The sequence below is a fragment of the Epinephelus lanceolatus genome, chromosome 13 (genome assembly GCF_041903045.1).
Source record: "Epinephelus lanceolatus isolate andai-2023 chromosome 13, ASM4190304v1, whole genome shotgun sequence".
Taxonomy (NCBI): domain Eukaryota; kingdom Metazoa; phylum Chordata; class Actinopteri; order Perciformes; family Serranidae; genus Epinephelus; species Epinephelus lanceolatus.
In genome coordinates this window covers 41,535,980-41,608,068 of record NC_135746.1, presented here as the reverse complement: position 1 = coordinate 41,608,068, position 72,089 = coordinate 41,535,980, and the positions used below count along the sequence as shown (strand labels likewise).

Sequence of the window (72,089 nt, the reverse complement as noted above, 5' to 3'; positions counted from 1 at the left end):
AATGACGTGAGGGGCAACAGTGGTGTCAGTGGCATCGAAAGTCCTGCTACAGCAGCATCAGGTGTGGTGATATCAGTCTCTGAATCAGTAGATTGTTGAAAACTGTCTGCAGTGGACGAGCCTGCCTTTGACGGGTGAACAACATGACTCTGTCTGCCTGTAAAACAAACACAAATTTGGAAAAATATGAACTCAAATCAATTTACAGCAAAACAACAAGGTATTACTATCACTTAAGAGACAATAAGACTTCCACTCTAAAATTGATAATGTTATAGGCACACTCTCCTTAACTCCAAGTCCAGTGGGGGTGGTTGGTTAGGGGCGTTAACCCTTGCGGGCACCACATCCCTTTTCAATCCTGCATGGCTACAAAATAATGAAAAAGAGATGGATGGCCTTTATAGTCCCCAAGGGGAAATTCATTTTTACAGTCTCTACATTGCATGTCTACAACAGGGAGAAAAGACAAACAACACACCGATACGTAGTTTTATTTATATATACATATACATATATATACAGTATATATATATATATATATATATATATATATATATATATATATACATATTATTTATATATATATATGTATATATATATATATATATATATATATATATATATACAGTACAGGCCAAAAGTTTGGACACACTTTCTCATTCAATGCGTTTTCTTTATTTTCATGACTATTTACATTGTAGATTCTCACTGAAGGCATCAAAACTATGAATGAACACATGTGGAGTTATGTACTTAACAAAAAAAGGTGAAATAACTGAAAACATGTTTTATATTCTAGTTTCTTCAAAATAGCCACCCTTTGCTCTGATTACTGCTTTGCACACTCTTGGCATTCTCTCCATGAGCTTCAAGAGGTAGTCACCTGAAATGGTTTTCCAACAGTCTTGAAGGAGTTCCCAGAGGTGTTTAGCACTTGTTGGCCCCTTTGCCTTCACTCTGCGGTCCAGCTCACCCCAAACCATCTCGATTGGGTTCAGGTCCGGTGACTGTGGAGGCCAGGTCATCTGCCGCAGCACTCCATCACTCTCCTTCTTGGTCAAATAGCCCTTACACAGCCTGGAGGTGTGTTTGGGGTCATTGTCCTGTTGAAAAATAAATGATCGTCCAACTAAACGCAAACCGGATGGCATGTCGCTGCAGGATGCTGTGGTAGCCATGCTGGTTCAGTGTGCCTTCAATTTTGAATAAATCCCCAACAGTGTCACCAGCAAAACACCCCCACACCATCACACCTCCTCCTCCATGCTTCACAGTGGGAACCAGGCATGTGGAATCCATCCGTTCACCTTTTCTGCGTCTCACAAAGACACGGCGGTTGGAACCAAAGATCTCAAATTTGGACTCCTCAGACCAAAGCACAGATTTCCACTGGTCTAATGTCCATTCCTTGTGTTTCTTGGCCCAAACAAATCTCTTCTGCTTGTTGCCTCTCCTTAGCAGTGGTTTCCTAGCAGCTATTTGACCATGAAGGCCTGATTGGCGCAGTCTCCTCTTAACAGTTGTTCTAGAGATGGGTCTGCTGCTAGAACTCTGTGTGGCATTCATCTGGTCTCTGATCTGAGCTGCTGTTAACTTGCGATTTCTGAGGCTGGTGACTCGGATGAACTTATCCTCAGAAGCAGAGGTGACTCTTGGTCTTCCTTTCCTGGGTCGGTCCTCATGTGTGCCAGTTTCGTTGTAGCGCTTGATGGTTTTTGCGACTCCACTTGGGGACACATTTAAAGTTTTTGCAATTTTCCGGACTGACTGACCTTCATTTCTTAAAGTAATGATGGCCACTTGTTTTTCTTCAGTTAGCTGATTGGTTCTTGCCATAATATGAATTTTAACAGTTGTCCAATAGGGCTGTCGGCTGTGTATTAACCTGACTTCTGCACAACACAACTGATGGTCCCAACCCCATTGATAAAGCAAGAAATTCCACTAATTAACCCTGATAAAGCACACCTGTGAAGTGGAAACCATTTCAGGTGACTACCTCTTGAAGCTCATGGAGAGAATGCCAAGAGTGTGCAAAGCAGTAATCAGAGCAAAGGGTGGCTATTTTGAAGAAACTAGAATATAAAACATGTTTTCAGTTATTTCACCTTTTTTTGTTAAGTACATAACTCCACATGTGTTCATTCATAGTTTTGATGCCTTCAGTGAGAATCTACAATGTAAATAGTCATGAAAATAAAGAAAACGCATTGAATGAGAAGGTGTGTCCAAACTTTTGGTCTGTACTGTAGGTTAGAACAATTATAATATATGCGTTTCCAGCAGACGTTGCGCTAGAATTTTTCGTCGCTGGTCATTTTGACCGACAGGGTCATAAAAATCCGGTCAAAATCTATTTTTACCGATCATTTTAATTTTCCTTTAAGATATTCAAAGATATTTAGTTTTCATTCGTTCATTTTTAATAAATCCAACAAGCAAGTTATAAAGTGTGCATTAATAAGGACATGAACAAAAAGATGAACAGACATCCACACACCCGTGTCATTCTGGACAAACCGGACGCGGAACCAAAGCGCAGCGCCCAGCAGCGGAGGCAGTTTTCAATCGGCGCCCATGTTAACCTATCTGACTGTCCACACAGGCCGCTGAGAAGAGCAGAGCGCCCGCGGAGGCAGCGCTTCAGTTCGGCATCTGGTCTATTTTTCACGCAAGCGCAAATATGGCGAGCGCTTCTGTCAAGCTGGATAGAGTGGATCGTACTAAACAGGAAGTCGGACACAGAAAAGACGAGAGAATCCGGCCAATTTTCAAAATAAAATAACAGCATGCACTGAGGAATGTGAGGAGAAAATACTGTGTTTGTAATTCAAAATAACACAACAGTGCATAACCGAAAACATTTTTCAATACCCTAATCACTTCATTACAATTTTAATTTTGTGTCACCGAGCCTACAGACATAACTACATAAATAAAATGGTCAGAACAATATGCCCTATTCATTCAGTGTTTGTCCAACACACTCAATACATGGACATGCAATGACAAATTGTAATTAACTTATTACGTTATAAAAAATGATTAAAATATGGACTTACCCATGTTTAAAATGACCTGTTGAAATGAAAAAACGAGTACTGACGGGAACAGACGAGTGTAGTCGATGTTTAACCGGCGTGGAGAGCGCAGGAGAAATGCGCTGCCTGTGTGGACAGTCAAGTGCCTGCGAGTACACTCGCAGGACTTCCACGGCACTACGCATCCGGTGTGTCCAGGGCTCAACAACGCTACATGAAGCAGATGAATGACTTTTTCTCTGCAGTGTGAAAACGGCAGCCACTGACTGTGCACTCCGCCGCCATGTGGGCAGGTGTGGTAATTGCACCCGGTCAAAATGACCGACGGCCTTCAGATTTTCCGGTCATTGCTGTAAAAAACCGGTCAATGACCGAGAATATCCGGTTAACGCGACCCCTGGTTTCCAGAGTGTTCTTCCACAGGACACAGGGAGATGAGGAAGAGGGAGGGATACAGGAGGAAGACCAGGGAGAGGAAGGGGGCGAGGGGGTAGGGACGGTGCAGGAACGGCCAGGCGAAGAGGTGTGTCTCGGCTACCCAGAGGGAAGAGGAGGAGGAGAGGGTGGCAGCCTTCGCAGCAGCGTGAAAGGAATCAACAGATTAGGCTGTAGGCTAGGCTAAACATTTAGCTGTAGCTCTGGGACAAAGTTAGCCAAGGCTAGGATAACGTTAGCACGTTAACGTAGCCGTCATTTGAACTTAGACAAGAGGGAAAAGTAGTTGAAAACATGAAGCCAAAATGATTTTAAAATATCAGATTGAATTACCTGTCTAGCAGAAAGCAGGCAACCTCCACATCGCTTGTGAAATCCTTCTCCTTCAGGAGTTCTTTCCACCTGGAATAAGCAATGCTGATATTCACTCGCGTTTTGTCCCATCCTCGCTTATCTGATCTTTTTCTTTTATTTGGTGCCGTGGTCATCCATTTAAAGTGCGACAGAATCATAAAAGTACAAAGCAGGTTCACGCAGAAGCGCCCCGAATTGATCTTCACCTTAACCGTCTCCAGTGACGGCAAGTTCTAGGTAAACGCAAAAGGCGAAGCACGTATATCCCTTTCGGCCACTGTATTCAAATATGGCGACGCAAGAGGGCAGCCTTCAGCAGACCGTACCCTGCCTGTGTATATATATAGAGAAATCATTCTAAGCCTATGAGAAAGCTTCCATTTGTATGTGAATTGCATTACACTTTAGTAAATATATATTTATGAAAGCAGTAGTTGATATTTGCTAATAAACATCCACATAAAGTACACATTGTAACTTTAATAATAAAAATAATAATACATTTATTTGTTTTGTTTTTGTTAAAGATTGTTTTTTGGGCTGTTTTGCCTTTAATGGACAGGACAGAGTGAAGATTGTGAAGTGGAGAGAGAGAGAGAGAGTGGGGGGACAACATGCAGCAAAGGGTTGCAAGCCGGAACTCGCGACTGCTGCAGCGAGGCATCACCTCCATGCGTGGGGCGCCGGCACTATCCACTAAGCTACCGACGCCCCAATACATTTATTTGTAAAGCGCTTTCAATCAAAGTGCTGTACATCATTAAAAACCAGAAGGCCACTAAAACAGTATACAATAAGTAAAACACAATAAAACACAATAAAACAATAACAGACAACAACAAACAGACAAATCAAGACTTATACACAACAGTGAACAAATGGGTATTTAGCTTTGCTTTGAAAATATCAACATGCCTGCCTAATACCAATAGGTAGATTGTTCCACAAGGTTGGTGCACAAAATGAAAAAGCCCGCTCACCAACCGTCTTTCTGCAGAACTTGGGGACACTCAGAAGATGAGCCCCCTGGGAGTGCAGGTCACGTGCAGGTGTGTATGGTTTAATCAGGACAGACAAGTACTGTGCTGCAGTGCCATTCACAATTTTATAAGTAAGCAAAAGCACTTTAAAGTCAGCTCTAACCTCTGCCAGAAACCAGTGGAGCAAGGCCAACACGGGAGTAATATGCTCATATTTACTGGCTCCAGTCAGAACATGAGCTGCTGCGTTCTGTACCATCTGAAGACCCAAAAAACTCTTCTTTGGCAAACCTGACAGAAGGGCATAACAGTAATCTAGTCGTGATGTGACAAAAGCATGAATAAGGATCTTAGCATCCTTAAATGAAAGAATAGGTTGAATCATAGTAATGTTCCTTAGGTGAAAAAAGGCCACTCTGGTCACCTCCTTTATATGAAAATCGAATGAGGGTCTGATCAAAGAGCATACCAAGATTCTTAACTCTGTCATGGCAATGAATCACTAAATCATCCAGAGACAAAGTGAAATGTTCATACAGATGCATTAATTTTGCAGGACCAATAATCATCATTTCTGTCTTAACCAAGTGAAGTAACAGGAAATTTCTAGATAACCATCCCCTAACTGCAGCTACACAGATCTCAAGTTTAGTTATATCTGACCCATTTTGCAGGATAATAAGCGTATACAGCTGTAAGTCATCAGCATAACAATGAAAAGAGACCAGACCCCTGTAGAACCCCATGACTAACAGCATGCGGTTCAGAGAATGTGTTGTTGTATAAGACATGTAAAGATCTGTCTGATAAGTATGATCTCCACCAAAGGAGCACCTGACCTGAGATGCCAAAATAATTTTCAAGTCTGTCCAATAAAATAGAATGATCCACCGTGTCAAATGCCACACTTAGATCGAGGAAAAACAGTAGCACAGATGCTGACTCTGAATCTACAGACAATAATAAATCATTTGTCACCTCTGTGAGTGCCGTTTCAGTTGAATGATTTACTCTGAAAGCAGACTGAAAAGGCTCAAGGAGGTCATTAAATGTCAAGTATTTCAAAACCTGCTTTGAGACAACTTTTTCAAAAACTTTTGACAAAAAGGCAAGATTCGAGACAGGTCTATAATGTTTTAAGGAGTTGGCATCCAAGCCAGGCTTCTTTAATAAGGGCTTAACCACGGCAGATTTAAAACAAGCTGGTAAAACGCCAGTGGAAAATACGGTGGCCGTGAAGGTCAAAACACAACATTTCACAAAAACACAACAGCATTACAGAAAACACAATGACATTTCACAAAACACAACGACATTACAAAAAACATAACATTACAGAAAACACAACAACATTTCACAAAACATGACATTACAGAAAACACAACAACATTTCACAAAACACAACAACATTTCACAAAACACAACGGCATTTCAGATTACGGAAAAGGGAGGAACAACACTTCTTGTTTCTGATTGGACAGAACCCGAGTCAGTTCATAGTTTATTCAATGGATGCAGCCAGAGAAATGTGCTAAAATATAAGCTGAAGAGATCGGTTGTTTCGCTGCCAGTCAAGAAATAACGCTTTGTGAATGGTCAGCTACGTGGAAGTGTAGACACTGTGATGCGCTTTGAAAGCAGACAACATGTACTGTCCATATTGTGGAAAGATGTATGACTCGTTGCCAAATTTCTGCATGTCTTGTGGAAAGACATTGGCATTAATTAAAGAGGCCGAGGGGACACACGATGAGCACGTCGCAGGCTCAACAGGTAAAATATCACGTTTAACTGAAGTTAACATGCTATGTATAATTTTTAACTGCGGCCTGTCTCGCGATTGATGTCTGGGCTCACTCATAAAACGTGAATTACAAAAACACAACCTGGGCCACATTCAGCTAGATTGTCAAAACTAGTTTTTCTCTGTTTGTGTAGCTGCGGTGGATGCGGCCCCAAAAATGCCATCACTGAAGACCTTCCTCGAATACAGGAGGAAGAAGTCAGAGGAAAGGCTGAATTTCGCTTGTCAGAGGAGGAGTCTGAAGAAGAAAGAACAGAAAAAAAATACAGGTAACCTTAGGCAATGTGGGGTGAGGGGGAGGTGCTGAAAATGATGGTTAACTGGACAATATAGATGGTAACATTATCCGTTGAAGATTTTTAGTGAAGAGCATTACTTTTACTGTTTGGATGTCTCACCTTTACAATCAAATGATGATGAAAGTGACAAATTTGTGTCTGAAAATTAGATCATGTATGTGGTTCACTCTAAAACATCTTGGTCATGATAAGCTAATTGCCAAAAAGATGTTTAAGGAGTTATTGAATGCAGTCATGTCAGTTTGTCTTGGTTATTTACATTTGTGGAAGATCATCTGTGGTTGAGACTATGTCAGTTGTATGATGTATCCTTGTGGGAGAAAAGAGAATAGTGTGCCTGTATTGCTGTCTGTTTCCTGTTACTTATCAAGGGTTTTTTTAAGGCATAGAAAAGAAGCATTTGTTAGCCTAATCAAGTTAAGCAGGATTTCTTTGAAAAATGCCCTTTTAAATTTGGACAGCTTTTTGGAAGTAGTTAGATGTAAATAATTTATTAAACTAGTTTCTGTAATAGCGTCTTGTACATACTTACAGACATACTTATTGTGTGGTTTTATGCACCAAGTTGAATATACCTGATTTATTTTCTTTGTACAGACAAATATTGGAATCATGTGTCTTCAAAATGCCATCATGAAACCTATCAGAGGGAAAACTCTTCCACTGATCGTTAATCCAGACATTAATGCAGCTGGGCTACATCTGTTGGCAGTCAAGAAGATGACTGACTTCAATACTGATTTGGAGGGGGGGTCCCTACGTCCTCATTTACCCAGACAGGACAGAAGTCAATAACATTCCTGGAACTTTAAAGCCATTTACTCTGAGAGAGTATAAAGCTGAAATAGGAAACCCCTCACAATGTCACTCACCAGCTGCTTAGCCATAGGTGAACGACAAGATACATCGGACACAGATGAGGAAGTCCATGTGAAAAGAGTGACAGAGGTTGACCTTGCCGACACACTGGTAGGTGTGTGTTTGTGTGTTTGTGTGTTTATGTTCATGCCAGTTGGCTCAAAGGGGGAATGGCAGTGGCTTTCTTCAGAATGGCACATAACTTCCAAATGGATTTACAGATTCCCACAAGATTTTGTAAAAATGTTGAGTACGGGTGAGGCGGGGGTGCAGCGCACCTGCGCTTTGCCAACTGGGTGTGGCCAGGAGGATTTTGCAAGACCTGGTTTCAGCTGGCGAGCTTTTAGCACACCTTCGTCGAAGCCTTTTGGCACGAAACTGTCACTGCGCCAAGCTGGATCTGTCGACACCTCCCCCTGCTGCGCCGCCACACCCATCTCAGTGCACCTCGGTCTGCCAAACTACCAAACTGAGCGCGCCTCGGGCTGCGCTGCTTGAAACTAGCTCTGCGCGGGGTTCGCCACCCTGCGCCACCCTACACCGCGCTGGGAAACTAGAGCCCTACATGTCAATTTCCTAAAAGGTTGTGTGGACGTGGGGGTGGTTTATAACCACAAGGCACGTAATTGCTTTAAATGGATTCACATAATGACAAAACTTTGTAGACACACACACACACACACACACACACACACACACACATAGAGAGACACATACATAGGCTACATTGGAAACAATTAAAGCTTTTTCATCACCAAAGTACATCCTATGCACTCAAAATGCTGTGGGTAAATTTTTCGTTGTCTGTCAATTTGTAAACTCACTCTACCTCAATATACTTTTGTTTAAATACCAACAAAAATTAATCACACACACATGGGGGGGTGGATAAGCAATGGGGAAATGGAGACAAAATAACCATGTGAACCAAGATAATTGAGCACATTAAAGTTAGTATTCAATATATTCCTCCTTGAGCACAACACAAATCAGTCTATGCACCCACACAGCTAGGCAATAATATCCCAAACAAGCCAATGTATGGAACATGTCTCTTTTCCACAAAACAAGCAAATTATGAATGGGGTACTTGAATCTAAATTAATTTATTGGAGTGGATTAACAAAATCTTGTTAATGTCATTCATGGTAAATATTAATGCATTCTTTCTTTCCATCCTTCCATCTAGCTCTGCTGGAACATCAGATCAGGGTGCAATGGGAGAGGTAGGGAAGTTGTGCTGGTTTTCTTGCTTGTAATGCATGTAAAACTTTATTTTTAAAAAATCAAAATGTTAGTACCACTGATAAACTAGACAGATTAATGTGTTACTGTGGTGTACAATTAGAGCAGTATTTAAACTGCATGTAATATTGTGATGTTTTTCTCCATATATATGCTAAACTGTTAATCTCATTCATTTCAGACACTGATGACCCTATGTAGGGCACTTCTGAAAGAAAGGACACTGCTACAAGGTATTGAGTTGAGCCATGGATCTTCATTCTTATTATTATTATTACATAAGGCAGATACCCTATACTAATGATTAATGATTAGTGTTGCAGATGCAGCCCTTTCCACCATGAATGCTGGGAAGTCCACAGAGAACACATTGTACAGGTAATGTTTAGTTTAAGGTAGTCACTTAAATGTCGCTGTCACCATACAAGATTAAAGATGTACACAATAGTGTTATGGCACATTGTTTTCATTACATTTTGTTTGTTGCAGCAAATACACCCAGCTTTATGCTCTTATTGTTATTGAGGATGAGGACGGGAGTGAAGATTTCAATGTTATACCCATAAGCTCTGACCCTGCAAAGAAAGCTGAGTAAGTTTTATTATTATTATTGTCTGTCATCTTGAAACTGAAGTTTTGTGTGGTGTCGGAGGTCAAGGTTACACCTATGAAAAACATTTTAATGACAAATTTAATAAAACATACAAAAACACTGATGTGGTGTTTAAAATCATTGTTCCTGAGTGTCTGTAAGAACAATTATTTTATATGCTTAATTTTATTCCATTCTGTTTGGTATCGTTACAGGCACACAAGTATATCTGCAGCCGAGATCATTGAGGAATTAGCATGTGCCATAGACCACAAAACTGTCAGCAGATTCAACATAACACACTCAAATGTTTGGGATGGAGCTGTCAGACGTTTCAGACGTTCAACCTTCTCTTGCTTGTGAGATTCACTGATGATGCAGGCTTCTTTGAAGAGGGGATAGACACCGGTGGACCAAGGCGAGAGTTTCTCACACTTCTTATGAGCCTCTTGCAGTCACGACCCATTTTTGAAGGACCCACACAGAGTTGGTGGACTTGGTGTACAATGTTACAGGTTTGTTGTCAGGCCAGCCCTTGCTTGCATAATTTAATTTAATCATGCTTATTTCTCATATGTCATATGACAGAGTATGCTAAGAATTTGTATGTCAAGGGAAGGAGTAAGACTCTGAAGTATTGTTTTTTTTAGAGATGTGATACACCGTTATTCCAGTGGTTACACACTATTCCAATGATGTACCAATGCACCAACAAAGGCAAGAAATAAGAAAAGTCAGTAAACATGGATGTGAACAATGTTCAGCTTTGCAAATAGTTTTTAGATTAATTCAAATTCAACACATTTATGAGTTTTAAAGTAGCACTTAATATAAACATTCATTTTTTTTTATCTACAAGAAAACTCCACAGGTCATATTTTTAAAGCAACATTTTTGTGCCCCTCATAAAGGGACAACTGTAAATAGAAGTATTTAAGTACACTCTGATTTCTCGAGATACAGAATTTATTGTTTTTGTAATGTGATGTACTGTAGGTTTGTGACAAAATTAAATTTGATCTCCACCATGTGCATTCCCCCAGCAATAAGGGAGGATGAGTATGACATGGCAGGGAAGATGATAGCTGTGTCCATTGTTCATTGAGGACCAGGCCCACATTTTCTCTCAAGGGACCTGGTCAATCACATAGCTGGACAGCCTGGTTTCTGTACACAGGTGAAGGATGTAACAGATGATGAGATAGGGAGAGCTCTCCATGAGGTATGGCAAGAAAGTACACTGGTCATTAAATTAATTAAATGCTTAGAAGTGCAGTACATCTGGTTAAGTGTACAGTAAAGCCCCTTATTCAAATGACTGATGTGTGCAGAAATCCATAATGCTTAAGAGTAATCATTACTGAAAACACTGAATTCAATTACTTCTTACATTTCTTTTTTGTCTCAGCAGTAAAGTGATATCCACTATTATAATTAGCAGTTGTATGCATTTCTTTGTTGGTTACTGTTTCCATTAAGATTGAGTCGGCACATTCTTTGACGTCTGTGCAAGATGCGTTACTGAAACACAGCTCCTTGCTTCAAACTGCTGGATGTTTCAGATGTGTCAGCTCTTTGGATGAAAAACACACCATTGTGGCAGAATACCTTACATCGTACGTCATCGGCAGAAATCACAGCGTAATAGAAAGGTAATACTAGGTATTTTAATTAAATGGATTGAGTGTTGAGTGGGGCCTAACTAAAACACTCTCATTACAGCTGCTGCACTTCTCGACATTATTAATATTAAGTACTAATTAAGTTGAGTCAATGATTTGAAAATTGTTATCCAAATGTTATGGGAAAAAGTCTTCCATATTTTGGGATTTCTCAGCCTTTATAAGTCATAGACAGCTTCATGTTATTGCTTTTTATAGTATTCAAATATTATAGGGCCTGAAAAAGTGAAAAGCCTCTTATAGTAATGTTAAAAATCTTGTTAACCTGAAAATTGTATAGGTTTTACTGCCTGTAACAATTGACTGTACCCTTCAATAGATTCAAAGATGGACTGGCCAACCTGCACCTTTTGGATACCCTTTGCCAACATCCGACTGTACTGGCTCCAGTGCTGTGTCATAAGGACAAGACGCTGACTTCTGCAGAACTTGAACAACTCTATAAACCACAGCTCAGTCCTACAGGGAGCAACAGGAAGACTGCAGAAAACTTGACACTCAGCTTCTGGGCAGACTATCTAATGGACTGTGAAGGTTTGTGAAGTAAAATGCTATTCTGATTATAAATGATCTACTCTTATTACATGAATGTAAATATATTTAAAGACAGTTCTTTGTTTTACAGAGCAAGGACCTGTGTCGCTGGAGGAGCTGTTTAAGTTCATCACAGGCCTGAAGACAGTACCACCCGCAGGAATGACACCCCAACCATGCATCACATTTTCACAGGGGTCTGTGTATCCCACAGCTAACATATGTGCAAACACCATCAAACTTCCACTCTTGCAAACCTATGGTGATTTCAAAGCAAATATGGATTTTGATATTCAAAACTCGCCAGGATTTGGATGTCTGTGAAAAGTAAAAATCAAGAGGGAGGTAGAACAGCTTCAGCTAAGTCTAGCTTTGTTTTGACTACCTGACTTTTCTTAGCCTTGAAGTTACTCACATGTTCCAATCAGTTGTATGAGGAAAAGCTCTGTTTGGTCTTTTGTTTCATGCCTCTTTTCCAGTTTACATGTCATTTGTATTTTGATAAAAGTTCATTGAGTATCAAGGCAACTTCACTTGGACCTAATTTCTTTAATAAACACAACACTGTTTCAAAGTGTTTTCTCAAGATGTATTAACTCTGTCATAACAGTTATTTGTCAAAAATGTAAAATAAAAAAGTGTAGTACTGTTTTCCAATGCTCAAAGAAAAGTCTTTACATAATATCTTTTAGAGTCCACAATACCAAGTCCTGCCAACTCTGTGAGGGCTCACGGCTGTCTCACTGTGAAGATACTGTCCCATTTATAGCCCAGCTGTTCCCTTCAGTGTAATGTACAGCTGTAATGCTGCCTGCCAGGAATCTGAAATGACGTTACACTGTCGGGTTCTGCCCAATTAGAAACAAGAGGTGTTGTCCCTACCAGCCCTACCTTTTCCGTAATCTGAAATGTCATTGTATTTTGTGAAATGTCGTTGTGTTTTGTGAAATGTTGTTGTGTTTTGTGAAATGTCGTTGTTTTTGCTCTAATGTCGTTGTGTTTTGCGAAATGTCGCTGTGTTTTCTGTAATGTCGTTGTGTTTTGTGAAATGTCGTTGTGTTTTCTGTAATGTCATTGTGTTTTGTGAAATGTTGTGTTTTGACCTCCAGGGCCACCATAGGAAAGTGATAAGTTTAAAATGTACAAAACATAATGACCTAGGGTAGACCATAGGTCCTTGACCATCCAAGATGGCAGAGGATCTAAAGAACAAGTTGTACACCGCGCTGCCATCACTACCTTTGTTAGACTGGGCAAAGATGTCGGCTCAAAGACAGAAAAACCTTGAGTTGTATAGGTTGATGTGTCAAAAACAAAGTCATCATTAAGATACTGGGGTATTTTAATTCTGATGTCATCCACCCTGCCATTAAAATATGCTAAAAATTCATGTGCAGACAAATTAGAGTTGTTGACCTGCTGATGCTGAGTTTACAGACCGTGTCAAAAAGCAGTCTGGAATTGTGCTTATTATTTGCAATCAAATTAGAACAGTAAGAGGTTTTCACAGCTGACATTATGGACTGATAGTTGGTTAGGCTGTCACTCCACGCTTCATAAAACACATGAAACCTTGAGTGACACCACTGGCCTTCCAGTTTTCTGCAGCTCTTCCTGGGGGCTAGCAGTTCCTCATTTATCCAGGGTCTATGGCTCTTTTTGCAGCAGTTCTGAGTTTTTGCTGGTGCCACCAAATCCAGTAGGTCCTGAAGTGCACTGTTAAAATTTTCAGTGAGACATCCCACTAAAGATGCCTGACTAAAAATTGAATTGAAAACATCAGGCAGTCTTAAAATCCTGTTAGGCTCCAGGGCTGATATTTCGAGAATTTCTGATGTAGGTGAAACAGGAAGAAAATGTCAAATAGGATCAGTGAATGATCTAAGGCTGGTAGTGAATGGATTTCTCTGACTGAAGCAGACAAGCCAAAACACTAGATCCAAAGTGTGACCACGCTGATGTGTTGGTCCAGATACAAATTGTGTAAGATTAAAAGCCTCAGTAATGTTTATGAAATCTTTAACCGGAGGCTTTTCCTCACAGCAAATGTGAATATTGAAATCCCCAACAATTAAAATGTGGTTAAGAAACAAGACCGTACCATTCTGACTATATGGGGGTGCTCACTACTGCTGAACATCTTGATTTGACATAGAATGTATTTGTTTTCTAGTAATTCATGATATATAGCCTATTTTGATACAAACATCAGCCTAATTTCTGTTAATAAAAAATTGAAAATGACGCGTGCGTTTAATCAGGTTACACCCCGCCTTTCTGAAAATAGACCTCCATTCTTCGTAATGGCGGGGTTTCCCATTTTTTCTAAAGGCCCCACTATTCCAAATATTGGAGACAACCCCTCACATTCCGAAACCCCACCGTTCCGAAACCCCCCCACTCCAAAATTGATTTTCAAGTCCATATTTCTCTGAGTTTCCTGCATCAAACACTGCCACCCGCTCTCCAGCCGCACTCGCACAATTCTGAAATAAGCTGTAGCCTACTACAAAAGCTTGAAATGAACGTTCAACTCATTGTTTTTTATTGAAAATATGCCACTGTTTTCATTTATGGGGAGGGTGGGGATGAATGGATCACATTTTAATATTTCCCTCTCTGCACAGAGATGCATTTATTTATAGTAAACACATTTTATAGTGAGCAGCATACATATGTCCCCTACAAATCCCAACCCTGTTGACAAAGTTTGAATGAACGAGACGGACGCAAAGGAAACTGAGGCTGTGCATTGATCCTTTTGCCCCTGTCTGCAGGGACGAAGGAACCGCATGATGGTCAAATGGATCATGTGCATAATTAACCACAAAACAAGCAAATACTTCATCTTAATGACATGTAACACTCACTATGCTTCAGTTGAATCCTCTAAGCAAATGACCATGTTGAATTGAGATTAGTTTATCACGTTAAATGTCCGAAATTGTATGAAATTGCTCCAATGCATTAAACCAATCTTTGTGCCTAATCACACAGCCTGATATGCCCTGGCAAACACAGTGGGACTGCTGTACAGACAGTTGGTCTTTCTTACCCTAACCCTGGTTATTTTCTGAAAGCACAGAGCAAAGAAATGTCTTTTTTTCTCCCCTGGTCTGCTGTCAGCAGGAGCGGCGTCTGCAACTGGGATTTCAGCACCATGGACAGCGCGCGTAAAAAGACTTGACAAGTGTCTCCTTTTAAATGTGTTTGCTGCTAGTGAAATTATACATAATAAATGAAGACAGTGACATATTTTTAATAGAAAACAATGAGTTGAACGTTCATTTCAAGCTTTTGCAGTACAACGAATTTCAGAATTGTGCAAGTGCGGCCGGAGAGCGGGCGGCAGTGTTTGATGCAGGAAACTCGATATGGACTTGAAAATCAGTTTCGGAGTGGGGGTGGTTTGGAACGGCGGTGTTTCGGAATGGAGGGGTGTCCCCGTTTAAATCAGTAGGCATAATCATTACTACGCATGAATAATGATGCAAATAAGCTGAGGTGAGTGAGTGCGCTGCAGGACCATCAGAGCAGCATCGAGGCCTATGGTGATTTATGGTGGCGGAGCGCATAAACACTTTGGAGGAGGTATGTGCTCTCAAATCAAACTTTTTTGAGGAATTATTCATTTACCTGAAGTGTCTTGAAACGAATTTCACTGCTGATTGTTTTCTTTATAGACTCTGATTTTTTATTTGGCTACTTTTTCTCTGACGTGGCCAAACAATTAAGAGCGGTGACGCACGGTCAGTGTGGATGAACTTGTATGAACCTGAGTTGATTAATGAAGTAACCTGAAGTCAGAAAGAAAGTAAACTGATTCTAAACCTTTTGATGATGTTTTTGGATGTTTATTTGTGAATGAAATGGCAAGTTCTGACGAGTCAGAAACGACTCCTTAAAGATATGGATGAGGCTGTAGCGCGTCTGCGCTCTAGAGCATCATACTTTGATGAAGTGATAGGAATAAAGATAAAGATAAAATGATAACCCTTTTACTTTTATTATTATTATTATCTTATTATGCCAACTGAAGAATTAAATTTGTTTATTTGGGTGTTTTAGCTCTTTTCTCTGGGGCGGAAACTGATGCCAATGAGCTCATTAATCAATGAGGGGGAAAACAACATGATTCGAAGATTAGTTGGCTAAAGGAAAAATCTGTCAAATCAGATTCGACTATGAAAATTCTTAGTTGGGAACACCCCTCCTAAAAAGACACCAGAAAGACGCTCGTCATAAAAAATCCTTGAAAACCAGTCAGATGCGCCGTATCATAGGGAATCAATTGTTTTACTGGCGTCTTGTTTCTAGCACTCCTTGCAGGTGTGATCGCCACCTTAGAGTGCATCATAGCCCTGAGATAGCACTAGTAAAAATTACAAATGATCGATTTTAGTTCATTCACGTTCACGATGAATCATCTTTACATACTAAAGTTTGTTTTGGAGTTCCACAAGGTTCTGCGCTCGGACCAGTTCTGTTCTCCTTATATATGCTTCCCTTAGGTACATAGAAATCATCATTAGAAATCATTCTGTAAATTTCTATTGTTATGCGGATGATACACAGTTGTATTTATTGATAAAGCCAGAAGAAACGGATCAATTAACTAAACTTCAAAAATGCCTTAAAGACATATAATCCTGGATGAGCTCCAATTTGCTAATGATGAATTCAGACAAAGCTGAAGTTATTGTTCTTGGCCCCAAACAACTCAGAAAATCTTTATCTGATGATATAGTTTCTCTGGATGGCATTCCTCAGAGTAATATTTGATCAAGATTTGTCTTTTTACTCCCATTTAAAACAAACCTCATGGACTGCATTTTTTCATCTGCTTAACATTACAAAAATTAGGCCTATCCTGTCCCAAAAAGATGCAGAAAAATTGGTCCACACTTTTATTACCTCTTCACTGGATTACTGTAATTCCCTATTATCAGGTAGCTCTAATAAATCTTTGAAAACTCTCTAGCTAATCCAGAATGCAGCGGCACGTGCACTGACAAGAACTAAGAAACAAGATTACATTTCTCCTGTTTTAGCTTCTCTGCACTGGCTCCCTGTAAAATCCACTATTGAAATTAAAATTCTTCTTCTAACTTACAAAGCTCTAAATAGTCAGGCTCCGTCATATCTTAGAGAGCCCATAGTGCCCTATTATCCCACCAGAACACTGCACTCTGAGAATGCAGGGTTACTCGTGGTTCCTAAAGTCTCCAAAAGCAGAACTGGATCCAGAGCCTTCAGCTATCAAGCACCTCTTCTGTGGAATCATCTTCCTGTTCCGGTCTGGGAGGCAGACACCGTCTCCACATTCATAACTAGACTTAAGACTTTCCTTTTTGATAAAGCTTATAGTTAGGGCTGGCTCAGGCTTCTTTTGGACCAGCCCCTAGTTGGGCTACTAGTCTGCTGGGGGACCTCCTATAATACACCTCCTATAATACACAGAGCACTTTCTCTCCTTCTCTGTCTCTCTCCTTTGCTAACATTCATGTCTAGTTACTGCATCTCGCTAACTCAGCTCTACTGAATGTCACTAACTTGGCTTCTTCTCCGGAGCCTTTGTGCAGGTGCCGTGGTTGTGCTGCTGCCGTGGTCCTGCTTCATGCCTCCTACTGCTGCTGTTATCATTAGTCATACTTCTAATGTTATTATACACATATGATTATTATTGTCACATACATATATTAATATATATGTAGCAGTATAGAGGGCGCTGCTCTTAATTGATCACAGCTGGTGGCTGATCATTGGGGCGGCTTAGTATAAAGGTGGCAGTCCTCCACCGTCTCTTTGTTTTGCGCTCCCCCGCCGCATCACTTCCCGTCCGGAGGTTTGTGTCTTCTCAGGTAATGCCACTTGCTGTTGCTTCGCCTCGGTCGTTTGATCTCTCTCTCATTATGCTAAAAGCATTTGTGTTTTACTGCAGAGCAGTGACAGAGTGCACCGTGCTCCATTGTCCCGCCTGGCTACATTTGTATTGGTAGGTGTCCTCTCTCTCTCTCTGTGTTATGTTGTGATCTCAAGTGGTTAAATGCTAGTGTGGTCGCAGGTGAATGCCGGTAACCGTGCGGGTTTCCTCTCTCCCTCACTCTCTGTGTGCCTGTCACACTCTGGAAAGGTAGGCTGTTGCTTCTTTCCAAATTTCTTAAGTTTATCTTTTAGCTTAGTGATGCTAATTTTGTTTTTATATCAGGAAAGTCTCATCAGCTGGCTGAGTCCACTGGTGATGCGGACGTGACGTCACCACCACCAGCTGATCGGAGCCGCTGCTGCTTTGTCTCCGCTGTTTCCTTGTATTGGCTGCTGCTGTCTCTGCTTTGCTTCGTTTGGTCCCTGGCTGCGTCTGGCTGTCTGGCTAGTTTGCACATTGGCTGCCGCTCTCTCGTCCCGCTTGCTGCTTCGCACTGCATCGCTGGAGTTTGCATAGTGGCGCTGCTTCACGGCTTGGATTGCAGTCGGCTACCGTGCCGCTTTTGACTACAACCATCTGGGTTGTGTATGGGACTGAAACATTTTAATTCCATTAATTGTGTGATTGTGTGGAGTTACTCTTATTTTTTTACTTGTTAATTTGGCCTCAGCTCCTGATTAGGTTTCCCTCCCCCTTCCTTTTGGTATGAATGGAGTTTTGTATTTTTTAAAAATGTATTTTTTGTAATCAAGTGTACCTATTTTTGTAAAGAATTTGGAACCACGTCTCTTGTCTTTTGAGTGGCGCTGTCAGGCAACCTAATGTGTATTGTATTAGTGCATTATTGCATTGTATTAGTAGAATGCTCTGCTCGCCCACCACACATATGAATGTATACTTACAATATATTGTACCACAACTGCCGTAATTAATATTATGATATTACTACTTAAATTAATGTTGTAAGCTACTGTCATTACCGTCTGTCCTGCATCTCTCTCTGTCTCTCTGTCTCTGTCTCTCTTCATGTATCATTTTGTCATATGGAACACTGTAAATTTAATATGTTGATCTGTTCTGTACGACATCTATTGCACGTCTGTCCGTCCTGGAAGAGGGATCCTTCCTCAGTTGCTCTTCCTGAGGCTTCTACCATTTTTCCCTGTTATAGAGTTTTTCCTTATCTGCTGCGAGGGTCCAAAGGACAGAGGGATGTCATATGCTGTAAAGCCCTGTGAGGCAAATTGTGATTTGTGGTATTGGGCTTTATAAATAAAATTGGTTGATTGATTGATCTTATGTTATCTTCATACAGTAGTGATTCCTTCCAGTTATCCCAATCATAATTATGATCCTGATGCTGCTATATAGCTACAATACAATTACTGTTATGTTTTCTTTGCAAAGTTGTGGACCTGTAAAACCCTTTAAGATGATAAAAAGCAATTGCAGAATTATGATTGAAACTTGAATTAGCTGCAGCCATGAGCCTTTGGCCATGGTTAGGCAACATTTTCTCCCTGAAACACTTTGCCAAATAATTCAGTTCGATTTAATTTTATTTTATTTATTTATTTAAAGCTTAATATCACAAATTACACTTTGCCTTTAGAGGGCTTTACAGCATACAACATCACTATCATTGGACCCTTACAGTGGATAAGGAAAGGACGAACTGATGTGCAATAGCTGTCGTGGGCACAGAAAAGATCAACAACATTACAGTAATACATATGACAAAATGATACATAGAGAGGGAGAGAGAGTGAGATACATAGCAACAGCAGTAATAACAATGACCACTTTAACATAATAACAGAAATATGAATAATAATAGTAGTAGCATGTGACAGTATATTTGTTTTCTGCATATATTTATATAAAGTATATGTATGTGAAAATAGTAATCATATAATATATAATGATAGTAGAAGTATGACTAATTATAATTGCAGTAGTAGTAGGCATCAGGTAGGACCACGGCAGCAGCACAACTACAACCCACAATCCAGGCACAACCACGATTGGTGGGAACCTGCAAAATAAGGGAGCACAAAGGCTTCTGGAGAGAAGCTGAGTTTGTGACATTATGTAATGGGACATGAATGTTTGTAAATGGAGACAGAGAGACGGGGAGATGAGCTTAGTGTGTACCCCGGCAGATTAGGCCTATATCAGCCTAAGTAGGGGCTGGTCCAAGGCAAACCTGAGTCAGGCCTAACTATAAGCTTTGAGAGGAAAGTCTCAATGTGGGGAGGGTGTCTGCCAGACCAAAACTGGAAGATGGTTCCACAGAAAAGGAGCCTCCACACACTCATCGTGCAATGAATGAGCATGTGAAGATTTTATCGGTCACTGACTCTAAAAAACAAGTATTCTCACCTAAGTCTGCTGAGTCTGGGGCACAGGGCCACTCCTACCCCTCCAACTTTGGTCGCCACAGCAACAAAGCCAGACAACGACCCCTATCTGTTCAGCCGTGCTCCCTCTGTCACAGTTAGGAGACCACAGATGAAACCTTGTGGCAACAAAGGGTCGAGCAGCCTGACCTCGAAGCCTCTTCAAGGCCCTAATCGGACCATGACTTTAAGTTTAGCTGTCTTACATTACCTTGAGCAGACTGAGAATAAGGGTTTCAATAAAGAAGAAAATCCTTCACACAGGGAGCCAGCAAGAGAAGCCCAAACAAGAGAAATATGATCTCCTGTCCTAGTTCCCATCAGTACACATGCTGCAGCATTCTGGATCAGTTGGAGAGCCTTTAGAGACTTGTTAGAGCAACCTGATAATAAGGAACTCTAATAATGCAGCCTAGAGGTAATTAATGCATGGACTAGTTTCTCTGCATCTTTTTGAGACAGGATATGCCCAATTTGTGCAATATTATGGAGATGAAAGACAGCAGTCCTTGAAGTTTGCTTTAAATTGGAGTTAAAGGACACATCTTGATCAAATACCGTTAGATTCCTTACAACACTGCTGGAGGCATCTAGAGAAACTATATCTTTAGATAGGGAGTTTCTGAGGTGTTTGGGGCCATTTACAGCAACTTCAGTTTATCATCAGAAAATTGCAGGTAATCCAAGTTTTTTATGTCCATCAAACATGCTTGGATTTTAGCTAAATGACCATTAAAAAAACACTTTTTTACTGTCAGGCTCTCTTTTAGACTCTTGTTATGAGAAGTCTTCCTCTTTTTAGTTGTTTTTCAGTGTAGGAAACTGTTGTCAATGCTGGAAGAGCAACTTTATCTCTATTATCTATCTCGGTTTTCTGTCATTGAATCAGGTATTTACTGCTGCATGGACATGCAGGGACATTGGCATTTGTAGAAGAGCCAACAGAAATGCATTCTCTCTGAAATGAGATGTGATTGGCCAAAGTCTCCCACCACAGGCTTGATTTTCTAAAGCCTGAAAACCGAGCCAACACAGCCAAGGGGATGCTGGAGTTTTAATCTCCACTTGAATTAAAATATGCTGAAAGGTTATTATGGACAATTTGCCCAAAGATGCCAATAAATCTGCCTACCCCAGTTTTAATCATAAAGCTTTGCTAAAACTGTGATGAACCTGCCAGATACAATGTGGTATTTTCCTGCCCTATCTTAATGACATTTGTTTCATCTCAAGCCTTGGTGGTGATGACAAAGTTAAATCAACTAACAACTGATTGTGTTTGCTGGTTTCCTAAACAAGTCATTGCTAAAACAGGAAGTTGAGTATCCTACAACATAAACCGCTTGCCATGGCCTAGATCAGTGGTTCCCAGCTGGTGGATCGCAGTCCAAAAGTGGGTTGAAGGTCTATTCTGAGTGGACTGCAAGTGACGTGAAAGTTTGTAATCTACACTTTATTTTGAAGTACAACAAAATTATTAATCAGAGCTTTTATTTTGATGCGTCCTTTGGCAACAGGCTTTGTTATTTTTGTCAACAGTTTCCTAACAGAAACAGCAAACTAGCTTGACATGGCCAAACGAAAATATTACGCTGCTGATACATCCATATTGTCTGTATTTGTCGGGCCTATTAAAAAATCAGTCATTTAGGTTTTCTTTAGATGTGACAATATGGATGTTAGATGCACTGAGATTGATTTAATGAAGTATATGTACAGATTTGATGCAATGATAATGGTGTAATTTATTTTTTTTAGTGTAACACGTATTTCATTTGAATATGGACCCCAGGAAGAGTAGTTTTTGCCAAGACAACAACTAATGGGCATCCTAATAAACATTAAATACAAGTATCTCAAAACTATACTAAACTATACGCTGCTCAAAAATACTATTTTTGATTAAATATACTTTGTCACATTCCACCACTGTGTAATAACAGCTGTCTATAGAACTGTTTATAGCTTCCCTAGCTAACCTTGGGAGGCAGGGTGACACACATATTGGCCATTAGGACCTACAGTAAACAGTACTGTCCTGGTTGGGGAAAAAAGTAAAATAAAGGCAGGAAATACTGGCCCTGTGTATTCCTGCGCTGCAGGTACTGACAGGTTTAGATACTGCAGACTGTCACAGGACGGCTCATGCACCATCGATTCTTCTCCCCTTTTTCGTAGTCACCTCAGCTCAAGGTGCCCTTAAGCAAGACTTGTATGCACCAGTGGAGCTGTCCAGGGTAAATAAATGGATTACTTCAGGCAGTGATATAACATACTCAATTAATTTGAAATAAAGTGAAAAGGCTCAGTCAGCCTTTATGAGTTAATAAAAGTTTTAAAAGTGGTTTGAGAAAATGTCAAAATGTTTAATTTGATGCCAAAAACATGAAAATGAGCCTTAAAAGCTGCTTTTCTGGGTCAAGACAAAGGATATTTTGTTTCCAAAAATATCTCCCCAGCTGCTCAATGGAACAGCTAAACTGGAACACTCAATGGGACCTTTGTGGGGCAGTAACACAGTAGACACACACAAAGCACATGTACATTTTGGCAAATGTAGGATGTTAGAGAGTCAGAAAAATCATACATAAATACATTCTTACACGCCATTCTCCGCTGGATTCTCTAAATCCTCCTCTCAACTGTTTTTTCAAAACACTGAGTCTCTTCTAACCTCACAAAATGTATTTTGTAGACGGAAGCATACAAGAGGGAAATTATCTATCTTAAATTGTATCCCTGTTGGTATGAGGAAGTATCAGCTATTTTCTCTCCTCTGTTGTGCATTTAAAAGTCTAACCAAGCCAAAATGGTCCCAGGCCTTCCAGTGAGCACTCTGCTGCTTTATCCAGGGAACAATTTGATAAGAGGGATGGGGGGCAGAGGCATTTCCCTTGTTAACACACAATAAATGAATCCTCCTGATATATGTTTTGAGTAGGGAGATAGAGGAGACAGTTTACCTGCCCACCTTGTGCCTTGTTTAATTAAAAAAAACCTTCCCTCATTAATGAGACAGTAACAGTACAAGAGCAATTGTGCTTTACTGTTTGGGGAATTTAAAAAGTGCAATTTTTTCAGAACCATACAGTAACACTCACTTTACCATTTGGGTTCATACATAAGTGCTCATATGGGACAGCAGCCCAGTCACCAGAGTAAATGTACATAGTTACAGTCTTAGGTGCGAGTCTAGTCGGAAGAGATAAATGGGTTTAGATAGTCATTTGAGATAGTGACTGGTTGGTTTTGTTGCTTTTGAGGTTGTAGATGAGGATGTTAGATGAAGGGAAGAAAATGTTTGACATGGTAGTGTTTTGAGATGGACAGAAGGGTAGGAGCAGTGAACTCAATGGTGCAGAAAACTGAAGAATGCTAGTAGGAACATGGATTCCATGACTTTGTCTATTTAAGGGGAACTAATGTTTTTTTCAACTTGGGCCCTATTTTCCGATCTACTTTTGTCTAAATGAGTGGTAGGATGTTCAATATTTGACATTTCTCCAGTACGAAGCTAGGGCTGACCTGCCTGCAGCCTGTGAGCGCGCGCTATATTACATAATAGGGCACTGGGACAGCGTCAAACAATGTCAAAATACGTCCACTAAAAGTGCATTTTTTTCCACACAGATAGGCTCGGATTGTTAGTATAATTATCCGACAACATAACGGAAATGATAAATAAATGTTTGTCTTTACCTTTAGCTGGAATCGGACATATTTGTTGTGGCAAGTCAAAACACTTCTCTGCCTGTTCCCTCTCTCTCTCTCCTCGTCCCTTTTCAATGAGCTCTGCGTCCGTGTACATCCATGTAATCCGTGTTCAAATAAATATGGGCGGTCATCAAATTCAAATGGCTCATCCAGATCCAGTTGGTCAAAATCTGGTAAAAATTTGGACATGTTTGTTGTGGCAAGTCAAAACACTCAATCAGAAAGTGAAAGTCTGGCTCTGAAATCTCACGTCTCACGAGATTCTTCTTCTTCTTCTTTGGTGTTTTACTATACAGTCTATGGTGTTTTATGGTAGATGGTCTCGCGAGACTTGAGTTGTTCCAGGAAGTTACCGCTGGAGCGAGCTTACAAATGCGACTGTTTGGAGTAGTTTTTGATCAAGTGGATCTGGATGAGCCATTTGAATTTGATGACCGCCCGTATTTATTTGAACACAGAGTACAAAGAGCTCATTGAAGAGGGACAAGGAGAGAGAGAGGGAGCAGGCAGAGGAAGTGTTTTGACTTGCTGCAACAAATATGTCAGATTCCAGCTAAAGGTAAAGGCAGACGTTCATTTCTCCTTTCCGTTATGTTGTCGAATAATTATGCTAACAATCGGAGCCTATCTGTGTTAAAAAAAATGCACTTTTAGTGTACGTATTTTGACGTTGTTTGACATGGTCTGTGTGCCCTATTATTTAATATAACGTGCGCTCACGAGCTGCAGGCAGGTCCGCCCTAGCTTTGTACTGGAGAAATGTCACATATTCAACATCCTATCACTCATTTAGACAAAAGTAGATCGGAAAATAGGACCCTGGTTTAAAAAAACGTTAGTTCCCCTTTAATGGAGACAGATAACCTGAACGGACAGTTCAGATACAACAGGCAAGGAGGTCTAAAGTGAGGGGCAAATGTTTGGAATGTATGGGCCAGCACATCAAGTGAAGGGAATGTACTACTTAAAAAAAGTAATGTACTTATTATTTTTATTTCATTAGGCCTATCATGAAATTATTGTCAACTGTCTGAGAAACAGTTATTTCAGTTTACTCTGACAGTGTTAGAAATTAACTTGAGTTGTTTGATTTAAAGGCCTGTCCAGGCTACAATAAACGGGTCTATCACAACATTTTTGTTGTATTTATGTCCCACACTGTGGCACTGCAACACTAAAATGCTATAGCTGTGTGCAATAATATTGAAGCAGATATTCAGAGGTAACACAAAGGTTATTTTGTCTAGTAAGTTATTACTTTAACAGATTACAGAGTTTAAAGTGGAAATAAGCAGTAAACCCTAACCAGAAGTTATTATTAAGAACTGACATTAATAGGTTGATGAGAAGTTGCTGTATTTGTTATTTATTAGCAAACCACATTCTGATCTTTTTTAATCACAAGAGTAAAAGATTGAATCCAGCTACTCAATTAAGGAGTTTCCTTCATCATGAGTGCAGACACTGACACATTTCATCTGAGTATCCAGCTAATACTTAAGTATGTTCACTCTAAATATACTAACTCATTAAAAAAAGTAAAAATGTATCATCTGAATCTCCATGGGCCCGCGCCCTTGCTATGGTGGTCTTCATACAGGTTTTCTGGTGTTAGCCATGGCACAGCAGCTTTTCAGCTTGAAGACTGGAGAGGCTCTTGCTTAGGAGCTCCGGAGGACTCACGCACCTCAGGGCACCCCGGGGCGACAGATTGGCCTTGGTCTGTTCCATCCATTGCACCAAGGAGATGATGTTACAGTCACAGTGCCATGGGTTGTCATGGAGGTAAAGCTTCATCAGGTCTGACAGGAGTCAGAAAAGAAAAATGATTATTTAAATTAAACCATAATCAGTAAACTATGCAGTCATGAAAGTGGGACTGTAAAAACTGAGGCTGGAGACATACGGGGCATATGGGCAAATGTGTTTCCATCCACTGTCTTCAGGTGGTTTCCATTGAGAGCCAGCTGGGAAAGCTTGGTCATGTTCCTGAACACATCAGGTGGCAAGTGCTTCAGCTCATTGTTCCTCAGGTAGAGTTCCTTCGATATTCAGCACATTTGTTTTTGTTGCATTTAGTTGACCAAAGCACAATAAGACATTTATGTGCAATGCAGTCTTAGTAAACATTAACAGCTATTTGCAAATTGATATCAAAATGTTTACTGGTAAGGTCAACTACCATAAAACTTCAATTGATAGCCTGGGCTATTATTTGCTTGAATCACTGAAATCAACAGGCCTATATTTGGGACAGGCGCCTATATGGGGCAGGCCTTTAATTCCTTTCACACAAAACTGTTACTCAGCAAGATCAGGAAATACAATCAAATTGTTTATTTAAACTAGTATGAATATTACTTGTGTAAAAATTAAGCTTCTATCAATTTTGTATCATTCATTTGATCTAGTTCCAACAAACAAGTGCATCACACAGAGAGAGTTACGGCGCTCATGGATTATGCCACCTGGCATACCGACACAACACCACTTTATCCTGTCAAAACAATAGTCACAATTTGGATTAATTTCTACGAAAAGCCCTTTTGATTCTTTTGATCTGAGGATCCTTACAGACTAAAGGAATATGGATAACTTTCAGGGTAACTGAGTAATGGGCACATAATTTGAGGTAGCAAACTTGTTTTCTACATAAAAAGAACTTCTATAAAAAAAATGAATTGCTTGGCAACCTGACCAGGCGTCTAGTTGAGACTGGCATTTTTTTGTCAAAATGTGTAACCACATCAGGATAGTAAAAGGGACTGAGCGTTTAATTGGGTCTAGGCTTTTAACTGAAGTTTTAAGTAGTGATGGCCAAATGAAGCCTCATGAATCATTTTCTTTATTTTATAACCCCACTAGATGGTGCTTTTTGTTCAACAAAAGGTTGAAAGCACACTGAATTGCCATTTGTTGAGCCTTTCTCTTTAAACAAAGAGTGCCATCTAGTAGACTAAAAACAATAATAATGGGCAATAATGAAAATGCTTCATGAGGCTTCATTCAACCATCACTAGTTTTAAGGTAATTGTCCTAATTTGCAGATAAATACATCTCAAATTTACAAATAAACTGGTTTTACACAATAGAAAAAATTACCCATATTTGGATCAGACCCAATTATTTTTCAAATTAAACTGATTCTATCTGACATATTCATCTGATTCTCCATTTGTGTATGAACCCAAAACACTGTTGTACCTGCAAGTTGCCCAGGCCATCCAAAGTTGATGAGCTCAGTGTGGACAGGAGGTTGTTGTCTAGAACTAGCATCTCCAGAGATCGCAGTGGCCTGAATACTCCAGCAGGGATGTTCTTCAGGCTGGATTTGGAGAGACAAGATTCTTTAAATAACATCAATATATTGTAAAAGTACTGTATCTTAAGCATATGTAAATATCTATTGGGTAATATAAACACATAATGCAATATTGTTAGTGATAAGGGTATTCACTCAGCACGGAAAACATATCAAACTCTGTTATTATATCTTGTTCTGCCTCCTACAGGTAGGAAAACAAAATTAAGTTATCTGCTAGTTATAGACCTGCTATATCTAAAACATGCTACTGTAGCTGTCACTTAGCAAAGTCAATGCTGCTAAGTGACAACAAGGCAATACAGCAGAGATCAACCAAACAGTGACTAACAATGTTGTGCATTATGTTGGTGTGATCATCTCCAACAAAATTGGTATACTTGTCTTATAAATACTATTTCCACAAACATAGATGTCACTGTATATTGAATAGCTTTTGTCTTGTTTCAGAACTAGGCCCAGCATTTAAAATAGGCAATGGAGTAACACAATCTTGATTTATATATGATTGGCTGCCTAGTTTGACTGCAATTCCCTAGCAGTGATATACAGTACAGGCCAAAAGTTTGGACACACCTTCTCATTCAATGCGTTTTCTTTATTTTCATGACTATTTACATTGTAGATTCTCACTGAAGGCATCAAAACTATGAATGAACACATGTGGAGTTATGTACTTAACAAAAAAAGGTGAAATAACTGAAAACATGTTTTATATTCTAGTTTCTTCAAAATAGCCACCCTTTGCTCTGATTACTGCTTTGCACACTCTTGGCATTCTCTCCATGAGCTTCAAGAGGTAGTCACCTGAAATGGTTTTCCAACAGTCTTGAAGGAGTTCCCAGAGGTGTTTAGCACTTGTTGGCCCCTTTGCCTTCACTCTGCGGTCCAGCTCACCCCAAACCATCTCGATTGGGTTCAGGTCCGGTGACTGTGGAGGCCAGGTCATCTGCCGCAGCACTCCATCACTCTCCTTCTTGGTCAAATAGCCCTTACACAGCCTGGAGGTGTGTTTGGGGTCATTGTCCTGTTGAAAAATAAATGATCGTCCAACTAAACGCAAAGCGGATGGGATGGCATGTCGCTGCAGGATGCTGTGGTAGCCATGCTGGTTCAGTGTGCCTTCAATTTTGAATAAATCCCCAACAGTGTCACCAGCAAAACACCCCCACACCATCACACCTCCTCCTCCATGCTTCACAGTGGGAACCAGGCATGTGGAATCCATCCGTTCACCTTTTCTGCGTCTCACAAAGACACGGCGGTTGGAACCAAAGATCTCAAATTTGGACTCCTCAGACCAAAGCACAGATTTCCACTGGTCTAATGTCCATTCCTTGTGTTTCTTGGCCCAAACAAATCTCTTCTGCTTGTTGCCTCTCCTTAGCAGTGGTTTCCTAGCAGCTATTTGACCATGAAGGCCTGATTGGCGCAGTCTCCTCTTAACAGTTGTTCTAGAGATGGGTCTGCTGCTAGAACTCTGTGTGGCATTCATCTGGTCTCTGATCTGAGCTGCTGTTAACTTGCGATTTCTGAGGCTGGTGACTCGGATGAACTTATCCTCAGAAGCAGAGGTGACTCTTGGTCTTCCTTTCCTGGGTCGGTCCTCATGTGTGCCAGTTTCGTTGTAGCGCTTGATGGTTTTTGCGACTCCACTTGGGGACACATTTAACTGACTGACCTTCATTTCTTAAAGTAATGATGGCCACTCGTTTTTCTTTAGTTAGCTGATTGGTTCTTGCCATAATATGAATTTTAACAGTTGTCCAATAGGGCTGTCGGCTGTGTATTAACCTGACTTCTGCACAACACAACTGATGGTCCCAACCCCATTGATAAAGCAAGAAATTCCACTAATTAACCCTGATAAGGCACACCTGTGAAGTGGAAACCATTTCAGGTGACTACTTCTTGAAGCTCATGGAGAGAATGCCAAGAGTGTGCAAAGCAGTAATCAGAGCAAAGGGTGGCTATTTTGAAGAAACTAGAATATAAAACATGTTTTCAGTTATTTCACCTTTTTTTGTTAAGTACATAACTCCACATGTGTTCATTCATAGTTTTGATGCCTTCAGTGAGAATCTACAATGTAAATAGTCATGAAAATAAAGAAAACGCATTGAATGAGAAGGTGTGTTCAAACTTTTGGCCTGTACTGTACATGATTGACAGCTGCATTGGATACGCCTTGACTCTGACTGGTTATTTTCTGTGAGCCCCAGTTCATTTTTGCAAATGCCATTAGACACACAAGGGGTTGAAGGAGGAACCTCATTTTTTTTCACAGATCATCTGTTTCATGAACATTTGTGTGAATGTAGAAACAGTTTAAACCAGATGACAGTTATTTTTTTGTTATAAACGTTAAAACTGTATCTTTAAATGTTTTTGGAAACATATCTTAGCATAGGTGTTTAGCTGTAAAATGAGAAAGTTAATGTGGACAGTGGGTGGGGCTTTCTTTTTAGCTGAACTGTTTCCAACATGAAGGACGGGTCACAGTTTCTCATGTCACAGCTAAACAGTACACTAAAATATGTTTCTGAATACACTGAGGTGAGAAAAATGTAATGCAGTGACAGAATCTTGATTCGTGTTTGATCCCAGCTGCATACTTTGACAGTCTGACTGCAGTTCATGAGCAGCAGTTGACATGATAACAACTGTGCTAGAGACTCCTCAACTCTGACTGGTTGTTTTCTTTCTTCTGCATTATTGCCATTAGACACGCTACAAGGGGCAGAGGAATATATTTTCATTCATTTTCAGGAGTATTTGTTTCATAAAGTGCATTTGTCACAGTTTCAGCAAATACAACAAAAAGTTTAAAAAAAATTTAAATTATCAACTACAGCTTTAATAGATTATGACGCGTTCTCAATGCCAGGGCAGGAATTACATGTGCCCTTGAAAAAAATATCTGCCCTAAGGCCACAGTGGCCTTGATGCCCCGCCCGCACTGCCTAGGTGATTTTGTGGTTTTCTCCTCTGACTCTTTCCTGTCAACACGGCTTTGACACCTGCGTCTTTTGAGAAAAAGAATGCGATGACATTCTGGACTCTTATTGAGCAACTTAAAATGAGACGATGCGTACATCACCAGTGGTGGGTTTGATTCGAGCCTGGCATGAAGCGCTCGGACGGGCTGTAACGACAGTTTGACACCAGTCTATCACCGGCCAACCAGGAGACTTCATCAAACGCCCGGCCAGGGATCGGTAACGAGACCCGGTATTAAACAACCCAAGGCAAGTTTAATCAACACCGTAATAACAGTAAGCTCCGCCATTATCGGCGTTACTTTTTAAAGTTTCAGTTTCATGTATCATCATTGTGCAGCGGTGGAGCCGCAGTGCAGATGAAGGGAATATAACTTAAAGATGACTCTAGTTAATGACAACAACGCTTGTTACTGTGAGTAAGTGCGATAAAATCTCTGCCAGCCAAGCCAATACTTTATCAGTACATGTGATCAGCATGTAGAATATTTCAATCTGCTCTGTCCACAGTCTCTCATTCACCGCTATTATGATTTATGATCGCGGTCGACACAAGCACATCGTGCTCGCGGTGCTAACAGCAAAGTGTTTTAGACTTAAAACTAAAATGAAAGCTGTATGTGTGTAGGCTAATACTTTATCTGAACATGTACCTGAGGCAGCTGACCTGCGTGTCCTCAGTAGAGGAGGGACAGAGAGCAGGATGAATGACTGATACTAATGTTTGTCTTCATGCTGAGATAACGTGTCTTTCTTCACTCAGTATTGTGATGTCAGGAGGAATATTTATATTCCAATGTGATATTATTGGGTTTTAAATAGCGACTTTGTTGTTGTAAACATGACTGTTGCTGCCATGGACTGTATAAAACTATATCCTATGTAACTGACCTATAAGAAAAGCATCAGGAGGTGAGGTGTGTGCATGTGTGTGTGTGTGTATAGGAGGAGAGGGGAGAGGGAGATGCTGGTAGAGAGATAGTGTGTGTTGTTAGATACTGTTAATGTCACTTATTATGCTTCTGTGCATAGCTCTTTTTAGTCTGTTTCTGCATCATGTTGAGGAGGACCATGCCTGTGTGTATATATATATATATATGTATGCAAAAAAAAAAAGAAAGTGGATCGGTTGCTCGCTGCTAAAAATGTGACCCGTCGACATTATCTGGTTTTGAAATGCGGCCCAGTTGAAATAGTAGCCTAATTGAATATCCCTGCTGTAGTTTGTTTGTTTGTTAGCTATCTAACAACACATCAAAAATAATTGTAAGCCAGTCTTGTGCCCTCAAAAAATTGACAACACGAAAGGCCAAGTGGCCTTGCCCTAAAATGACGAAATTCCAGGCCTGCTCACTGCCTTGTACACTGTCCTAATGAGACCATCCTCCCAAGAGAAACAACAACAACATCAGTCGTTTCAGCATGTGCTCAAAACAACATGTGTTTCCATTCAACTGAAAAAGCCCACTGGTCATATTGTGATGGGAGCGAAGTAGGAGGTGTCTATGGAGAATTCAGGGGTGGATGAATCAATCAATCAATCAATTTTATTTATAAAGCCCAATATCACAAATCACAATTTGCCTCACAGGGCTTTACAGCATACAACATCCCTCTGTCCTTATGACCCTCGCAGCGGATAAGGAAAAACTCCCCAAAAAAAACCCTTTAATGGGGAAAAAAAAAACGGTAGAAACCTCAGGAAGAGCAACTGAGGAGGGATCCCTCTTCCAGGACGGACAGACGTGCAATAGATGTCGTACAGAACAGATCAGCATAATAAATTAACAGTAATCCGCATGACACAATGAGACAGAGAGAGAGAGAGAGAGAGAGAGAGAGAGAGAGAGAGAGAGAGAGAGAGATGCAGGTAATGACAGTAGCTTACAACAACATTATTGAAAGTAATAATATTATAGTTATAGTTCTGGCTACTGTGGTACAATATGTTGAAAGTATGTATTAATATATGGCAGTATACATGTGTGACAATAGTCACATGTGTATAATAACAGTAGAAGTATGACTAATGACTAATGATGGCAGCAGCAGCAGGAGGCATCTGGCAGGACCACGGCAGCAGCACAACCACACATGTCACGCTGTCCAGGCACCGCTGTGATATGAGTTAATCTGAGAGACAGTGGAGCACAAAGGCTCCGGAGAAGAAGCCGAGTTAGTGACATCCAGAATGGCCGAGTTAGCAAGATGCAGTAATAGAATATGAGAGAGAGAGAAGGAGAGAAGGTGCCTGGTGTATTATAGGGGTGTCCTCCGGCAGACTAGGCCTAAGTCAGCCTAACTAGGGGCTGGTACAGGGCAAGCCTGAGCCAGCCCTAACTATAAGCTTTATCAAAGAGGAAAGTCTTAAGTCTAGTCTTAAATGTGGAGACGGTGTCTGCCTCCCGGACTGTAACAGGAAGATGATTCCACAGGAGAGGAGCCTGATAGCTGAAGGCTCTGGCTCCTGATCTACTATTGGAGACTGAATGGGTGTACAAAGCAAAGCATCCAACCATCACTATCATTGCATCTGAAACCGACAACAACAACATAACAATAATAATAATAATAATAATAACTTTATTTATAAAATTTAAAATATATAATATAATATAATATAATATAATATAATATAATATAATAATATAATTATCTACAGCCAACATAGGGAAAATACCCCAAAAGTCAGCAAGAGCTAGGGTGGAAAATGACTCACAGGTGGCTTACATGGTAAAAGACATTGGAACAGACATGACTATGCATTGGATCTGTGACTCAGTGAAGGATAGGGGCACAGACCTATCCACCAGGGCTAGAATTAGCAGAACTCAGGACAAGGCAAGCGCATCTTTAGAGGACAAAGGTAGCACAGTCGAGAACAAGATGTTTCAGGTTTGCCCTTGCGGCTGGCAGAAAGTAACATCAGTAAAAGGCCTCAGAACTCATCAGGGAAAGAAGAAGTGCGTGGCAAAGAAAGGGCAGAGTAGCCGCATTGATCAGTACTTCCTAAGAAGTCAGTCGAGTCAGTCGGATGAAGTTCAGCGACAGGTAGAAAACCACAGTTCGCAGGATATCAGTAACACTGCCACTGAGGAGGAGGAGGAGGGGTTAGTAAGAGGGGATGCATGTGACACTGAGGTCAATATGCCAGTCAGAGAGAGAACCATGAAGCAGAAGGATAGAGTTAGATGGCCTAGGGCAAATGACAGTAAAGAATGGGAGATAGTTAATAGAGATTTGTCAGTAATCTTACGTAGGCTTAGAGGAAATGCAAAAGAAAAGTTGGGAGATATAATTTACTCATATGGTGCAGAGAGGTTTGGGGTGCATGAGAGAATGAGGAATGAGAGGGAACAGTCAGGTAAATCTAGGCGGCAAAGAAAAATAGAGAAGTTAGTTAAGGAAATGAGTTCTGTTTTAGGACTAGATGAAACAATCCCTAGATTAAGCTTGTAAACCTGAGGTTTGAGTGGTGACGACGTATCCATCAGAGTGATTGCAAAGCTGTGGTGTGTGTGTGTGTGTGTGTGTGTGTGGTTGGGGGGGGGGGGGGTTGGAAGCTTCACTGGGGTCATCAGGTGGGCACCCTCCTTCACTGGTGTTTCGATGATGATGGGCCCACTACACCTCCAGAGGGCTCATCAGCAACGCCTGGCATCCCAGGTGTGCCCCCCTCTGCTTTCAACCCTTCTAAGCCACTGGTGTTACTTTGGGGCCCAGGAGGTGTCTCGCCTCTTCACCCACAGCCATCGGCTTGCTTGCTCTGCTGCTCCTGAGAGGGCTTTGATGGTCTGGCGTTGGGCTTGGCCTCAAATCCCAAGGTCCCTAAGTAGCCTGATGGTTGACTTGCCCATGAAGCCTCTGCAACTGACTTCCACTGGGCAAATCTTAGCTTTCCAGCCATGCCGTTCAGCATCGGCCGCCAGCTCCATGTACTTAAGGCTCTTGCGCTCGAAGGCCTCCTCCACAGCATCCTCCCAGGGAACAGTAAGCTCTATGATGTACACAGAGCGGAGTGAGGAGGACCAGAGGATGAGATCTGGTCTGAGGTTTGCTGTGGCAATCTCAGATGGGAAGCAGAGCCTTTGATTCAGATCTGCCACCAACTTCCAGTCTCGTGCACCTCCGAGCTGACCGATGTCCGATGTTGTAGAGGCTGTGGCTGGCTTTGCACCTTCACGGACGAACACTCTAGCAGATGCTGGATGGAATGATGGAGGAGGCAGGGCATTGATTTTTGTCCGCCTGGTCTCCTGATTGGGACCTCGTAGATGGTCAGAGGCCACATCAGCCGGGGTAATAGCCCAAAATGAAGGCACCAAAGCTTCATTCTGCCTGGGAGCATGGTCTTGTTGATACGCTCAAGGCCACTTATGGTTTCCTGCCTGAGCTGGTCCACTTGCCCTTTGTCCTTGAGGGTGGCATCATACCAATGTCCGAGACTCTTTACTGGCTTCTCTGACACTGTTGGTATAGGTTCCTCGTCAACGCAAAACCGGTTTTCTGACAGTTGTGCCTTGACGACTGAAATGCTCCTGGACTTGCTCAGATTTATTTCCATCCGGGCCCACTGGATGTTCTCCTGCACCTTTTTCAGCAACCGTCAAGCACATGCTTTGGTTGTGGTGAGTATGGTCATATCATCCATATACGCTCTGATGGGAGGGAGACGAAGACCAGTTTTGAGCTTGAACCCTCCAACCACCTACCGGGAGGCTCGGATGATGAGACAGTTAAAACAGTGGAAAAAGGCTACAGAAGAAGAAAGGGAGGGAATTAATGTGTTGCAAGAGGAGTTGAGAAGCAGGCTAGCAGTTCTTAGAAGGGCAGAGCATCTCAGGAAAAAGAGGAGGAAGAAGGAACATGTAAGGACAAGTTTTTTCAGGGACCCTTTTAAGTTTGTTAAAGGATTGTTTAACCAGGAAAAGGGAGGGCAGCTTAAAGCAGAAAGGCTAGAGGTTGAAGAATATTTGAGAAATACATGATCAGATTTAGAGAAGAATAGGATAGTAGATTTTCCACCGGATATCCCTCCATTAGGAGGGATAGAGCATAAGATGGATGTCAGGCCACCTAGGTGGAAGGAAGTTCAGGAGGTGGTCAGGCGTGCAAAGGCTTCTTCGGCCCCAGGGCCTAATGGAGTCCCCTACCAGGTTTTTAAAAGTGCACCTGATAGCCTTAAATTTTTGTGGACACAACTAAGAATAGCTTGGGAGAAACAAATTATCCTAAGAGCATGGCTTAGGGCAGGGGGTGTCCTCATTCCTAAGGAGAAGGAGTCTGTGGACCTTAGCCAATTCCGGATGATTTCTCTCTTGAATGTAGCGGGGAAGATTTTCTTTAGTGTGGTAGCACAGAGATTAGCTAGCTACTCAGAAAGGAATAGCTTAATAGATACTATGGTGCAGAAGGCAGGAATATCAGGTTTTGCAGGGTGTTTAGAGCATACTAGCATGATCTGGCACCAGATTCAGGCAGCGAAGATTAAAAAAGGGACCTGCATGTAATACTTTTAGATCTTGCAAATGCCTTTGGTTCAGTACCGCATAGCCTCATTTGGAGTGAGTTTGACTACTTAAAAGTGCCACAGGTAATTGTTAACTTAGTGAAAGCATATTTTCAGGATATTAGGTTGTGTCTCAGTACAGCAGGTTTCACAACAGGTTGGCAGAGGCTAGAAATAGGTATTATGGCAAGGTGTACAATTTCTCCATTAGCATTTACTATGGCAATGGAAGTAATCATCAGGGCTTCCAAGTGGGTGGTAGGTGGGGAGAGACAGCAGAATGGGTTGCATCTTCCACCAGTTTGGGCTTACATGGATGACATGACACTGGTGTCCACAACAATGCCATGTACAAAGAGGCTACTAGAGAAGGTAAATAAGAACCTCAAGTGGGCCAGCATGAAGATCAAGCCTAGTAAGTCTAGAAGCATCTCAGTATGTAGAGGGAAGTTAAGTGATAACACACAATAATAGGAAGTTTGTCATAGATGATGAGGAAATTCCAATAATTAGGGAAAAGTCAGTAAAGAGCTTAGGTAGGTGGCACAATGTGGAGTTGAATTATGAGGAACAGGTGGTGAAATTTAGAAATGATGTGGCTGAAAGACTGGATAGAATAGATAAATCAGAACTTCCAGGAAAGTTGAAGTTGTGGTGTTTGCAATTTGGGCTATATCCTAGGTTAATGTGGCCTTTGTCAATTTATGAAATTCCAATATCTACTGTGGAGAGAATTAAAAGGCCGGTTAGCACTTATATTAGGAAGTGGTTAGGCACTCCTAGGTGCCTAAGTAGTGTTGCATTGTATGGAAAAGGGTTACTTCAGCTGCCAGTATCTAGTTTAACAGAGGAATTTAAATGTACCAAGGTCAGGACAGAGTTGTTGCTATCTGGGAGTAAGGACATGGTAGTTAGGAGTGTGGTTCCAAATCCAACCAAGGGGAGGAAGTGGAACCCAAGATCGGCAGTTCAGGAGGCAGAGGCAGCTCTTAGGCAAATAGAGATTGTAGGTAATGTTCAGTTTGGCCGGGGAGGCCTGGGGCTTGGCTCAGGCAAACCGGTATGGAATGAAGCAGGCCTCAAAGATAAAAGAAAGCTGATTGTGGAACAGATACATAGACAGGAGGAGATATTAAGGAGTGCAAAGGTAGTGGCCCAGGCTAAGCAGGGACAGTGGTTGAATTGGGAAAGTGTAGAGAAGAGGAAGCTTAGTTAGAGGGACCTGTGGAGTATGGAGGAGAATCATATTAGATTCCTGGTAGGGGCTACATACGATGTATTACCAACCTCCCAGAACCTAAAACTGTGGGTAAATGGGGATCCATCATGCCCATAGTGTTCAGGAACCGCAACCTTAAAGCATATTTGGTCATGCTGTAAAGTTAACTTGTCACAAGGCCGATATACATGGCGACATAACCAGGTGTTGAAATGTTTAGCTGCAGACATCGAAGGGAAACGAAGACAGGTAAATTCAGAAGGTTTTAAGAATAAGAGTTTAGCAATTCAGTTTGTCCGTGAGGGGGAGAAACACAGAAGGGATAAGTTAGTAAGGAGGCAAGGGTGTGGCCACCTAGAAGGTGCTTGTGATTGGGAAATGCAAGTAGATTTAGGTGGAAAGCTTGTTGTTCTCCAGGAAATGGTTTGTACCAATCAGAGGCCTGACATAGTGTTGTGGTCAGTGAGTAAACGGATAGTTTATTTCATTGAGCTGACAGTAATTTGGGAAGGCTCAGTGGAAGAAGCCTATGAAAGAAAAAAGCTTAGGTATGCAGACTTAGGAGCAGAAGCTGAGCAGCGAGGATGGAAAACTAGGATTTGTCCAGTGGAAGTGGGGTGTAGGGGATTCATAGCAAGATCAGCTGTCTCACTCCTGGGGGAACTCGGAGTGCGGGGACAGAGCTTGAGGAAGACAGTGAAGGAAATGTCAGATGAAGCAGCTAGATGTAGTCAGTGGATTTGGATGAGGAGGACTAATGTCAGTTATACCTCACACAGGCTTCGCCCTCTACTGGACTCTATGGGTATAATCTCCTCCAATCGTGTGCACGCGATGGCCCACTGAAAAATTTGCATTTACGTAGCCGGCCAATAGGACATGCCTACCTTACCCGCCGTCTTTGACGGGTATATAAGCAGCTTTGTCCATAGCTGCCCTCATTACTTTTACTTTCACCGTCGGCGAGTGCCCACTGACACAACCACCTCCTAGGATGGAATCGCCACTAGAAGAGACAAGACACTGGGGGCGTCGGTGGCTTGGTGGTAGAGCGGGCGCCCCATGTGCAGGGCTGTTGCCGCGGCGGCCCGGGTTCGACTCCAGCCTGTGGCCCTTTGCTGCATGTCACTCCCTCTCTCTCTCCCCCCTTCACACTTGTCTGTCCTGTACATTAAAGGCTAAAAAGCCCCAAAAAATATCTTTAAAAAAAAAAAAAGAAGAGACAAGACACTGCCCGGCCTGCCCCAGCGGTTTCCTTGCTCCGGCAGACCCGCACGTTCTGTGCTACGAGTGCCTCGGCAGACAGCACGCCATCGCTGGGCTTGAGCGGCACCCGGCCTGCCCATGCTGCAGAGAACTTCCCCGTGTCCGCCGCCAGCAGCGAGCTGACTTCTTCTCTGGCGTAGATCAACTCGCCCTGTCCCTCGACGAGAGTGACGTGGAGCAGCGGGAGTTTGAGGAGGATGCCATGGAGGAGGAGCACGCCGCTCTGGCGCACACCACCACCGTGCCGCTTGATGAAGCGTTGCTGGCTGGCTCGGCTTCAGCCTCCGTTGCTGGCCCACCGCCACGAGATGATGAGGACGGCGATGAGGAGCTGTCCCTGTCTGACATCTCGGCTGTCTTCGGCTTCAATCAAGTTGGACTTCCCGCAAGTCATGACGAGAGCGGCGTTGGGCCCCTCCGTTGCCGCCGAAGCCAGTGAGCCGCCTCTGCCAAGGTTTCTACGGCGCTTCCTAACATTTGGCAACGTGTCAAGGTGCCGTGGCAGGAGCCGCTGAAAACCAAAGCGGCGGTTGTGGGTATGGCTTCCTTCTTGCGCGTACAGGGCAAAATGGAGACTACTTTTCCCGAGAGGCTGGAGGAGGAGAAAGCGCAGCTGAGCCATCATCTACTGCTCGCTGCCACTGCAAAAGTGAAGAGGGATGACAAGCTGACCCGCCATAACGCAACGGCGAGGAGGAGAGAGCGTCGCCAGCGCAAGGGTTTTCCCCCCGCGACCCCTTCAGCAACCCAGCAGCCAGCCCCACCAGGTCTCACCCCAGCAGCGCCCTCCGCGGGACCCCAACACGGCTCATCCTGCAGCGTGTGGCACCAGCAGACCACTCAAGCTGAGATTATCTGGCTCTTGGAGCACACAGCAGCCGGCCAAGTGACTGTTGGCGGGAGGGACGATGCAGGCAGGCTTCCTCGCCACCCTCCCCCATTATTGTTTATATGGTTGTCAGGGTTGTGTATGCACATGTTCTGCTTGTGCTACTGTGGGTCATTGTTCTTGTGTTCAAGGTAAAAATGTTTTTATTAAAACATATTACACCGCTAAAACAGCAAAATCCTCCCCTTCCAACCCCTCCATGCCCCAGGCTTTCTGCACGGCTTCAACTGGTGCAAACCCCGCTGCATTAACCAGCGACCCGTCGATATATGCTCCACTGTTTCACCCCCGCAGCAGGCCACGAATACGGGCCCCCCGGGTCACAGAGCGGAGTACTGTTGTTTCTTCCAGCCAAGAAGACTCTGCTGTTGTCCCCTCATCTGTGTACCCAGTGGTACATGCGTCGTCTGCAGAGATGGTTTGCCAGCCTACGTTTAGACCTCAAGAGGCAGAAGTTTCGGCTGGTGACGGTCCCCCTAATGGTGCAGGGCAACCTGCGTTACTGGGACTCCCCACAATGTTTGTTGGCCGGGTGGACGCGTTTGCACACGCGCCATGGCCAAAAGGGCTACTTTACGCATTCCTTCCCCTCCGCCTCATCCCCCAGCTACTGGAGAGAGTGAGACTGGAGCGGTTGAAGGTCATTCTGGTGGCCCCCAACCGGCGGTCAGCTTCGTGGTACGCAGAGTTGACCACGATGGTGACACTGTCGCAGGAGGCAGGTGCAATACAGACGCTGCCGGTCCTAGGTCAGCCACTTCAGGCCTGGCTCCTGAAAGGGACAGGCTGATGCGGGCTGGACTGTCTGTGTGGGTGGTGCAAACCATACAAGCGGCTAGAGCTGGATCCACCGTTGCCTGTTACGAGGCTAAGTGGTTGGGATTCCAGTGTTGGTGCGAGGAAAGGGGAGTGGATCCACTGACGTGTCCAGTGGGGGACACGCTTTCCTTTTTACAGCTTTTGGTTGATAGAGGGCTGTCTCACGCGTCCATTAAGGTTTACGCTGCAACCAGCCAACCAACCAGTTGTTGGTGTGTTATGGTGACGGGACGGCCGGCAGAGCCCTGTCCAAGAAACGACTGGCGAGGTGGCTGTGTGAGTGTATCTCCTCAGCCTACAGTCAAGCCGGTCAGGAGCCCCCCACTGTGGTCCAGGCACACTCCACAAGAGGTGTGGCGGCGTCCACGGCTCTATTCAGTGCTGCGAGTGTTGAGGACATATGTACGGCGGCGGCGTGGTTTACACCGTTCGTACGGTTCTATCTCTTGGACGTGTCGGGTTCCTTTTCAAGGTCTGTGCTCACCGTAGGGACACAGGACTTGTGAAAAGAGGGATGTGTCAAGTGTTTTTATGCTTGACTCCCACTGGACGACATACACCTGCATTGAACCGTGCTCTGTTAAAACACGGACGATGGGGTGTGCAAGGTGTCTTATGATTGAGACCCCTGCGAGGTTAGACCACAACCTCACCCAGTCTAGCCAGGTGATGCTAACTGGGATGGAGTTGGATCCATCATCACTCCGCAGGGTGAAGATCGGTAAAGTGGTGATTGGGTCTTGGTACCTAACCGGTAGCTTGGTCAGTGGGTAGAGCCTCTCCCGCGGCAGGGAGTACATAGATCGGGCTTCGCCTACTGTACCCATAGAGTCCAGTAGAGGGCGAAAAAAAAAACAATAAATAAAAAAGTATAAAATATTGCCACAAGCGGCAATGCCGGGGTTCAAGCCAGCACAGATCTTTAAAGGCTGAAAGCTGGGTAGGATCAAGACCTTTGACAATTTCAATTAAGGACTCCGTAAACATGCCTTAATGGCTTAGTTAAAAAAAAGTCAGAGTTTTGTGATGTTTGAACACCTCCTCATTGATTTATGGCCGAATTTTGCAAAGGGCCATTCGACTCGTTTGGAACTTTGGTTGCCTTTGATTGACTGATATAAAAATGAATTAATACATGTGGATTATCATTGTTATGTAACATACCCTGCAAGTTTTTCAATGATTGGACAATGAATTTCTGATTGAAAGTCTGATTTGTGTTATCCCACGCCCATTTATTGTATTTGTGGTGGCTCCTAGTGGTCAATTTGAATAAAACTTTCAGGATATATTCCTGGTACCTGCAAGGCTTTTCAAGAGAAGGCTGAGACACGGGGTCAAATACGGGGGGACTGCACATGCGCAGTGTAACTTGAGCTGCGATGCTGGAGGGTGACAGCAGGGGCGCTAGATAAAAAATGCAGGATCCGCTCAGGCGATCAAGGAGTGCGCTTGGTGCGGTCTGCTTGGACTTTTGGACGGCGGCTGCCTGAAGTTGTTGGAATTGCATCTCTGTCATTCTCACCCACAATGCAGGCCACCAGTGACAGTCCAATAATAAGCTGTGAAAGTGACATGCATGCACATATCCCAGAACCAACAAAATGAAGGAGATAGGTAATTCAGTCACAGGCCAGTGTCACTGTTAGCTAACAGGCTGTTGGCCACAGCCGCTGTTAGCTAACAGCGGCTAACAGCAGCTAACAGCTAACAGCGACAAGTGGCTCAACCTCACACCTCATCCCTCTCCTCGCATCACTGCGCTGCTGTTAGCTGTTAGCTGTTAGCGGCGCAGTGGCTGACAGCGGCTAACAGCTAACAGCGACACTGGCCTGTGATTGAATTACCTTTCTCCTTCAGCAGCTCTCTCCACCTGGGAAAGGCTACCCCAATGCTGACCCTCGTTTTTTTAATTCACCGGTCACGTTGCCTTTTTGATTCCCCTTTGCGCTTTCTTGGCGACGGGAGCATATCTGTGTTCCCCGGGTTCTATGTTCCCCATTTAACCCTGCAAAAAAGGTTCTATGTTCTCTGCTTACACAAAAAAGGTTCTATGTTTCCCAGGTTCTATGTTTCCCTCTTGCTAAAAAAAGGTTCTATGTTCCCCGCTTATCCAAAAAAGGCAGGAAACATAGCAGTTGCATTAATATGTTGTTTTAACATCTCTAAACACGCACAACGGAACATAATGGGGAGAAATTACAATCAGAAACTTACCCTTTGGGCGATCTATGGTGGGCAGCATTTTTTCGGGAACTCTGTTCAGTAAATCCACCATGATTATTTATTCGTTCTGTGATAAAAATAAATGCGTCTACTGTATGTTGTTAATCACGGATGTTGATATCAACTGTTCAGTTTCATGTTTCATACATGTTTCCCTGTAACCATAAGCAAACGGGGAAACACATTAACTGTACATAATTATTTATCTTTATTTCGGCCATGATCAATATTCTTTTGTTTACAAACACTGGTAGATAACTATCTTGCCACAGGTGGTCTTTGGCTGCTCCTGACGCTACCGTCATAAAAACAAGAGAGGAAGAAATCTGAGTATCTGATTGGTCAAAGGACTGAACTGAACAGTTGATATCAATGTCCGTGATCAACAACATAGAGGCATTTATTTTTATCACAAAACTAATAAATAATCATGGTGGATTTACTGAACAGAGTTCCCGAAAAAACGCTGCACTTAACAGCTTATTGTAATTTCGCCCCATTATGTTCCGTTGTGTGTGTTTAGAGATGCTAAAACAACATATTAATGCAACTGCTATGTTTCCTGCCTTTTTTGGATAAGCGGGGAACATAGAACCTTTTTTAGTTAGAGGGAAACATAGAACCCGGGAAACATAGAACCTTTTTTGTGTAAGCGGGGAACATAGAACCTTTTTTGCAGGGTTAAATGGGGAACATAGAACGCGGGGAACATAGAACCCGGGGAACATAGGGATGACCCCTTGGCAACGAGGTTTCGTCTTCCGTGATGCTGCATATGCATGATCCTGCATTATGTTCAGAGAGTTGGACTTTGTTATGCTGCAGTAGTGCCAGGGTAGTAGCGGCACCGCTAACAGCAGCTAACAGCGGCTAACAGTTGTCAGCGGCGCAGTGTTGCGAGGAGAGGGATGAGGTGTGTGAGGTTGAGCCCCTTGTCAGTTGTCAAAAGACAAGACGTGATTGGTTTGTTTCGATTTACATCCGCCTCAACAGTCCTACGTTGTAAACACAGCCAGCATGGTGAGGAGGGGGTTTGTCAACTTGGGTTGTGTGTGTCTGTGTAGCAGCCTGAATGAATACTTCATGAAGTATCAGATGACATGGTTTCATCAATGTTACCATAGCTTTTTGGTACACAGCGGCTGCCGTTATTGCAATACGCATTTGAAACAGTGAAGCGCTAGAGTGCGCTATCCGTTTGAATGCAATATATGATTTCACCGTTAGATGGGAGAAATTCCTACACACTGTGGGTTTAACCAGAGCAGTCTCAGTACTGTGTTGAGAGCAGAAACCAGATTGGAATTTTTGGAAGAAAGATGTAATCGTTGTGATTTTGGAGATGTGATTGTTGTTCATAAAAGAAATCAGTTAGTAAAAAAAACAGACAGGTTAGAAATGGGTCTAAAATGACCTAAAACCAAGGGATCTAGAAAAGGCTTCTTCAAGAGTGGGTACACAGTTTGAGTTTAAAATGAGTTAGGAGGGGTGTCAGTAGCTTAGTGGGTAGACCATGCGCCCCATGTACAAGGCCGTTGCCGCAGCAGCCAGGGTTCAATTCCAGCCTGTGGCCCCTTGCTGCATACCACCCCCCTGCCCCAAACTCACCTGCCCTGTCCATTAAAGGCAACATGTCCTAAAAATATCTTTAAAATGGGATAGGAAATGCCAGTAGACATAAAGCAGTTAATAATGGTTAAAATATCCTGATCAAGTGCCAGCTTTTGATAACCAGGTGGGAATATAGTATGAAAGGCAGGTGGGTGGTTTAGAAAGTGCAACAGTGCATTCTAGGCAACCTGATCTCACAGAAATAAGTAAAGAGTAATTAATTCCCACACAAGTGGGGCCTTGCTGGCTTGCCATCATCTGTCTCTCCTTTCTTTTTTTTCTTTTTTTGAGAGTGACATCACTGTAGCTCAACCAGAAAGTGCACTCTATAGTTATGGCAACAGTTCTGCTAGCTATTTTTAAATAGTTTTCCTGAGCCAACAGATATGTGTACGGCCACAATATGAATTATTTTCTTTTGACACTGGACAGTGGGACCCTTCTACTGGAGGGAGATGTGTTTTGATAAGGAAAATGGGAAGCTTCCGCAGGTGTGAACTGGAAAACAAGCTACAACTCGCGGTGGCTAACTGTAGAGGTAAGCCACTCGCTGCCCCTCCAGCAGGCAACTAAACCCCCGAGGAACGTCATGAGCTGCCCCCGACCTGGTCAGATTTGAGTCAGCATCAACTTCCTAGAGGCAAGCAGCACGCTGCCCCCTGACTAAGTCAGGCTTGAGCGAGTTGCTATGCCTCCATTGCTATGCCTCAACCGTGCGTAAACAGCTGCAATACACGCATATGACACCCCCTCAACTGTTTCACTCCTTATTGTCAAAAAGAGGAAACAGCATATAGCTATCCTTGAGAAAGACCCACGAAGGCCAGTGCTCCAACCTAAACTAAGGTAAGTGAACAAAACACTAAATTCGTCTCTCCTTTTCTTTATGCTCAGAAATCAATGGATCAGTGGGTGCATGCACGAGCTGGGGCCTTTATAGCCTGGTGCATGCAGGCCACGTAAAGTGGTGCGTCTTAAAGATTATTAATTTTCCACTTTGATTACCCCAGATGTGGATAATTCCCATAGTTGTGATACAACTACTGGGTAGGGAGATAATCTTGATGCAATAGAAAACAGTTAAACAAAAAAACGTAGCCAGGGTACCTTGCGAATCATATGACGAGGTTGGAGTGAAAATGTGTTGCCAAATCTTATTCTGGTTTTATTCAGGAATTTTCAGACCTTTAATCAGTCATTATGTTACAATATGACAGAGTTCTTATGCTTGTGAATTTTAACATCCATGTGTGCTCTCTGTCTTCCTCCCCATTTACTTTGGATTTTATCAAACTTTTAGGTTCTTTTAATCTTACCCAACATGCAAACCACCCCAACCACTTTAAAGGACACACGTGTGCTCTGCTATGGTTTCTGTGTGGAAGATGAAAATATGGTTGGTTTGCCATCTCTGAATATAGGGCAGTGTTGTTCCATGTTTCACTCCTCTCTCCTGACCCCAAACCCCCCACATTGTGTCTCCCCTGCCCCCTAAGTTCATTCTCTGTTGCTGGTTTCTTTGAAGCTTTTACTCTCCCACACACATTTTTAATTTCCAATGATTATCAGAGCCTCGGCATGGAGAACCTTGTCAGTGTTTTTAATAACCCTTACACAAAGATTTCAGATTTTACAGTTATAGTCAGATATAAAAGGTCTTATTGACACTGGCGGAGAGAAAATGGAAAGACAAAAACAGTGTCTCCCCTGCATCTCTCAAACATCTCATGTTTACTCATCAGTGTAAGGAATTAAGAGACTTATATTTTTCACAATTGATAGCTGAACAGGATTTTAATACCAGAATCCTTTTTAAAACCATCAGTTCAGTTATTGCTCCTCAGCCTAGCTATCTCTGGTGGAATCTTCTCCAGAAACATGAAGAAATTCTTAATTAATTCTTTAACAAAATAGTAGAGATTCAGCAGCACATGAATACAAATTACAGAGAGACTGATGCTGATTTCTGCCCACCTCAGCATTAACCCACTTCTGTGAAATCTCCCTGTCAACCCTAGAATCAACCTGATCTCACAGAAATACGTGAAATGACCATGACCTCTTAACACCACATTCTGTGGTGGCAGTACGTAATGGGTTGAAATTACGTGCTGGTACCACGTCAACCTCTTCTTCTCTTCTTCTCAATGATATCTTTAACATTCCTGTATACACGCAAAAACACGAAAGTGTCCTTGATAACTCAACGATATGTAAGGTTAATGTCAAGGCCATAAAATAAAATAAATGTATTTTACCAGCTTTTGATAGGCGCGTGGCTGTACACATATCTGTTGGCTCAGGAAAACTATTTAAAAATAGCTAGCAGAACTGTTGCCATAACTATAGAGTGCACTTTCTGGTTGAGCTACAGTGATGTCACTCTCAAAAAAAGAAAAAAAAGAAAGGAGAGACAGATGATGGCAAGCCAGCAAGGCCCCACTTGTGTGGGCTGTAATGTTAATATGCCAGTATAGGATGGCCATGACTACTGTGTGTTTGGCTTCATGCATGAACTGCTTATGCATGTTTGCTGTTTTGCCAGCTAAGCGCCCTAGGTTGGCGGGTCTGATAGTCTGATAGTGTGGGACAGGGGCCCCTTCTCCTCCACTTTAACAGTATCAGTGGGGGGTGAGCGGACTGTGTCACATGGGAATATCCCTACTACTGGGCCCTCTGCTGAGTTGGATAGGAATCACTGTTCCCGCGGGTCGGAGGAGGAGGTAGACATTCATGGCTTTGGGCCCCTTGAGGACAATGAGTTGGCCTCAGAGGGGCAGCAGGTACCTGTTAAGGAGGATGACCAGCAGTTGCCTCTCCGTCAGGGAATAATGCTTTGGCTCTGGGGCTCGACCTGCCAGCTGGTCAGGGTCCCACCCCCTCTAGTTTCGATGATGAAACAGCAAGCAGACCCACACGGTTCCTTGTGCCTCTCCTTTCTGATTTTAAGGAGGTGGTCAGGAGTGGGTTTGCAACACCAACAGCAGGGGCACGCTGGTCGGCGCTCTGTCGATGCATGGCTGCAGTTGACAGTCAGGGCTGTGTGCCATTGCCCCCCATGGATCAGGCTTTGCTTGCCTTGCTGGCTCCATCAAAGTCCCTCCTGGGCAAGGCAAATTGCCCAAGTAGAAACTGCAAGGTAATGGATGGCTTGTTGGGAAAAAAAGCATGGAGCCATCGCAGACCAGACACAGCTGGCAAACACAGATGCCATACTGTCCCCGTATTAGCGCCATCTGGTTGACCAGCTGAAGGAGGAGTGTAGTAGGAATCTAATAGTCAACTACAGTGCGTCTTCTCACTTCTTTCTAAGCTCATGAGGGACCAGGGTGAAGCATCTGACAGTACTATGGCAAGTTTTTGTGTGGCCATGCACTAGCTGTCACAGTCCATGCTGCAGCCAGAGGATAGGGCGCATCTGGTCAAACTGCCTGTTGAGCTATCTGCCTTGTTTGGGCCTGACGCATCCATGATGATTCAGCAGGGTCAGGAAGCCTGTTGCTGTGCTAAGGAGGTGTCAGGTGCCTTGAAGTGAGGTTAGGGTTGGCAGCGACCTCAACCACAGCAGCCCAAGCAACCTCAGCCTGCTTGGAGTCAGGAAGATCTGCCGGCTGGATGCAGTACAGTGTGGCAAGTCTAAATGGAGCCAAGGACGTGGCAGTGGCCAGGGGCCACTGAAGATCATGCCTAAGTCCTGACCCAACATCACCCCCAGCCTTCCCTTATTCTCCGGCAACATGGGAGGCTCTGGGGGCAGACCCCTGGGTTGTTTCAACAATGGTCCAGAGGTATCATTTACAGTTCCAAAGCACTCCTCCTCTGATGGGTTGGCTACATTTTCCATCATTGCAGACCACCAGCACAGGGAGGTTTTGTGCTCGGAGATCTTTACTCTCATGTCAAAGTCAGCTATCATGGAAGTGAGGGGAAAAGATCAACAGGCAGGGTTTTATTCACACTATTTTCTTGTTCCAAAGTAAGATGGGATGCTAAGGCCTGTCTTGGACCTCATGGGGCTGAATAAGTTCCTCATGCCCCTGAAGTACAAAATGTTGACCATGCCCAGGGTCAAGCAGACTGTGCGGGTAAGCGACTGGTTTGCAACCCTCGACCTAAAGGATGCCTTTTTTCAAATTCCAATCTGGGAGGGGCACAGAAGGTTTCTCAGGTTTGCCTTTGAGGGAAAAACCTTTGAGTTCTGTGTCCTCCCTTTTGGCATCTCGCTGGCACCCTGCATCTTCACAAGGTGCATGGATGCGGTTCTGGGGCCTCTATGAAGGCAGGGTCTCATGATACTGCATTATTTTGACGATTGGCTAATATGTGCACAGACAGAGGAGCAGTGCCGCCATCATGTGTCTGTGCTGTTGGATCACATTCAGTGTCTGGGGCTGCACATCAATGAGAAAAAGTGCAGTTTCCACCCACCCAGTTTCTCGGCATGGGACTGGATACCAGAGCTGGGTTGGTGACGCTGTCACAGGAAAGGCAGGTTTCAATCAGGACCTGCCTCTCTCATTTTTTAGCTGGGTGCCAGGGTCACGTGGCGGCTGTGTGTCCACCTTCTGGGTCTTATGGCAGCCATGGCACAGGTGGTGGCATTGGCTCTTCTACACATGCGTCCAGTCCAGAGGCAACTCTTCAGCCTTGGGCTCTGTCCGCAGAGGCAACTGCAGGCGGCAGTGCTTGTGCTCGTGCAGCTTTGTGTGGACCTCAGGTGGTGGCAGTACTGCGTCACCAGGTGCTCTTTATGGATGCATCCCTGGAGGGGTGGAGCACACTCCATTTGGGCAGGGGCACCAGTGGGGTCTGGAGTGCTCGCTGGAAGGGCCAGCCTATCAGTGCTCTAGAAGAGAGTCATTCACCTGGCCCTCAAACATTTTCTCCCAAGTCTGGGGCGCCGGTGGCTTAGTGGTAGAGCAGGCGCCCCATGTACAAGTCTGTTGCCGCAGCGGCCCGGGTTCGACTCCAGCCTGTGGCCCTTTGCTGCATGTCACTCCCTCTCTCTCTCCCTCCTTCACGCTTGTCTGTCCTATACATTAAAGGCTAAAAAGCCCCAAAAAATATCTAAAAAAAAAAAACAAAACATTTTCTCCCGAGTCTGCAAAACCATGATGTGCTAATAAGAACTGACAGCACAGTGGCAGCCGCATATGTCAACAGGCAAAGGGGCTTGGGCTCCCCAAACCTTTGCGAGATGGCACACAGGCTGTGGACCTGGGCATGGAAACGGTTCCTGTCCCTCAGGCCATGCACGTGCCCAGATTGGTGAACCAGGTGGCGGACCTACCCTTCAGGGAGGCTCATGTCCTGGGGACTGGAGGCTGCATCGCAGGTGGTCGGGGAGATCTGGTTCTGCTTTGGCAGGGCCGTGGCTAACCTCTTCACAACCAAGGACAATGCCCATTGCCTACCGTTCTTTCCATGAGGTGCGACTCTCCCTGCCAAACATCACCAGTGGCCCTTAAATGCTGCTGTATGTGTTCACGCTTCTCTCAAATCTGCTGCAGAGAGTTCGGAAGAAGTGCAGCCAATCCTGGTGGCCTCAAAATGGCTACACATTTCATGGTTCTCGGAGGTGGTGCCTCTCATAGCCGGGAGGCCAGTGGAGCACCTGGTCCAGTGGGACCTTCTGAGTCAGGCACAGGGGCTCAAGCTTTGGGCCTGGCCCCTGAGAGGGCCAGTCTGCTAGGCTTGGGACTTGAGCAATCAGTGGCTCAGACCATGCAGAATGCTTGGGCACTGTCTACGAGGGCTGCATAGTCTTACCACTGGGAGCTCTTTACTTCATGGTGCACAACTTACCATCAGTGCACTGACATGTGCAGCCCCAGAGGGGCTCCGGTACCTGCAGATAGTGCTGGCCAAATGAAGCCTTGTGAAGCATTTTCTTTATTTTCTGAGCCCATTAGATGGTGCTTTTTGTTCAACAAAAGGTTTAAAACACACTGAACTGCCATTCTTTGAGCCTCTCTCTTTAAACCAAGAGCGCCATCTAGTGGGCTCAGAAAATAAACAAAATGCTGCAGGGGCCACTTTAGAAGCATGGTGGCAGCTATCAAGGATGCTTGTACAGGGGATAATAGACTTGCAGATGGTGACTGTGGCCTCATCTCTCAGTTCCTGAAGGGTGCGCAGAGGCTTGCACTGTGCACCAGGAGGCCAGCCATCCCACCGTGGGACCTGGGTCAGGTGCTGGCCGCCCTGCAGTGGGAGCCTTTTAAGCCTCTGGAGTCAGTCAGCATCATGTGGCTGTCACTTAAAGTGGCTTTTCTCTTGGCAGTGACATCAGCAAAAAGAGTGGGACAGACAACATGAGGCCCACTCTGCGAGCAGGAGGCAGACTTGGGGAAAGGACACGCTTTGAGGGGATTTTGGCCGGTGGAGAGAACCGAAGCTGATTGGCTGATTGATTAGAAGGAAAGAGTCTTTTGTGGCCCTTGACTACAGTCGTCCAGGAGGGACTGGAAGGAAAGGGTGATGTCAGAGCAGGGATTTCAGCAGGAGTAGCCATTGCAGCGGAGGCTGCTGCACCCGGGACTAAAGCTGGGAACACAATTTTGTCTGCTTTCTCCGTTGGCTAGCTAGCTTCCATGCTAAAACCAACTATCCAGGTTTCAAGGCTATCCCAACCAGGAGACAAAAAGCTTAAGAATGGAATGTCTGGTACTTGAAAACGTTTACTCTGTGAAATACAGTGATAAAACAGGCAGGATCTAAAAACAGTAGTCTAAAAAATGTAGCTTCAAAACCAGATAAAAATATCAATTTTGAAAGATAATACACATATACATGTGTACTATCTTTCAACATACTTTTGCTTACATAAATAGTTTGTCTTTTTGGACATACTAAGCTGTAATTATCACATCACTTCCTCAAAGCCTCCTTGCTGTTCGGAGACATGTAATCACGGGAAGCTAGGTAAGCTTGGTATGCTCTACTGGTAATTTAAAAACAATGAAACTATACTACGCCTGGCAAAGTGAATTCTAACACCTTACATGTTACGCTGACATTTAAGCATTACTGACATTACAGAGCTGTCTTGGTCGCCATCTGTTAAAAACATTGTCCTCTACCGCATGGCATTGTGGGATAGTTATGCCAGTGTTATGTGCATACTGTAATATTTAACCAGAAATATTTTTGGACATACTAACAAATCTCACCTGCTGTTTTGGGCCCTGATCAGACAGAGCATGTTTTATCAGCCAGGGGCAGCATTTTGTGATGGTTTTCAGTGACAGTGAAGCATTTTACTTTTGCATTGTTGAATATCTTGTGATTTCTAACTCTATACGCCTCGCACTTTTGCAGGAGCACTCTTAACAACTCAGATTGAAAAAACTTCAACTCAGAATGGAAAAATCATCCGAGGTCATCAGCATTTTTTTCCATTGTCCAATCAGATGAATTGAAAGGTACCCCATCTGTGGTGGCAACATAGGCGGCGCTGGGGGGGAGCTTGGAAGTGACTTAAATACCCCCAAAGAAGTCCATAGCACCCCCGTACCACCCCCAAGTAATACTCAGACAAAATTTCATTTTTTCACTGTCACTGAATAAAATTGTGTTTGTTCAATTGTGTAACATTATCTGGTGGTCATGTTATTAATAGGCTATCTATGAATAGGCTAATGCATCAATTAGCGAACGTACCATAAATAATATATTATCGGGTGCCTGATAATACATTATTTATGGTAGGTCCTGCCCGAGCGCAGCACCTCTTGCCTCTGGCGTTTGAAGACATACCTGAGGAACAGCTGTGGCGATACGCGCAACAGTAACCTGGCATTCTTGACCATAAACACCAGGTGGACCAAAGATTTGGACACTTGATCAATGCCTTTGCCAGCAATCACAATAACAGACGCATCATTCTTCTGTAAAGACGTCTAGTGGTGAGTAACAATATATTAGCCTGCCATAGGCGCAGTACAGGGATTATTTTTTATTATACTCTGGCATAGTTGATAGAATAACAGTGTGTCCACGGACAGTGTCCGTGGCTGATCACCGACCTGATTCAGCTTACAGCTCTCTGTTAAGGACAGTGAGCTGTCGTTCTTTTGTATTGCTCAGTGTGTGTATAATGGCCCGTGAAAATATGCTCTCTCTCGCTCTCTCTCTCTCTCTCTCTCTCTCTCTCTCTCTCTCAGGTGCTGCTATATCCTGGGTTGCCTCGATGATTGTGGAGCCCAGCAAAATTAAAATATAGACGTGTTGTTCAAAGATGGTTGCTGTTGATCCGTTTGAGGGATCATCCGGTTGAGTGGACACCGCTAACTTTTAAAGTGTTTTTATGGCTTTACAGCCTAATGGCCTGTGCAATTACGCTCAAGTGAGAGTTAAACCTTACATTATCCTTGGATAACCAACGATTGGTTTGCTACTCCTGTGTGTTTGTGTGTGAGCGGGCTAACACTAGCCCAAAGTTACCTGTTTGCCACGCCACCACCTGTTTGACGCACCACCCGGCTTCACAACCCCATCTGGCCGTCGTAGACCATAATGTGGGCCGGCAGGATTTATGTCTCGTCTGCACTAGCCTGGGCTCTCTTGTTTCTCCTCCATCAACCCGTGTCTGGTCTACTACCGTATACGGCTGCTGAGCTCCTCCGGCTCCGCTGTCACCTGTCTGAGCCTCTGCCGGCAACGCTGCACCTCCACCCAGACATTGCTCTCCTGCCTCGCCGGAGGTACATTCACTGAGGGTCTCGCTGGAATTTCCATCTCGACCACTCCAAAGCAATAAAATCCTTCTGGTCCACCACTCACCAACAGTCTTCCCAGGAACGCCGGCCGAGTTGTTGACCACAGCGCGTTAGCCCACCTAGTTCGGTCTGCTAACGCTGCCCTCATGACAGTACCATTGTCAACTTTGGTCTGCTCAACATCCGCTCACTCACGAGCAAGGGACATCTCATCCAGGATCTCCTCACTGACCGTAAGTTTGACTTTCTCTGTTTGACTGAAACCTGGCAACAACCCAACGACTTTTCCCAACTCAACTCAACCTCCTGGGTTTGTTTACACCTGTCAACCTCGTGGCTCAGGTCGCGGAGGAGGTCTCGTGATAATTCACCGTGAGACGTGGAAAGTCCTGCCTGTGACTGTGCCTGCCTTCAGCTCATTGGAATGCATAGTGTGTAAACTGTCTGGACCCACTCCCACCATCATCGCTACAGTTTACCGTCCCCCTAAGCCACACAACGACTTTTTAAATGACTCTGCTACTCTGCTCACCCATCTATCCACTCTCTCTCCAAATGTAATATTGTTGGGGGACTTCAACATTCATATGGACAATAGTAATCTTCCTCTCACCAGAGACTTTTCATTGTGCCTCGAGAGTTTTGTATTCCATCAATTCATTGATTTTCCCACTCATACTAAAGGTCATACTCTGGACTTAATCTGCTGCTCTGGTCTCACCCCCTTCAACTGCACAGCTGATGAACTCCACATAACTGACCATTTCCTCCTCTCATTGAATGTCACACTCTGTCTCTCCATCACAAGATACCACACCTCATCTCATTTTGGAATATTAAGGACATTAATATGGATACCCTCTTCTCTTCTATTGACAATATCTTGATTCCACACTGTTTTTCCACCCCTGATGATCTGGTTACTCAATATAACAGTGGTTTAACAACATTCTCAACAGTCTTGCTCCAGTGAAAACTTGGTTTGTTACCTTCTCACAAACTGCCCCCTGGTTTACCCCTGAACTCCAGTCCATGAAAGACAAAGGTTGACAACTTGAGCGACTCCATAGAAAAACTGGTCTTACTGTTCATAAAGAAATGCACAAAGCTCACATATCACATTATAAGGACTCAGTTTCTCAAACCAAATCTGACTATTACTCCGGCCTAATCTGCTCCAATGAAGGTAACTCCAAGACATTGTTTTCACTACTAAACAAAATTCTCTAACCCCCAGACTCTCTACCCACCCACCTGTAAATGGCAAACAGCACACAGCACAAATGAAAAATTTTGAGGTTCGCATAAAATAAAAAGCATTTTCAGGATGAGTATCCCTTTGGAATGATGCAGCTGCAGCAGCTCTAAACCTCTATCAAATCATAGTACAATATGTGAACATTAACTCTGCAACGGTTGATGCTGATAAAGTGAAGCAGAAGGAAGAAGAAGAGGTTTTAGTACAGAAAATTCAGGCAAGGTCTCCAAAATTGCACCATGTTTGCATGTGATTTTTGTCATGTACAATCCTATATCTTTCATTTTTTGTTTTTGTAAATAAAAAAATAACACGGACAATTACACATACACGGACTGTATGTGTATATTCTATTTCCCACTCCAAACTGACCAATACACACCTAGGCTACTACATTTGTGTACTTCTGTGCTTTGGAGGCTCGGATCTCCGTGATGGCTTGGTCGATTTGAGTGATTGACACCTTGTTCGATTCATTAGAGCCAATAGAATAAAGCCATACCCACCAAAACGAGACTGACAGCATTGTAAGCCAATCAGAATCAGCAGAACACGTTGTGGGGGAGATGTTGGCTGCTGTGAGTGGTCATTGTTATGCTTATCCCCGGAACCTGAAGGCCGTTCACTAGTGTGACTCACCTGACCCAAACAATGGTCCAGTGAAACTCCACTAACGAAGTATTGTCTTATGAGGGTGGTGGGTGTACACCTCCACAGAGGTTAAAAACCTGAGTCTTACTCCACTGTTTGTCAGACTAGTGAGGACTAGTCAGACTGATGCGTTGAGAACTGATGAAGCCGCTTGGATAAGAGGCGAAACGTCTTCTAGACAAAATCAAAGTCCAGTTGCCTACGATTTAATTGTTGCCAGAATGACAGACAACATGTCAGTCAACAGGAATGTAGCATGATTTAATGGCAGAATGAGCTTTTCATGGCAAAAACAACAAAGATAAGAGAAATATTACAACTATAGCTCAGCAAAACGATTTCTGTTGTTGTTGTTCTTTGGCCTCTATCTCTCTGGTGCTTTGGTGTAGAGTGCTTTGCCGCATATGTGTGGAAACAGCGGAGTCTCAGCTTTCATTTGAGATGAATGGCTTGTGTTTTGCATAACTGTCATTGAGTTAGAGCCCAAAATATACCGAGTGGGTTGGGATATCAGTGCTGTATGGAGTTGGATTTGTTGTTGTTTATTTAGTTGTTGTTTGAGCTCTGTTTGGGCCATGTAAAAAGGGTTTTTACAGCCTTGTAGCCCAGGTTCTGCTGTTTAATTTGATGTGCAACATCACTATATTCTTCGTGATCAGTGCACTGTTTCACACTGTGCTTGCAAAGTTGCTCTCAAATTCCCCCAATTGGGTGACTTTCAGTTTTGCCAACATTTTACTTATATTTCTTGGATACTTTATCAACATTTTTACGGACAATTTCATAATTTTTTTTCCAGACATTTTATTAATATTTTTCGTACATTTCATTAACACTTTTTTGGACATTTTAGTCAGGTAGAATGTTTATTATTATAGCTCCAAGAGAACTAGTCATGTTTTAATCATGAAGATAATCTCAGAATTGTGCACTTATATTGCTGACAATTATTTTATTTTTTCTTTTAATTTTGCCTAGATATTAGAATAGTCTTCAGTATTCTGAATGACCACTAGACTACATAAAGCAATATCTTTTATGTAGAAATCCTGAATAGATTCGGTATTATGGTTTATAGGCAGGCAATTACAATCAGGTACACAGAAGAGAAATATTTAACATGAGTAGCGAACATTAAAACAATGTTTGCTGGTTATAACTTAGGCCTATAGGTTTAGCTAACACATCAATGCTGTTGAGAGCCAACAGTCCACATTAACTTATATAAGTTATCTTGTTCACAAACTTTTTGTAGTTTTAGTTGACCTACCTGTAAAACAATAAATAAATCTCTCAATTTCTCTATTCCAGCGTTTCTCAAACTACCCCCCTAAAAATATTTCTTCAGCCAAGTTTCCCCTGGCCAGCATAGATTATTTTGGTGGAGAAAAAAAGTTGATATAAAGAGGTATACAGCACTGTGCTGTCATTTTCTAATTTTTCAAATAGCAACCTTTTAACTAAACAAACCATAAAATGCTACATTTCAAATGTTGAGAATCCATCGTTAAATTCATACATCATGCAAAAACAGCTTTGTAGTTGCACTGAACTTCATCTTTTTTGATAAGCTGCTCTTACAATTTAGTGATATAATTATTTAGGAATTATGCATGATTGATAATTAAAATTAAATATATATATATATATATATATATATATATATACATTATACTTAGCCCCATTTGAGAAACACTGCTCTATACTGATGAGAAAAACTGACTCTTTGATCCTTCTGGTAAAGCAATTAGGTGTTGCACAGCTGTCAAGATGCTGCCCATAATATTGTACACAATACAAATGGTAAGATAGGAAACAGTTGTCCCATGAGTTGAAATAATGTGGCATCTAGTGATTTATATCTAGTCAACATCCCAGTATCCTGGGAATAAGATTCTCACTGAACATACCTGCACTCAAAAAATCAATCTAACTGTGGCATTGCTAATTGCAATAGGTTTGGCATTGGCAGGTTTAAAGAAGTATCCACCAAAGGCAATATCACCTGTTATTGTCTAAGTTGAGGAACATGAGCTGTCTGAGTCCAGTGAAGGCCTTGGGAGAGATCCTCTGGATGCGATTCAGGGAAAGGTCCAGAACCTTTAGGGCAATCAGAGGCTTAAAGGCATTAGACGGGAGCGTTGTCAGCTCGTTCAGAGGAAGGTCTAAATCTGATAAGTTTCCCATTCCAGCAAACATCTCAGGTTTGAGGGTGCTTATCTGGTTCTGTCCCAGCATGAAGAAGCGAAGGTTCAGGAGGTCCTGGAGACATGGAAGGAACAACGTTTTTTTTTTCTGTTCAGATTATTTCATTGTGAGTGATGCACATTACAGCTGTAGGCAACCAAAGAGAATCTTGAAAGTCTGGGTACTCATCAACTTATTGATTGGTCACTGTGAAAAAAAATCTGTGAGTTTTCTTTAGGGGCAAAAACCGGCCACAGTGCACTGACTATACTCTACCTGTATCCACCAAAATGTTTCCCTTTTTTTCTGAGGCCTGTGTATTTGTTTAAATTCTTTGCAGTGAGAGTGCCCTATATTTACACTCTGATACAAGCCCCAGCAACGTGAAGAGGCACTGAGCATCTATTTTGCACTGAGCACTGCATATTTGGCATTTTTCTCTGGTCACCGAGAGCTGGAAATATTCAACATTGAGTAAAATGCAGCCCTCGTTACTGTCATTTCTTACCCAACCATCAAATACCACAAAGACAATGATCAACAACAATGACCACTTCAAGTCAATATTATTCACTTCAATAGAACTTTATTTATTCTGATGGAAATTCTTGTGCCAGAGAATGCTTCAAGTACAGTAACAACTATTATCGTTCACAAACCAGTAGCAGTGGGCCCAGTTTTTTAAAACAACAGAGTATTTACTATCAGTCAAAATATTTAAAATATACAAAATATAAAGTCCATAAGTAACAAAAAGCAAAAACCAGTGCCTAATAAAAGACAATAAAAGTAAGTACAAGAGTCGCTAACAATGAACTAAAATGGTGTAAAAATGCAGATCAGCATGTTCATCCTCTCTGCTTATATGCTTCAGCCTTCAGAGCAAATACTCTTACCATGAGCCAAAACTTTTATATACATGGCTATTCTGTATCCTGTGATGGCGTTCAGACACAACCAAAGTTTCTCACCTGAAAAATCACTATGCATCCAATGAAAGTGATATAGCACTCCCATCTGGGCATTTTCTGAAAAGCACCTGGGGCCTCATGTACAAAAGGTGTGTACGCACAAAAACGTTCTGTACGTCCTTTTCCACAACAAAGTTAAGATGCATCAAGAGTGAAATGACCGTGGACATGTACAGTGCCACTGTCACGCCAACTTCATGGCTGGCGTACGCATGTTTCTACAGCTGTTGATCCTTTTGTGACACTTAGAGGTGATGCTGGGAAACTGATATAATAATAAATAAGTGTGAAAACAATTAGTCCTCAGAGTGATGTGCACATCAGAGACACATGAACAATTAACACTGATGAACAATTAAAACACCTTTGACCTTTGCGAGGGTCCTAAGGACAGAGGGATGTTGTATGCTGTAAAGCCCTGTGAGGCAAATTGTGATTTGTGATATTGGGCTTTATAAATAAAATTAATTAATTGATTGATTTGATATACTGGTATGTTTAAATTTAAATTCAAAAGATTTATTTTATAGGGCTGTGAGAAGGCTATTGTATGACCCATATGAACACATTTGTTGTAAGTGTTGGGATCAACATATTAGGCCTCACCAAGGGGCACCAAATATGTTGGGAACATAATTTTAGGTTTCACACGGTGGCACCAAATATGTAGTGATCAACATATTAGGCCTCACCAAGGGGCACCAAATATGTAGGGATTTAAATTTGGGCTTCACACGGACGCACCAAATATGTTGGGATCAACTGGCTATCGGAAATAATTAATAATTATTGTTAAATAATTAATAATTATGTTAAATAATGTGACTTAATTAACATTAAATCACCTTGTGGGGCATGTGGAAGCAAAAAAGTCAAGGTCCCGAGCCGTGCCAGAAAGCTCGCGACCTCGCTCTTCTCTTCTCAAACGGACTTTCTTTGTCTTCCCTTAGATATCAAAAACTCAAATACTCAGAGGTCAAAAAAATCACTGGAGACACGTAGAATCAGATACAACTGAGTTTAATGTGCTCGCAGGCAACAAACACATCACAACTCAATGAGTCAAGCTCCGGAGCAAGACTGAAATTTCTTTGTTTGCGCTTGCTCTTTTATCGTAGAATTTCTGCTGAGTCATCTCTTTTCCTTAAACTTTTCCACTGGGCGCTGATCATAAAGGTGTCACATTTCTGCTGAGTTTTAGTCCTTCCCACCATATCGGTGTCACATTTCTGCTGAGTTTGCACTTTTTTAGTCCTTCCCCCTCTAGGGTCATTATCAGGACAAACTGCAATTCCCCTAACCTTCCACTAGTGTTTTCTGAACCCATCCTCATGCTATTTTTAGAAATGATTCACAGTGAGTCCTAGGTACTTCTCCACCACAATGCTTAAGTGCTCAATGAGTGTGTGTGTGTCATAAGAATACATGAAATATTAAACCAGTGTGTAATTTGTCAGTTGCACAGATTATATTGCTTCAACACGTATCTTTTAAAGGTCAGTTTAAAGGTACAGTACGAACACTATAGTAAATATTACACTACAGGCACCATTCCTGTAAAGGGAAAAATGATAGCCAGTTAAAGATATCAGTCTCATAAAATACACTACACTATTAATTTGGAGTTTTGATTAATAATTAAATTAATGACAACAACCAAAATTAACAGTAACACCTGAAGGATCTCGGAGTTCTTGACGCAGCAGAGGTTGACTATTCATTCACTCCTGTGCAACATTAAACAGACAGCAGGTATGATTTCAAAGAATTATATTTATTCACAAACTAGCAAAGCAAACCAAAACACACAAATTCTAACTAACTATATACAAGCTTGGTGTGTATATGTGTGGTGTGTGTGTGTGTGTGTGTGTGTGTGAGTGTGAGTGTGAGAGAGAGAGAGAGAGAGAGAGAGAGAGAGAGAGAGAAAGACAAAGGCGGGTGTGGTGATCAAAGAGCCGTTTGGTCTACAAAACAAAATGGCTGACAACAGGAAACTACAAGATGGCCGAATCAAAGCTGGCTTCAGGTCAGGGGAGGTATTTGTCTGACCGTGCGGTCAGGACAAAGACAAAGGAGAAGAAGCAGGAACTTTGAGATGCCTGTTTGGGTGTAGCTCTGTTGAAAACCTATTTGTTGATGAGTCTATGTGAATATGCTTTGTGTTGCAAACGGTCTGGATTAGTGCAGAGATTGTTTAGTTGGGTGCAAGAATCTGTTTGTGAACAGTATTAGCAAACTACACACTTAGCTTTGGCGAAGCCAACTAATCAATGACCTAACTGGCAAACTATCACATTACGTTATTTCAGTTCAGAAAAAAAAACATCTGACAGCTGTGAGTTAATTTCTTCTACTGTAAATTCTTTGCTAAAACAAAAAAAAAAAACATTTTACAATCATGTTTCATTTTAAAAATTTAACTCATGTTTTGTATCTTAAGTTCTGATAAGAAAAAAGTCACCTGACAACAAGTCGTAAGGGTGAACTTGTCTACTATTGTGAATACGGTTTATAAAAATTTAATGAGAGAGAAGGCTCAGAAAAAGTAACATCTGACAACAATTAACCAATTTCTTCTACTGTAAATTATTTGCTAACAACAATCATTTAATCTTAAAATTTAACTCATGTTTTATGTTTTTCACCTGACAACAACAACTTGTAAGGATGTAACTGGCCCTTGCTGCAGCATTAGCATTCATTAGCATTAGCACTCTATGATGAGCCACTTTTTCCTTGTTAGAAATGGGCATCTAATGGGGAAAATTGATTTTATTTATTTAGTTTGATTACTTTAGTTTTCTATAAATGAATTATACATTATAAAGAAATAGCAGAAATGTAAATAATTGTATTTAACAGACAGAAATTTTAATGTTAGAGTAAAATTAATTACTGGATTTTTAGGTATTTTAAAGTACTGTACAAGTTCAAAAGTAGTTTTTTTTAATAATACATCTTTAATTAGCATCATAAACTACTGATATCTAACAAATTACCATCATAAACTGCTGATATTTGACATAATTGGCCTATAACAGAAAGGTTTTTAGTAGGAGTCAAATGGTGTAACCGGTTACACCATTTGACATTTCATTTTAAAATCAGATTTGACAGGCATTACCATGGACACCTGTATAAGCACATGGCCTTAGTCTCAATATTTCCAACATAATTTTTAAGGTAAATATTCATTTTTATTTTTTTTTTTAATGAATTATTAATGTTTTTCTAGGGTCATACCATTTGACATGTAAACTTACCAAACCTGACCAGTCTAAAAACGTCAATTTATGAATAATTTTTAAGAGATTCTAACCTTGTCATGCAGCAGTTGTGATCATAGACATATATACATAGACGCCGCATCAAGCGCTGAGCCGTACGTCAATGTTGCCGCCATATTGGATGTGGCAAGGCTGCGCTGTAAACTAATACAAGTAAATGGACTTTTCATAAGGCGCCTTTCTACAAAGAAATTTACGTTAATGCCTCTCGTTTATTCATTCACACACACACTAATATACTTGGGAAACAGTTAGGCACCAAAAACAATGTATTTGATCTTCTCAGATGGCTAAGATAAGAACTTTATTGATCCCACACAGGAGTAATTCACCTTACATCAGCTATAGAGAACAAGGTAGTGCCGAAAAACAATACACAGTATATATACACATCATATATATATAAATATATATATATATATATATATATATATATACACACATGTGTATATATATATATATATATGTACTGTAGCAACCCTGCAGTAAATGTTCTGTTATAATGTCAGTGTTCTGTGAGTTAATGGCATGTTTGGGATTGAATGAGTATAGGTAGGGGGCGAGGTGTGAGTGTGACGGGAATGAGGGCAATGTGTGAGGGTGCTGGTGTTTGTAGGAGCAAGCTGGAGGAGAGAGCAGGAGTGCACAGTTGGAGTTACAGCTAAGTTCTTGTTTGTTGGTTGTTTTGGCGTGGTTACGGCCAACAGTAACCTGTACTGTTCAGTAATAAACGGTGGTTTGCCGAATAACTGCGTCATCCTTTCCACACGTCCTGGCGGATGCTACAGTAGGCCTATATGTATGTATATATATATATATATATATATGTATATATATATATATATATATATATATATATATATATATATATATATAGATAGATAGATAGATATAGATATATAGATATAGGTAGTGCCGAAAAAAATAGACAGTATATACTGTGTAGTTGTTTTCTATAGCTGATGTAACGTGAATTGCTCCTGTGTGGGATCAATAAAGTTCTTATCTTAGCCATCTGAGAAGATCAAATACATTGTTTTTGGTGCCTAACTGTTTCCCAAGTATATTAGTGCGTGTGTGAATGAATAAACGAGAGGCATTAACGTAAATTTCTTTGTAGAAAGGCACTTTATGAAATGAAGTCCATTCACTTCTATTAGTTTACAGCGCAGCCTTGCCACATCCAATATGGCGGCGACGTTGACGTATCGCAGCAGCGGGCAAACCCACTCGATGTGGCGTCTACGCATATATGTCTATGGTTGTGATCATCAGGAGTCCTTTTCTCTAATACCATTTCCTGTCACATGACCTTCTTTACAATATTAACAAAACGGTCTCCTAAATGGTGGTTACACGACTTGACACTTCATGTAGTTTACTTGACTTTCATGATTCCCCAAATTAAATATTTAGAACAATTGTACTTCATTATCTTTATTATATAAAAAAGTAATAATATAAGATCATGCCAAACTAGTTGATATGGTGTTTTATTGAGAATTTTAGTGTTTTTAAGCAAGTTTAATTATTTGGTGCAAAGTTTTTATGGTTACACCACTTAGACATTTTTGCCATTATCCTCTAATATATTCTCTCAAAATGGATTAAAAGCAGAAATTTTATACTGGATCCACACAAAATTAAAGTTTGTAAGTTAATCATACATTTATTTTCAAATTTTAACCCTTTTAAATTTGACTAAACCATATGGACACAAAAAAAGTTGCATCACGTCATTGACCCTAGCCTGTAAAGCTGTGATAAAGCTATGCCCAGTTGTTACATTACCGATCCTTGAGTGGATGGGAGAAAGAGTCACTTGGTGGTGTACTGCTTTGTTAGCTGGCAAAGGAAGGCTGGGAAGAAGCTGGTCGCTCTGGGTTTAGCAGAGGTAGACACTGGGTGTTAAGTCACTTGGTTCTCTTTGTTGCTGGAAAGCGCGTTGTAAACCTTGTGTTTGTGAGAAAGTCTATGAGTCTAGTTGCCCTCCCTTTAGTGGTTTGGGGCTACGGAGCAAGGGTCTGGGCCTCTGGGCTGTTCCAGGCCCAGCCGCAAAGAGGTGTGCAGCTGTTCAGCAGCTGGAGCAAGAGCGATTTGTCTGAAGGGAGCAGACAATCTACAGATGCCTGTGAAATCAGAGTCACATGTCACTGTAAAAGTCCTGTCTAATCAAGTTTTGGGACTTGAGTCTCACTGAGGTGTGTGGTGAGACCTCCTGTGGAGATGGGTGTCACAAAGCTCTCTTTGTTTGAAGACAAAGAGCATGCAGAGGAAAAAGCCTTTAAATGTTCCGTTTAGATTTTACCAAATGATGAATCATCTGTGGTCCTGTGAATCCCAACATCAGTTACATAAATTTATAGGTATTTACCTTGGGTGTAATCTGAGTCACCCACATATGCTCCCATCACCCCTGAGAGAGCAGTGTCACCCACAATTGCGGCGACTCTCTGTTCAAACGGGGTGAGCTCCGCCCCTCCTGTCCCCCCGCCTGTTTTGGCCACACTTTGGCGGTGGGCAGCTGTCTTCCGCTTCACGTCCACCTTAATGTCGGACCACTTCTTTTTTAATTCTGCGTGTTTATGCTTTTCTGACCCCACAGCATTGACAGCCACACACACTCTCCCACTCACTCCTCTTGCATTTAGTTGCATGCTGGAGAACAGCATGCCAAAAAGTACAATTTTGCGTGCCTTCACTGCAGTGAGTAGCATCTCCACTTCCTTCACATTCTGTGAAGTTTTTCTTTTTTCCCGTCTTACTCATTCTTTTGTTTTAGTTTTCTGATCGTGCAGAGAGGTGAATCTTGGGTGCAGGGCCATTTAAATATGATTTGCATATTTAAATGGGGGAGTGGACAGGGAGGGGTCAGGTACTCCAACATGTGCGCTCAATTCAACGTTGATTGGGATGTACAAAGGAAATGTGCTTGGATTCATGCGTAGGCACGGAGTCACACATCTGAATGTTTTTGTGCATTCGACGTTTTCTGGTTTTAAGCATACGCCATGTTTCAGTAGGAAATCCACACAAGTCTTTGTACATGAGGCCCCTGGTGTTTTCAGCTGGGAAAAATGCTTTGGTGGACACATTGCTTTATGAAAATACCACCAGCAATTATCCCACCATTTAGAATATAATTTGGTTATGAGCATATCAACCATCTGATCAACCAACCCATGACAGGGTATCAGTCCTACAAGTAATCTATTTCTCCTTACCTGGAATCCCCTCGGTGGAAGGTTGGTGATGTGGTTGCCGTAGAGATTGAGGAGCATCAATTGCTCTGCACCAGAGAAGGCCTGGGGGTGGAGGGACCTGATGGCATTTTTTTCCAGGTTGATACTCTCAATCATTGGAATTGATCTCAGAGCATTAGCCTTCAGGTCTGTGATACCATTCTCACCTTTAGATAGCAGAAAGAGAGTAGGATACCAATGCAGTTATGCCCCACACTGCTTACAACAAGAAAAACAAAACAAGAGAAACAAAAAGAGATCACATATCACGCCAATTTTATCTGCTCTTCACTGGCTTCCCATTAAAGTCTGCATCCATTTTAAAATACATGTGCGTACTTTAAAGCCTTGCCTGGTCAAACATCCAAGTAATTGTCGCTGCTCCTCCTGTATTTGTCTAGTTGACCACTGAGGTCATCTTAACAAAAGTTTCCAGCTGTCCCTTGTAACTTAGTGATGGCCTCATGAAGCCTCATGACGCATTTTCTTTATTTTCTGAGCCCACTAGATGGTGCTTTTTGTTCAATAAAAGGTTTAAAACACACCGAATTGCCATTCTTTGAGCCTCTCTCTTTAAACCAAGAGCACCATCTAGTGGGCCCAGAAAATAAAGAAAAATGCTTCATGAGGCTTCATGAGGCCATCACTACTTAGAACCGCTGTATAACCTGAATGACAGCACTTTTAAAAATGTTGCACCCAATTAATGGAATAATCTCCCCTTATCCCTGCGATCCCTAGCTTCCTGTGATAACTTCATGCTTCAGCTGAAAACATTTTGATTAAGACAGGCTTTTTGTTACATCATCCACATAATGTATTACCTTTTATGTGTTTTATTCCTTGTTTGCATATGGGTGCCCTTATTTGAATTGTCATTGCCCTGATTTAATGACACAATTTCACTTGAACTTCATGACGTATTGCTGTCTGGTCATGGTCTTTTCACGCTGAGATATGACATGCAAGGTACCCTGGGTGTGTTGGTAGTGATGGCCTCATGAAGCCTCATGAAGCATTTTCTTTATTTTCTGAGCCTATTAGATGGTGCTTTTTAGTCAACAAAAGCCATTCTTTGGGTCTTCTTTTTAAACCAAGAGCGCCATCTAGTGGGCTCAAAACATGAAGGAGATGCTTCATAAGGCTTCATTCAGCCATCGCATGTGTCGGTTGTTGACGTTCTTAGACGCTGTATCAACTTCAGCCTGTCGCATGCATTGTTTGTTTTTTTGTTTTGTTTTTTTACAGGAAATGTACAATTTGCATACAGTCTCACTCAAAATAAATGCAATATGTCGGGACAATATCATGAATTGACCTTTTTTTCCTTTGACAACAAACAACGTGGTTACGTTTGGTGAGCACATGCACGTGGTTGGGTTTAGGAAAAAAGGGATTGGCTTTACAATCTTAGAACACCGGCCTCTTGGGTGGTGTGTTCAGTGGTTGTTGGACCCATCCACCACCCCTCTCACATGCCCTACCCCTTTAACTTACATTGTTGCGGGTCGCTGGTGGCTTAGTGGGTAGAGCAGGCGCCCCATGTACAAAGCTGTTGCCGCAGCGGCCCGGGTTCGAGTCCAGCCCATAGCCCTTTGCTGCATGTCACTCCCCCTCTCTCTCCCCCTTTCACACTCATCTGTCCTGTCAATTAAAGGCTAAAATGCCCCAAAAAAATATCTTTAAAAAAAAAAAACTTACATTGTTGCCCTTCTGTGCTTCCCCCTTATGCCCCGCGCCCGGCTGCATATCATGTCAACATGAAAGGATGGCTTTATTCATTGGTGTCTGATACTGGAAGTCACTGACTTTCGAGTGAGATCGGGTTAGATTTAACTTGTCAGCTCTATGCTTTGTCACTGCTAATTTATTTTTATTTTTATATTGCTTCTATTGCTTATTTATTTTTAATGTATAACACAGATTTTTTTTTTATCTGTGAAAGGTGTTATACAAATAAACTTTACTTACTTACTACCTACTTATGTTTATGTTTATGTTTATGTTTACTTACAGGAAATGCCAGATAAATTATCAAGTGGCTTTAATGTCACAATAATCTCAGGATGATTTGATTAACTACTGGGAATTCACCTAGTTTGAGGATCCAGGCATCAGAAGGCAGCGTGGAGGGAAAGACACGAAGCCCCCTCTTATGACAATTGACCTCTGACTTTTCAGGACTGGATTTTCTGGAGCATTTACAGTTGTGAGGACACCCCTCCACAGCCATCCATAGGATCACTAGCATAAACCATCCTATGAGCTTCTTGTCCCCTGCAGGGTAGAGGATGGGGAGAGACAGAGAGAGAGATAGAGAGCCTTGGGATAGCCTTGACATTGAGAAAACGTGTAATTATAATGACATACATAATTATAATTTTATCATTAGCAGTAGTAGTAGTATTATGTAACCAGGTAGTAAAAGTATAAATATAAATGAATACAGGAAATAAACTCCTGAAAGTAGGATTCCCTGCCTCAGCAGTCCTGCTGTTGGTGTTTACTTTAGACAGCAGGGGGAGTAGTTTTACCGTCTCTCAGAGGTCAGGGGCATCAGGAAAACACAGGTAGAACAACAAAATGCTGTGTTTTGCTGGAAATGACAGCTGTTGCAGAAAGATTGCTGATGCTTGTGAAATAAAAACATTGTGTCTATGCTACTGGAGCTTATCTGTGAGCTAGATAGGAAAGTGATGATGATTTCTGATTTGATCCCTTGTATAATAATAATAATAGCAATAACAACAACAACAACAACAACAATAATAATAATAATAATAAATATTAAGTTGGGACAGGTGTCTATATTGGACAGGTCTTAATTCCTTTGACTCAAAACTGTTAATCAGCAAAGATTTGGAAATACAATCAAATTGTTTGTTTAAACCAGTTGGAATACTGTATAAAAATGTGGCTTCAGATAATATATCAACTATGAATCATGCATTTGATATAGCTATGACAGACAGCGCATCAGAGAGAGTGAAAGAAAGTATGGCACTCAAGGATTACGGCACCCGACATACCGACACAGCACCACTTTATCCTGTTGAAAAAATGCTCACAAATTTTTAGCAAAAGCCCTTTTGATACTTTTGATCTGAGGACCCTATGGACTACAGGAATATGAACAACTTACAGGGTAATCAGAAAATGAATACGTAATTTGAGGTAGCCAGCAACTCTGTTTTATACATCCAAAGAATTTCTGTAAAAAACATCAACTCCTTGGCAACCAGACCAAGCGTGTAGACAGGCCTTGATTTGTCAAAATGTGTAGCCACAGTGGGCTAGTAAATGGGACTGGGCATTTAACTGGGACTAGGCTTTTGATATATTTTCAAGGATTTAGTCAATACCATTTATATTGATATAGGGTCAAGTTGCATTACATAACGTTATTCTTCTGAAAAGCCATGCTAGTGTGCATCTCTCCTCTCTCTCTCTAAGAAAGACACAGCACTGCTGTCATTTTTCAATTAAAAGATGTTTAGAAAACAACTATGGTCACTGGTGAAAAGACGTTTAGAACTGGTTCAAAAGTGAATGTTTTTTCACTGACTGTTTGAAGACGTTGCTTGAACATTTACATTTAGACCATATTTCACCAGGATTTTTTATACTGTCACTTAGCTGTGAAAACTGGATGTGACTAAGAAGTAACGCTCCAAAATTACGATATGGTATTGTTTGCACACTGTAGAGGATGAAAAATCTCACTATTGAAAATTCAGGTGAAATATGGTCAAAATGTGAATGTTCAACCAATGTCTGTCAAATAGTCAGTGAAAAAAACTCTTGTTTTTTGATCTTTTCTGAATGTCTTTTGCTGGAAAAATGCTTGCTGGGTAGTGTAACCAGCGTCTATTTCAACATCCAGCACTGAAAAGTTTTGGATTGTAATAACATTTAAAAGTCTGTTAAAAGCTGAGGAAACCAAATGTGTAAAAGATGACCAGGCTCATATTATGGCAAAGATGCAAAATGGATGACAAATCTGATCACATGCAGTGCAGAGCTGTCCTCTCTAAATAAATCTGGGGTAAAGGGTGAGGTCTCCACAAAGAGTTGGAACGTACATAAGAACTAAAAAATAAAAATGTGTAAAAGTAATTTTAAAGAAGAGTTTCTTTAAAAAATTGCCAAAATACTTGGAAATAAAGGGATGTGAAAAATCTCAAATGTATCTACAGCTATCACATTTTAAAGCCTACCATGTGCAATAACAATGTTTTGAAACATCAAAAGGAGCAACCCTCTCCAACGACACACACACATGCAAACAGTGATACTGTAGAACAAAGAACAGCTTTTAACATTAATACTTGATTATTGTTTCAAATAACTGAACTGGCTTAGCTGTGTTTGACTTCTTCCATTTGAGTCGAAAGCTGATCCAAGTTGGAAAAACCAAAAGAAAGCTGAAGCTCATTTAAAAGTTTTTTTTCCTCCTGCTGGGTGCCACTTACCTGAACAGGCTGCCATTCCACTAACTGAACAGCACTAGGTTCTCCAGATAAATGTCCACTTTGTTTTCACCACTCAAACTGGTTCTCAATGTTTCCTTTGAGAGTGTCAGTGACACTGTTCTGTAATAAGAATAAGCACTGTTCTCTGTGGCCTCACTTCCACTGAGCTTTAAAAACAAATTTAGTAGATGCACAAATTCTTCTGAACATCAGAGGGAGAACTGCAATCTACTCACCTCTGCCTGTGTTCTGAAACAGGGAGATGAGAGTATGCAGCATATGAATTGCTTTGTATAACACTTGCCAGTGTAGCAGTGTGGGATGACAGAGCAGACAGTGAGAGCAGGGTGTGAAACTCCTGGATCCGCTAGCTCTGCAATGTCACAGAGTCCAGAGAAATGTGGCATCCACAGATTATGGCATCATTCCATTTTACACTGCCACGTCTACCAACTGTGTGTGTGTAGTATGTTTGCATGGTGTGTGTGGGGGATGGGTGTTATTTTGATTCTGTCCTCATGAGATCTAACTCCTGACATTCAAACTCAGGACATTTTCAGCTCTACAATTTATGGAATAGTCCATTATTTAGAAATTGAGCTTAAATGAAGGGTTCAACATGCATTGCAGAGTTAGACAAGAAGATCGATACCACTCTTATATTGATCGTTAAGTATGTTGCTACTTGTAGCAACCAGTTTGCTTAGCTTAGCACACATGAAGAGAGCTAACCTGGCTCCGTCCAAAGATGTCACTAATTAACATGTTTTATCTTATTTGTCTAATCTGTTCAAACACAGAAGTGCAAAAAAAAAAAATTGTCATTTAAGAGAGGTTATGTGTCAGACTTCCTTTTGGCCAGGAACACTGACATTCTGGAGTCTCAACTGGTTGCGTGACTGCGGCTGAGGGGCAAAAGAAATTCAAATAACCTTTGAGATGTTGAGGCCTTTAATATGAGTGACCGACGGGCTATAATTTTTACACTAATACAGTTTTTGTGCTAGGGGATGTTTTGCTAACACCACAGTTTAGATCTCTAATTTGCTTTGTGTACTAGTTACTGCTTCCTCCTCCTCCTTCCATTTCCTGACTTGTTCAGAGCCATGTTCACCTGTAGAGTAACTAACAAATCAATTTTTTTATCCCTTTATAGGTGGACTTAATGCCCCTTTTCAACACTTCATAGAGAAATTTCATGTAAACTCTAAACATCTGACTAGCAAAATTGGAAATGGGCAAAATGCATTTCATTAAACCCCAAGGTTAACAAAAACATTTTACTCTTTAGCCTGCACATAGCCTGTAAAGTTAAAAGTTTAAAGTCAATTTTTCCTTACTTGTTTAAGGCCAATGAACAACACTATCATTGTGCACTTAACACATTGTGGCATGTTGGGGTTAAATGGGTGGAGTATTCCAGCATGCCGTGAGACAATGTGTTTAAGGCCATAAGCCGAAGAAAACTGTTTAAATGTGTTCTTAACCACTCACGTTGCCCATTACACAGTGATTAATGTTTATGTATTTAAAAATGGTTATGAGTTGATACAGTTAATGTTGTGGTAAAAGATGTTTTTCACCATGAGTTAAGGCATACACAGTTAGTGACCTCCCGCTTGTGTGGATACATACACATAAAGTGGCAAACATAAAGTGGTGCTGAGGTCAAATAAAAAGCACTTAAGATAAGTGGGTTAGTGGGACTTGGGTAGTGGATCCATCACAGTAGGCCTCCCCACTACCCTAGTTGGGTAGTCATTTACTGACTGGAAAGACTGGAATTTGTCATGTTTCCCTATTAGCTTCATGGCAGTTGTCACAATTTTTTTAACTCTGAGTCTGAGTTTGCCTTGCCACAATATACTTTTTTATATATATTTCAATAAATTAAAAATAACTGTTGTAAAATATGTACTCAATGTTTTTATGCTCAATGTTTTTATGTTCATTTGACATATAATAAAACTTTAAACTGACATAAAATTCCTGTCAAACAAGGGTCATGTGACATTTATTGTGTGTCTGGTGTACTCTGTTACTGTATTGTATACTTAATTAAAAGAAATTTGAGTTGAGCGAGCATATTGGAGTTTACAGTGTAGATTCTTTCAGTTTTAGTTGTGATGGCAACTGGCTCCAACCTCCTATAATGGATTGCACCAATCGTGTTGCTGTAGCTGAGATTTGTACAATTAATTGGTATTTTTGTTTTTACAATTTTTAAAATATTTTTTCTAATGGCCAAATTGATATAATTCAAATCCAGAGGTGGAAAGAAGTTGCCACTTTTATTGTGGTAATTTATGGGTAACGTAACAGCATATACGTTTAATGAAAAACAAGCCCAAAACAAGAAAGCAGACAATGGCGGATGGCAAGGATGTAGCCATGGAGTCAGCATTAGGAGGACCAAATCTGCCAGGGGGTGTAGGGTACTGGAGAGGTTGCTACAGCTGCTACTGAGTCTGTTTCCACAACTTCAGCCTGCTCTCCTCCCCAGTCTCCCAGCAGCAGGGAAAGGCAGAGGAACTGTGAGGTGACTAGCTAGCTAATTCTTATCTCTTTTGGTCTGTATATGGCCCATTTGAGCAGCTCAAAAGCAAGAAACAGGAGAAAAATTAGCTGGCTGACAATAATGATAATTTATTTACAAAAAACACAAGTTAAATCAAACAACACAATGAGTATAGTCAGTAATCAGTTATGAGGTGCATGTGTGTGTGGGTGCATGGCAGTGTGTGCCTGTGGAAAACAAAGCAGAAGAACCCATAGCTGTCTTAAGGCCATGAGAGAGAGCGAGACTGATGACAGAGGGAGTGTTTATGCTGGAGCACAGACCGGGCCCAGGTGTTGCTCAATTAGCCATAGACCCTCTCAGCTCGGAGAACCAGCAAGACCGCCATCTAGTATGGATGGGGAAATTATATATGAGAGAGAGAGAGAGAGAGAGAGAGAGAGAGAGAGAGAGAGAGAGAGAGAGAGAGAGAGAGAGAGAGAGAGAGAGAGAGAGAGAGAGACAGACAGACAGACAGACAGACAGACAGACAGACAGAGACAGAGACACACACAGAGAGAATGAGCAACTCAAGGCGGTACGAGGGGGAGGCTGAGCAAATCAAGGCGGTATGAGGGAGAGGCTGAGAAAGTATGAGACAGTAAGTAGTGATGGCCAAATGGAGCCTCATGACGCATTTTCTTTATTTTCTGAAACCACTAGATGGTGCTTTTTGTTCAACAAATGGTTGAAAATACACTGAATTGCCATTCCTTGAGGCTTTCTCTTTAAACCAAGACCACCATCCAGTAGGCTCAAAAAATACACAAAAAGGCTTTATGAAGCTTCATTTGGCCATCACCAGCGGTAAGTGTAAAGTATATTTTATATTCATTCTGTTTTTACATGCAACATACAATTAGTATAAGTCAGTACAGTTCATGTAATATAGAACCTGTCAGAGCAATATCACAAAGTCCTTCACTGGAATATAATTGTAAAAATTAGACAACAATAGTTAGTAGTTTATTTACCACTTTTCTATGCACTGTGTGATGCTGCTGTGTCACGACCA

The 72,089-nt window shown here is 42.1% G+C and overlaps 1 protein-coding gene and 1 pseudogene across 1 annotated transcript; one reads left to right on the top strand and one right to left on the bottom strand.

Annotated features, from left to right (window-relative positions):
- Nucleotides 1–6,709: 6,709 nt before the first annotated feature.
- Nucleotides 6,710–12,151, top strand: LOC144466485 (G2/M phase-specific E3 ubiquitin-protein ligase-like; annotated as a pseudogene).
- Nucleotides 12,152–25,201: 13,050 nt separating this feature from the next.
- LOC117262106 (uncharacterized) lies at nucleotides 25,202–69,637 on the bottom strand. The gene is made up of 7 exons (XM_033634793.2): nucleotides 68,518–69,637; nucleotides 66,140–66,322; nucleotides 64,028–64,212; nucleotides 56,361–56,617; nucleotides 27,071–27,191; nucleotides 25,773–25,908; nucleotides 25,202–25,668 (listed from the first exon to the last, which is right to left on the bottom strand). The coding sequence occupies exons 1-7, from the start codon at nucleotides 68,531–68,533 to the stop codon at nucleotides 25,478–25,480; spliced, it is 1,089 nt and encodes a 362-aa protein (XP_033490684.1). The 5' UTR covers nucleotides 68,534–69,637; the 3' UTR covers nucleotides 25,202–25,477.
- Nucleotides 69,638–72,089: the final 2,452 nt, after the last annotated feature.

Coding starts and splice junctions, on each gene's coding strand:
- LOC117262106 (XM_033634793.2), bottom strand. Junction 56,618..64,027: donor TTCCACCGAGGGGATTCCAG/GTAAGGAGAAAT, acceptor CCATGTCTCCAG/GACCTCCTGAACCTTCGCTT. Junction 25,669..25,772: donor CACATTTGCCCATATGCCCC/GTATGTCTCCAG, acceptor GACTCCTGTCAG/ACCTGATGAAGCTTTACCTC.